The sequence below is a fragment of the Oryzias latipes genome, chromosome 7 (assembly GCF_053564925.1).
Source record: "Oryzias latipes strain Hd-rR chromosome 7, Olatipes_Hd-rR_3.1".
Taxonomy (NCBI): domain Eukaryota; kingdom Metazoa; phylum Chordata; class Actinopteri; order Beloniformes; family Adrianichthyidae; genus Oryzias; species Oryzias latipes.
Genome location: NC_136243.1, coordinates 31082724 through 31143671, shown reverse-complemented (window position 1 = coordinate 31143671; position 60948 = coordinate 31082724). Strand labels below are relative to the sequence as shown.

Below are 60948 nucleotides of genomic sequence, written 5' to 3'. Positions count from 1 at the left end.
GTGAAACATTCAAGCATACATTTACAGCAGTTTACTGGCAGCAAAGTGAAAGCTTTCCTTTCCTTTGTTCCTTTTCCCGCTTTTTTCAAATGTTTTCTTGACTTTTGTAAGTTAGTGCCGATTTTCAGAAGTAATAAATCAACGTTTTTCAAGCCACACTGATTTTGTTGGGGGATTTTTTGTGTGTGTGCCAAAAAAGCCATTTTTCATTCATCCGTCAATCCGTCACATCCAGGGTTCATTTTCTGAAGGTAGCCAGGCCTCCTGCTGCCTAGCAACCGTTTCCAGCTCTTCTGAGGACCGAAGCATTCTTAACCCTTGTGCTATCTTAGATGCCCCCCCCCCTTACTTTGACGTGTTCTCCCTACCATGACAAAGGTGGATAAAGATGGAAAGATTTCATGTAATCCATGGACACCAGTGAAGTTCACAAATCATTGAAGAAAAAAGGTTCAGAGCACTGTCTAGTGGGTCTAGATGACCCAACTCCCAACGTTAAAGTGCCAAGGATAGCACAAGGGTTAAGAAAGAATTTCCTTGGTCTTTCCTGGTTCCCCTGTCTCATCAGGTTGGTATTCCGGTGACTTTGGTGAAGTGGGAAAGCAGACAGACAGGTGAATCAAGAGTTTTGTCCTCTGACCTGATGCAGACTTTGTACTGATCTCTCAATCAATCTCCACCTTTACCTTTGATGTACAAAATAAAAAAAGGCAGAAATGGGGAGATTGTGGGCGATGTCAATCACGGCATTCTGGTTCTGAAACCTCTCCAACGATTCTTTACAACAATTTTCCTTTTGGTAAAGCTTCAACTTTAACATTGGTTTTATTTATTGACATTTTTGGTTCAAAGTATTTTATTAAGTCAAAGTTCTCTTTGAAGTTGTGGACACACAAAAACAAATGAACTAAAAAAATGGGTCAATAAAAAAGCAACAGTTCCTAAGAAAAAAAAAACAACAAAGTGCTTTTTTCTTTCATCACAATTTACAGCCGATATACAGAGCAGCGGAGCAAACTGGAGAACTGCTTTGGTCGTCCAGATGGAACGCCTCTTTGCCTCCACAGGAACAGATCACTCTCAGCAGCAAAGTGCAGTTTGTACCAATTAATCTCCAAATCTTTACCTCCATAACTGAACGGTGCGGAGGAAATGGCAACTCCAAATTCGGCTCAAACATTCACAGTTTTAGGGGACAGATTCATGCAGGAAGAGGAAGAAAACCAAACATAAAGCCGATTTCCAGAGCGGATTTTCCCAGAGTTCAATCTGATTTGCTTCCAAAAACAAACAGCCTGTCTCTTTTTTCGGTCGCATCATTTGGAAACAGCTGTTTTCCTGCCTGTTTGGCATCTGCACCGTTTCCCTCAGCAACCTGCAGCCCGACCGTTCTTCCAGAAAGGAGGATTTTCCCAGATGAGAACAGTCTGCACTGTGACTAGAGCTGATGCAGCATAATTGATGGATCTTTGCTCACATTCCATAGTGAAGTAGAGAAAAGGCTTTGATGGGAGCTCTGTGAGCATCAGGTTGATCAGGATTTCTGGAAACATGACGACACAAACAGTGACTGAAACATGAAACGTACTAAAAACCACAGAAGACATCACATCTCAGGGCACCAATGACACTCATGGTGGTTTTTAGCATTCACAATAAGCAAAAATATATATTTACGTTATTTTCATCTGGTGTAACAGTAACGAGAATGGGGTTGTAAAAAATGTGTGTTGACACAGAAAAAATCCAAAATCTGAAAGGAGAAGTGAGTTTTTGCTGCTTCTGTTCACCATCAAAAGCATCTCTAATGTCCCGCGTGTCTGCAGAAGGACTTTTTGTCCCAGAATTGAGGAAATACTGTCTTAGTTTGGGTTAGGAAAACCTGACAGAAGGACGTCTGGTCCTAAATTTAGTTCAACTAAACTTTAAAACTAGAAATGTTCGAGCTACTCTAAAGATACAGACTGTAGTTTAGATAACAGTAAAAACAAAAGTGACGAATCCACAGTGGAAGCAGGTCCACTGGGGTTTCTTTTCTTCCTCTTTGTATTTTATCTCAACATTTATGCTTTGATCTTCTCTGTCCTTTTCTCTGGAATCCCTCCTCTTTAGGTCGGACTCTTTTCTTCAGGCCTCACTCTGATCTTGACTCTTCTCTCCGGTTGGATGTCTGTGAGAAGAAAACAGAAAATGTTCAAACTGAAGGAAGAAATCTTGTAAAAAAGAAATAGTAGAAGCTAGAACAAAAAAAAAATCAGGAAGTTTTTCAATCACGACATTAAATTGGGAATAAAGTTTGTCTCAAAATGTTTAAAAAACAGAAATCTTCAAGTTATTAGGAAAAGTTTGAAACAGGCTAAACACACCTGCAGGGTATCTGTTGTTTTTGACACTTGAGATGTAAAAAAATGATTTTTTTGAAAGATTTTTGCATTTAAAGTGATCTGCCATGAGAAAAAAAGCTTTTATTGATCTATCTTAGTCATTTTATTCATGAGTCAGAAGAAAATAAAGCTTTTCCTTCTGGACTATCCTTATATAAAACCTTAATTCACATTTTTTAAATGATTTTTTTATTCGTTTTCTTTTTTTCTGGATCTGGGCTGCTGTTGAAATAGTCTTTGTACATGCTTTTTGTTTAAATTATTGAAAGTGTTTGTGCAGCAAGGTTAAATCATTAATCTCCCACCGCCGTGCTTGAAAGTTGAAACTTGGCATTTGTGCTGGAACGTTGTTATTATTATCTGTTTTCTTTGGTAAAAAGATTCACAGAAAAAGGGAAAACAGTTAAATTGAGGTTTTATCTAAAAATAAGGGCATCTTTCCCCACATCCGCATTTTTGAAAAGCTTTTATGGATGCTATCTCTTGTTGTAGGAAAAAAAGTATCTCAAAAAACGTAACTTAAAAAACAAATATGATCAAAAACCATGTGAGCTGGTAAAATGTCAAGAGTGAAACCATTTTGGTTTTGGTGAGAAGCCTTTGTACAGCAAATTTGCAGTAGAGAGGACAAAAAAAAAGAAATGCAATGGAAGGACATAAATAGAGTGCTACGCACTGTTTTTGTCAGTTTCGTTTTCCAAAGTTGTCCTCTTCCTCTTGCCGTTGGCGGCATTTTCTCTTCCACAGCTGCTCAGGTTCTCGTCTTGTTCGTCTGAACTGCTGTCCACCACATTCGCAGGTGAGGACATCTGTGACAAAAAGAAGAAGAAGAAGAAGACCGGGGAGGACAAATTTACTACGGCTGAAAAAAAGAGTTTATTTTAAAGCAGAACCTGCACTGCGTTACCTTAGTCAGCTTTCCATTCGATGACTGAGACTCTTGCTTTTGTAAAGCGGAATTTAGGGTTTCCAACATTACCACTGCTGCCGAAAAACCACAAAACACTAAATTAATGCAGAACAAGCAGAACCGACAGGTCGGATTTCTCACAGAATCTGAAAATCTTTCATTACAGACAAACCTTGGATGTCATAACAGTATAAATAAAGTTGCAGAATAATTAAAAACAAAAAACTAAACTCACACAAAAGTTTCCCGAAAACTGGTAAACAGAAAAGAACTTTGCTGTAGTTTTGAGGTTTGTGCAAACATAGGTAACATTAAAGAACATTAAAGTTCAACATTTACAGAAAGCAAGCCAAAGAAAACCATGGTTGACGCAAATTAAACATTTATCTAAATGCTAAATTAGCTGAAAACAGGGTTAGGGTTAGGGTTGTAGCTCAATTTTCCTATAGGTTGAAATGAAGCCAAAATTAGTCTTTCAATCTGCTAAATAAATGCTAAAAAAATTTATTTATGAAAAAATGAGGCTTTAAAAGAGGGTCAAATTGGGATCAGGTAGAGTAGGTAAAAGCCAGAGTAAATAAGAAAAAAAGGAATAATTAGAAAACATCCTCCTTGACCTTGAAAACTTGAAAAAAATGGAAAATTTCAAAACAATTTGTAAATTTGAAAAAGACAAAAAAAGATTCGTAATATTCAAAGCATTTTCTGAAATATTTACATAACAGTAGCCAGGTCAGGCTCTGGCAGCTCCATGACCCGAAAAGAAACACAGGGGCTGTAAAAAATAGATGGATGAATGAAAAAAAAGTTGTAAATAAAAAAAATAAAAAAAATTCAAAAAAGTTTTAAACTAAAAAGTAATATTAAAAATGTATGAACCAATTGTAAATTTTAAAAAATAGAAACGTTTTGTAAATTTATACATATTCTGTGAAATTTAAAAAACGTAAACAAAATTTGTCTTAACAAACTGTAAATTTCTAAACAATTGGAAATTTGATAATAAATGAAAATGTTAAGCTATTTTAAACTTAAAAGAAATATTAAGTGTTAAAGACTGTAAATTTGACAAACAAAACTAAAATTTAAAAAATATTTTAAAATTTAAAAAATTTTAAACTTGAAAGTATACATTGTAAACTTGAAATAAATATTGAGAAACAAAAAAATATTTGAGCATTTAAAAAAAGGGAAATTTCACAAATATTTGTATATGACGAAGAAAAAATGAAAACTTGAATGTTACCAAAAGAAAAAAAAGAGTATTTGTAACAGCTGTTGTTTGTATTTTTTAATTTGAGTTTTTTTCATTTGGCTCCCTCTTTGCTTTCAGTCTTTACAGTTTCTATTCAGAATGTTCACTGTCAGAATTTTCCCTAACCTATTTTAAAACTTGAAGAGAGACTTATTAGAGACATGATTGACATCGACAGTGACTTTTCCACACAAGAACAGCGTCTATTCTTTGTCATTCCTCCTTAAAAATTACATTTTTTTAAAATTTAAGTTTAAAGTCTGGATTTTGTTCACTTTACGTTGATTCCAATTTGACCCCAAACAACTCAAAGTAATTTATTGATAGAAAAGCTGAGAGAAATATCACAAAGTAAAAAAAAAAAATCGGAACAATTCCTAATTAAACATTGACATAGATCACCAACATTTTGGACTTTTACCTTCACACAACCAGACACGTGTGCGAATTCATTACCTGGCCGTAACGACAGAGGAACCTTCATTCCGTTACTCTGTTCTGTCCTTTTGATCAGCTCCTCTTTCTGCTCCTGCTCTTTGATGACCTGCATTGATCAGAGGAACCGCAGCGTCAGTCTTTTCCCCTTTTTGCCTCTTTTACGCTTGCTGTGAAAAAGCTCGGCATTACCCCGTTTTTGCGCTCGCTGCCGGACTCGAGGTTCTGCTGTGTCTGAGGGGTTGAATGGGAGGAGGATGGGAGGACACAGAGGGACGGGGAGGATGCTGGGATGCGAGTCCTGCCGTCATTGTCACTGCTCCTCTGTGCCCTCCCCTCACCTGGTGACGTGTCATCTATGGAACTCTGGTTTGGGTTTGTCTTCCCTCGGTCTGACAGGTCCAAAGGCCCGTCAGGGGCGTCTCGAATGGCCTCTCTGGGAACTCTCTCAGCCGGAGGCTTCGGTAGATTGTCTGTGTGCTCTCCTGTGATATTGTACTTGTGGCCCACCGTGGACTCTTTGCTGGGGGGGCGAGGAATGCTGTGCTTATGCCAGGAAGGAGAAAACCCAAGTCTTCTGGGGTTGAGCTGGGGGGGCGGTGCTATCAGGTTGGGAAAGTGTGGCAACTGAAGCCTTGTGTTCTGCATCTGGTGGCTGTTGACCATAGCGGCAACGTTAGCCCAGTTTGAGGGTTCGGATAAGGACCAGGGCAGAGAGAGGGGGTTGTTATTGACTGCCCGAGGATGGCAGGGGATGGGAACCACGGGTCGCCTTGGTTTGACCTCTACTCCAGAAGCGGGTGAGGAGTTCCTCCGTTCGGATGGAAAGCTCGGACGCTGGTCAAGCACTTCAATGCTTTGAGATCTGAGATGAGAACGACAGAAATGTTTCTTTAGGTAAGAAAGACGATGCAGGACTGTGAATTTGACCCCGAGCCCCCATGGGACCCCAATCACACCAGTCCCACCCACACGTGTTTCAGTCAAAATGGGAAAATTTGGGTCCACAACCCCCCCTTTATCACTAACCTAATTATCAACAAATTTAAACTTGAAAAAAACATAAAAAGCAGCTGACATTTAACCCCATTTCCCCAAATAAATAAAGCAATAAACCTTTGTAACCTTTCATTTTTTTGTAGTTGTTTTGTGCAAACAAAATGCAGGAGATGAGAAATCCAGGCTTATATTGTGATCCAACAGCAGCTTCCTCCTCGTGTCGCCCGTTCTACAGAAGCTAATGTTACGGCTGTCGGTAGAACGTTCACCGGGAAAATAACCGGGCGTGTTGAGAAATTAACATTTCGTCCGCACGTTCCATAAATCAGAGGAATAAACAAATGTATACAGCGATTTTCTGATGATTTTCAAAGTCAGTTGACAGAATTTGTCCTCCCAGTGATAGAAATTTGGACAAATTGAATCAGTTATTTCAAAAGGGGCCCAAGGCCAAGAGTTTTGTTTTTCAACCACATTAGAAGTTTGGGTGACCTTAGAGGTCATCTTAAAAAACCCAAACTCTTGTTTTTTCTGTCGCTTCGCATATTTAATGCATGCATAGTTGGCTCAAGCCAAATGAAACAATATAACATACGATATGAACATATTAGGAATGAGGCCGTGGTTAGCAAAAAAAACTCAGTTGCCAAGAAAATTCCCAAATGTACTTTTGCAGATTCTTTTAAAAATGACATAGACCTGTTTGTCACCCCCAGACGAGCAAAAAATAATATGGTTGCTATGGAAAAGAAGAAAAGCTGCCATTTTGAAAAAAATTTTTTTTTTAAATCCTTTTTTAGGAATTGAATCGGTTAGTCCAAAAAGGGCCCAAGTCCAAGAGGTCTGTTTTTCCAGGAAATGATTTTTATTGCATAGCTTAAAGGGGGGGGCTACACCAAATAATTTATACTTTACTCAGATTTAGCACCGGTTCATAGCTCATAAATGCCATAATATGAAGCACCTCACTTTTATCATTTCAGAGAATTAGCAAGCTAAAGATGGAGAAAAATGTCAAAATTAGCTTTTATCACTTGTGTTTTTGCTAAAGCGAAACCTTCTGATCTGGAAACAGCGATCCAAGCCCGAGTTCTTGGATAGATTACTGTGACTCTTTATACTTTGGGGATGCTCCGCGCTCACCAAACCAACTGCAGTTAGTTCAGAAGGTTAACTGAAACATCCAGACAAACACACATCACTCCAGCAACCAGCTCACTGGGCTCCTTTCACCGTTTGTCATAAAGCCACTCTGATCATCCTTCCATTTATTTTCAAAACGTTCCCAGTGTTTTATTTTAATTATCTTCTTTTAAGGCCAAAAAAAAAGCAACTGTTTGTTTTTCTAGGACATATTTTTTTTCTTTTGCAGAGTTCTTTAGAAATTTGCGTCTGAGTTGTGTTGCGTCTGATGGCACAGAGCAACCTCGCCCTCTTTCCCCTTCCTGTTGCTGAGAGCTCACTGTTCACATGCTCCCCTGCTAGCTTAAAGCTCCTCACACCCCCAACCTGAAATTAGCGGTGCAACAAAGAAGCCGAGCAATATTGGAGCCACCCGGCCGTAAAGTTTTTATCCAGATGCCAATTTGCGCAAGGAAAATGAAGACGTACATGGATCTAGTTGTCTTCAAGTAGATGATTCGGAATGGTGTGGAGCATGGAGCAGAGTATTTTCCGCCTTACAAATACGCTCTTTTTCAACTGTATTTCTTTGGCTGCTCCTGATTCACAACAATTTGAATAAAAACATACTTAGAAATGCAATTTTACACTTAATTTTCTATAAACACGTCCTCCATCTTTGGAAAAATGCCACAAGACCATGTTAAAAATACAATTTTTATTGGAGCTAGTCTTTAAAGCTCTTAATGGTCTTGCCCCAGATCACGTAATAAGTGATTTCTAGATTTCTGCTAACCAGAATCGACTTGATGGGTCCAGATCATGACAGAAACACTGCTATCAGACCTGAACCGTGTTCAATGTCAACTTTTTGAATGGCTTTAAATACTCAAAAATTAGTTGCATCTTATTTTCTTTTGCTTGTTTACTTTAATTGTTATGTCTTTTATGTATTGTACTGCCTTTTGTTCTTGATTTGCTCCAGTTGTAATTATCCTTTCATCTCTCACTATTTCAAAGCCCTTTGGCAGCCTGAAGGCGTTGCAAACATCTGTATGAATAAAGATTCAGTCACTTATATTGTGGGCATGTGAACAGACTCAGGAATGCCCCCGAGGAAAGTATCCGTGATTTCCAGAAATCATAAACTTTGACTGTTAAATTGTAACTGAACCTGTTGATCCGTGGATCAAGCTCTCACTTTAGTGAACTACGGTTACTTCCTTTACTGAAAAACCCCGCGATGTCACAGTGGATGGCAGGCAGCGTGGGTGGAGCGTGTTTGCTTTCCAATTCCTTGATGCCACAATAATAGTTCTTGTGTCCTGAGGCAGAGGCAGTTTGTTTTCCTGCCAGCTGGAGTGTTTGGAGAAACCACCAGCGGCAGCACCAACCAGCTACAGGCAGCTCCGAGCCCAAATACAACGTCAGAGGGGCAAGGTAAAAAAATGAGACTTTAATCTCTGATGACACTGGAAAATATGTCCATTTCAGCACAAGTTAAAAATATTAAATACAAGATATTTTTCCATGGTTTTAAGTGAAAAAACCTGAACCAGTAAAATTGGTCATGGTAAGGTTTCTTAAAGTAAGATGACATTTTAAGATGAAATTCAATCTTAAAATGACATATGAACACTCACATTTAGGTTTTATGCGCCGGTCACTGAAAATATTGTTTCCTAAAGCATCAAAAAGAGTTGTGTATCTTTAAAGGGTCTATATCGCGCTTTTCTTTCAGAGTAAACTATATCTAAATGTATGATAATATATTACTGTTGGCACACTAAAGACCAATTTCTTATGAAATGAGAGTAAATAGACGACTCGATCTGTGAGGCTCCGCCCTTTGCACCGCCCATTTCATGACGTCAAGCTAGAGCCGGCCTCAGCAGCGTGTCTGTGTCTCGCCCACGAAAACAAACAACATTCGAACTTTTGCAAAGATGAATGTCCATATTGCGCCGATAAAATCAGAGCGTTTGGCTAAGCACTGCCAGCTCCATGGAGAAAGTGGGTGTATGTGTTAGCCTGGGGGCGGTGCTAGCAGCGCAGACTCTTCCTGGAAGGGGCAGTTCCTCACTTTGTGATGTCACAATGTGAGGACTTACTTGTTTTTGTAGATCGGGAGGGGAGGGTGTTCAGAGGGCAGGGCTTTAGAAGAATGCTCAGAAATGCTCGAATGGATCTGAAAACCACTTTGGGGATGTTTTTTCGTGAAGAATTAACATTAAAATACACTTAAAAGCTCAAAAGGTTGATTTTGCATGATACAGGCTTTTTAAAGTAGGTACATTTCTACACTTTCCCCCAAATATTATCTATTTCAGTTATAAAGCAGTCCAACTATCCTTTTTTCCAGATCCATAATCATCTTTTAGACCAGAATTTCCCATTTTAAGATGACTTCTGTCCTGCTTTTGTGAGATAATTTCAAGATTTAGTATCGTAAAACAAGTTGCTAAGTCTTACTGCGACGTTACTTGTATTTTAGTTTTGCCCTAAACCAACTTTTTTTTTTATTCATTCATCTTCTTAACCGTTTATTCCCTTTCGGGGTCACGGGGTTGCCGGAGCCTATCCCGGCCACTTGGGCGTAGGCAACTGGTCGCCAGTCTGTCGCAGGGGGGAATATCCTCAATCACACATCCATTCACTCTCACACTCACACCTATGGACAATTTAGAGTTGCCAATCAACCTATGTAGCATGTTTTTGGACGGTGGGAGGAAGCCGAAGATCCCGGAGAAAACCCACGCATACACGGGGAGAACATGCAAACTCAAGGTAACTCAAGGTCCACACAGAAAGGTCCCCCATTGATGTTGTGTTTTTTCACGTCCCCCAGCCGGGACTTGAACCGGGGGCCTTCTTGCTGTGAGGCAAGAGCGCTAACCACTACGCCACCGTGCAGACTTCCTAAACCAACTTGTTATGAGATATTCAAACCGGAAAGTAGACAAAAATACTAAGGCTGAATCCGATTTGCGTCTGTACCCCTTTGGCTCCTCCCTATTGGTCTGATTGCATTGGAAGCTGCAGTGGTGTGCATAGGTGTTCTTTAAGGTTTGTAGTGACTTGAGGTTGGCTCTCCCTCCGCCAGTAGGGTGATCTGCATGGCTACTGTAAATGACAGGCAACTCTTGATGCTGTCATTTAGCGATAATAAGACCTTGTTTTGTCCATCTCTCTGTAGGGTTAGGGAGAATCCATAGGGGAAGCAACTTAGATTCAGCCTTGGTGGGGTGTTATTTTTTTAGATGTTACATGTGTATATACTATCAGCCAGGAACTGCTGGTCAACTGATCTTTAGAGTCTCTGTAGGGCTGGAATTTGAGCTTTTAACTTCGCTCTGAAAAAAACCTCACCCAAGTCATATTTTCTCATGAATACCACAGAACTTCCCTTCGATGACGCCTCACCTCTTCTCTGGAGCTGGTGCCCCGCTGGGGTCTGTCTTCCAGGCTGGTGATGACCGAGGCTTGACGACTTCCTGTGAGAGACAGTTGAGATCATCTATGAGGCTTTGAAGCCACACAGGTGGGCAAAAACAAACATGAAGTGAATTGGAGACTCAGCTCAGTCTAACGTTCTGGGATTTAAGGGTTGATTGGAGCTCAGAGCTGTTCCATGGACCAGTAAAGCTTGGAAAAATGTTGGTGTAAACAAACAGGGAGCAGGAGATGACTCTCTTTTTATGAAGAAACCCATAATTGAGCATTAACTTTGAAGTTTTTAAGACTCACGTTGTGTTCAGTGATTGAAATCTAAGATGGACAGAAAACTAAAGGCTGAATTAGATTTGTGGCTTTGGCTCAAAGGGCGACCTGTCCAGGTTAGACCCTTGACCTCACACACCTGGGATATGGCAATGCCCATGACTCTACACATTAGATAATGGAATGATGGATGACCAAAGGGTTTTACCGTTGTCCATAAATGGGACCTGGACTGAGTGAGTGTGATGCCAATTCAGTTGCCATTTTTTCACGATACGGATCCCACCATGTTGGTTGGTTTAAGTTACTGTTTTTATGGCGACCACTCTTGCCAATCAGGGGGTGATATGTTGAAAGTCCACATGCCTTCCATTTGAAAGTGAGAAAACACAAAATCTGTCAATCAAAGGTTTTGAATATTGCACATGGGGTCCAGCAGGCTCCACTTACTTTTATTGAGGCATTTGATTGGCCAGTTTATAACCTGAATAAGTTGCACTACAGAAAAAATTAAGGAAAAAAATTAGCATTAGCATGAACATGTTAAAAAAAAGGTATCAGAGCAAGAATGGTTATTCTGAAAATGTTTATTCCTCTACAGAAGCCTTTGGGAGTTTGGCTTTTTAGAGCCAGTGGGTACTTCCTGATGGAAATCCCACAGGGGAGGGACCACACAGTTCAGTTTTCATACACGGTCAATGGATTTGGGCTTAAAGATTAGTCAAATTTGAGTATTTTTTCTGAGATGTAAAAAATCTTCCCAGGTCGACAACCCTCCTCCTTAACGGGACACATTTTGGTAAAAATGTCTACATTACAAAAAAAAAAAAATGCATAAGTTACAGTCATTTCCGGTTGCATGTGCTGCAGACGATGTTTGCTTTTGAACTATGACTCACACAAACATGCTGGCCTTTTTCTATTATTAGTTGTTTAATTTGAGTATGCAAAGAACGTGGAAATCATATTAAACAAGGTGGAGGAACACGGGTATAAGTTGAAGTATTTTCCTTTTATTCGGCGCTCGTCTGTATTCCATCGTGTTTTGTTTAATCAAAACAGGAACCAAAACTTTCCGGTTTATTCCTGCAGAAATGAGCTTCAAACTGTGATCCAACGAGGAATCATGGTGAAGCAATCATCACCATCATGGATCAAACCCTTAGGTGGCAGTTGGCTGCTCCCAAAATAACAATAAATAAAATAAACACGATAAAATAAACTGTGTTTGCTCAGGATTTTAATGTAAGAGTCAGAAACATTTGATGAAAGTGACTTTAAGAAAAATGCACCAATGGTTTTAATACTAAAGTGAAAGTGGCTGAAATAATCAATTTTCTTCTTTCAGTTCTCCTTTTTAATGTCACAAAATAACGTTTTTACACAAAGATCCCAATAAATGCATTAACTCTACAGAAGACGTGCCATCAAAAAAGAGGTTTGTCAAAATCTAAAGCTCTTCTTATCTCTTAAAATTAATGAAGCCTTAACAATAGTTTAAACTGATCACATCATTTACAATAATAATAAAAAAGATTCCAGTTCCTGTTTGTTGTTTAATGTTCTATCTTCTGTTTGTTTGGCCTGGACATTTATTTTTTACCCATAATAATAAAAGAAAAAAAAATCCTACAGAAGAAGGGGAAAAAAAGGAGCCCAAATATTTCTAAGCATGAAGTAAACTCAACATTTCTGACAAGTTATCCTCTAAAAACGAATCTGAAATCCACTGCTAAACAGTAAAGTCGCTGAAAAAAAGGAAAAATGCTCATTCAGAAGCAAAAACTTCATAAACGTTCCCCTAGTTTTGTGGGACGGCCATTACCAATGAAAGGATCGAAAATATTCTCAAGATTTAATTTTGAAAAATGTTGCTTGGTATTTATTTTTTTGCCAAAAGAAGCTTGTATTAATGATTTAATAATATTTGTCAATAATTATACTAATGCTGGAAAGTTGAGATTGTTGTAATTGAGTTAATTAAACCCTGAGGAGGAAGCTAACAAGTGAAGCTCTGTTTCTTTTAATCAGCAGGACAGTGAGTGACGGGTCTGTAATCCAATTCCTCCAGTTACTTCCATAGGAGAAACATGTTTTTGGATGAGGAAAAAACTCACACAGCCGCTGCGGCTCAGTCCTCTCACCTCCCTGCATTCAATTTCTGTTCAGGAGACAAAAGCTGAGTCAGCCAACAAAAACGCAAGCAGCCTTGTGTCCCTCCTCCTCCTCCTCCTCACCCTCACTTCTTTGGTCTGCCTCCATTTTGACGACCACGTCGCCATCTGCTGGCTGCTGCCTGGTTCTGCCGGGCGGCGGGCTGATCAGGTTGATGGTTCTGGATCTGGGCGACTGGTCAGGGGAGCCGTTGGTTTTGGGGTCGGTGCTGCTGCTCGGCTCAGATCCTCTGCTGCACAGACAGAAACCCCTTAGTGAGGGTTTAAAACTGATGACACCTGAACGGATGATGGGATGCAGAGGTGGTTTCAGCCTGTGAGGTCATGGTTTTAGCACCCTCAGTAGGGGAAAGTTGTGTCAAGTTCCCACCCTACTCCCTAACTACTAAAAAACTATACAGAGCGAAGTGCCCTGGACACTGTGCTCACTACTTTTTTTTTTAAGAGGAATGTGACGTCATCAATTTCTGATCTAATCTAATTGATATGAGCATTTTGCGACAACAATTCATGACTTCACTCAGTCTTCTGCAGATAAAAACGGTACATTTAAATACATTTTGTTCTGGCAAAAATTGTTCAGAGGCAATGCATTGTGGTCTATATTAGCCAATCCAGTAAGCATTAATGCACACTGGCTTTTCGCAGAGACTTCTGGGAAATTTCTAGGGCAATCAATTTAGGATTGATTTTTGTCCTGCTGAAGTTCTGGACTGTGGACCCCCCACCACAGTCACCAAAATTTGCACACATTTGCATACATTTTTAATGTGCCTCTACGGCTACGTGTTAAAATCATAAAAACAGTTTGATATCAGTTTTTGGAGACTTTCACAGTAACAAAATGACAATTCAGACAGCAGCTCAGTTTCTGGTTCTTTGTGAAATTATTGAGTAATAATGAAGAAAAACTATTTGTAAAAAAAATAAAAATTAAGAAGAAGTTGCACTAAAAAGGTGGATATCAAGCATTGCCACAAAAAAAGTTTTAAGATAAATTATTCAGACCAAATTGCAAAAGAAAAAAAACCCTGAAAAAGGCCCCTGACTACTAAGGGTTATACACACAAATATTGGTCATTCTCTGTTTAATTTGGCTTTTCCCTAAAATGTTTCCTTAAAAACTGATCAAAAATAATGACTGAAAAACAAAAGAGGCAACTGAATGTTAAAAAAGCTGGTAAAGCTGTCTTTTCTTTTCTCTTTTCTTTTTCATTTTACTGTAGTTTAGTTTTCCAACCCAATAAAGTCTAAAACATAAGATTCAGAAATTGCTTAGAAAACAGATTTTTGGCGTCTCATGCATCGTCACTCACTTGAGGGCGGCTCTCAAAGCCCTGTTTTCATCTTTGAGTTTCAGGATCTCCTTCTTCAGGTTGGTCATCTCTCCAGCTGCAGATGAAGGACGGAGCAGACGGGGGTTAGAAGAAGGATTGTGTGAGGAAACCACCACGAGTGAAGCATTCATGAGGCAAAGTGGAATACCCAGGATGGAAATGTGCTGGAGGCTTTGAATCTGCGAGGCTTCGAACTCCTGCTGCCGTCTCTTGGCCACATCCTGGGTCACTGAGCATCTGTCACAAAGCCCCGCCCTCAGTCTGCGGGCGACAAGAAGACGCTCAGATCTGAATAGTGCTAACACAGAAGGTGATGCTGCTCGTCATCCTGGGTTTTGTCAACCACAGTGAAAAAAAAACACTTGATTCAGCAGAAATAGCTTTATTTCTGTCTTGCAAGAAAAACGATCTTATCAAAAAACGTTTTCAATAGCAAAATAACCGTACTTTGAGAAAACATGTCTTAGTGACTATAATTTTTTTCTTAAAATAAGAATTCTTAGTAAGACCATTTTTCTTACCCTATTGGCGGACTTTTATTTTTGCTGATTTAAAAAAAGGCAGTTTCCATTATTTCTAAGGGGTTCAATTAAATGTATTAAATTAGTTCCTATGAGTGATGGAAGGAACTGAAACTATGAAAATATTTGAACTGCATGTAAATTAATAAAAGGAAATGTTGAACTGGATGAGAATAAAAAAAATGGAAATTTTCAGAGTAACTTTTACTAAGGAGTAAATATTTTGTGCTATCATGGAGTGCACTGACAAAGACACACACAGCTCTCCTTAAGCTGCAGCAAACTTCTTCCATTCACCTCCTTGACTCCTTTTGAGGTTGCTGGAGCCTATCCCAGCTACTTTTGGGCAAAGGCGGGGTACGCCGTGGACAGGTCACCAGTCTTTCCCAGGGTCACACAACCAAAAACACTCACATTTACATCTAGAGGGAATTTTAGACACCAGTTAACCAATGAAGCATGGACATGCAAAGAACATGCAAACTCAGAATGGAGATTTGAGCCAGGGCCTTTTCACTATGAGGCGTGCTGGCCACTACACCACCATGCAGCCCCCGTTTAAACTTGTTTATGTAAATTTAATTTCCTGAGAGGAAGAGATCTTGCAGTTATGACTTTGGCCTAGACCTCATTGATGTTCTACTGTTTTCAGATCCTTTCTTTTTAGCTAACGAAACTAGCAAATCAAATCCTTTCAACAGGGCTTTGCAGGTTTTTCTGTGAGAATCGTGAGTGAGCTTTGACAGTCCGCAGGCCCGTTAAAATGAATCGATACCCCTTTGAGACAGAAACAAAAATGCACAGTTTTCATGCAATACTTGTGCAAGTGTGGGGCAACATGTTTGCAAATACTTGAATTTACGGCTAAACTTTGACGGCGCTTCTGAAAACATTTAAGCAACATCAGTTCTGAGTAACTCTAGAATAATCACAAATTTGCTTTATTTTATTTTTTTCTTCAAAAAATTTGGCGTGTACAGAGCTCAGTCGAATGTTAGTTGGGTTGACCTTTCAGGTCATTCTTTGGTTTTGCATGACGCAGCTGTTTGATCACACCCGGGTGAACCAGATCTTTGAGGCGGCCACCACCGGGCAGGATGTCATGTGTGTGAAAGTGTGACTGACCTGTTTTCCAGCGTCCTGATGTTCTCTGTGAGCAACCGTTGCTGCTCCTTCATCTGCTGGTTTCTGCTGAACAGTTCCTCCATCCGCTTTGTGTCACTGTGGAAACAAAACGAGGATTTCAGATATTTTAGGTCTTCTACAGAAAAGAGACACTATTGTGTTTTTTTTAGGGAGAAGAGCTCATCATGAAGGTCCTGATTGTGGGAAACTGTTTCCTGGACCTTCAGATAAGAGGGTGGATGCATCATCTTAGCTTTGCTAATCAGTTAAAACCATCATTCTTGTTTCTATGCTTTAGTTTGTCATCCCACCAACGAGCTGACAAAAAAGAAGCTTCAAATCAATGGATCTGAATGCTAGAAAATTCTGTTAAGATTTTGGAAAATGTTTTATTTATTTATTTCCAGCCTGATCGTCTATCATTGTGACCTTTTACAACAAAGGCTTCAGACAAAAATACCTTCAAATCATTTTTCATCATTTAAGACCCATTCCATTGAAAATTAGTTTTTTTTTTAACAATTTCTTGTGGCATTTTTCTCATAATAGAGGACAAATATTAAGGACATTTAGATTAGAACTGCATTCCTGAGTATTTCTTTATTCAAATTTTTTGCGAATCAAGAGCAGAAGAAAAAATGTGGTTTGAAAAAAGTCCCATTACTTGTCACACACCTGGGTGTGACACATTTGATCCATCCCCTGGGGGAGCGGTGAGCTTCAAACATGGGCATTCTCAGGAACCATTTTGGTGGTTTTACCCCCCCTAATCCAAGCCCTTAATGCTCAGTGTCAGGCAAGGAGGCAGTGGGTCCCATTTTATGACTCAGCCTTGGATCAGAACTCACAACCTTGTATTGTCAGAATGGACATTGGCTGAAAAAAAAGAGGGAATTTGAGAGGCAGAAGTTCCCTGCTCTGCTCCAACTCCATGAATCCACTTGTAGACGACTAGATCCATGAACGTCTTTGTTTTCCTAATCTGAGCTGGAATCTGGATCTAAACTGTACGGCTGGATAGCTCTGATTTTGCTCGCCATTCTTGTTGCACCGGTAATGCTAGGTTGGGGGTGTGAGGGACTGTTAGCTAGCGGGAGAGCGCATACCGGTAAATAGATGGTTCAGTTATGGATGCTGGGAAGGAGGGCAGGGTTGCTATGTGCCAACAGTCCAGTCCACAACTCAGAGGGAAATTTGTAATGAACTTCTGCTGCTCTGCAGAAACTATGTCCTAGAAATTGACTCAGGTTTTTTGATTTTGGCTAAAAATGGCATTACAATTAAAAGAACGCTGGGAACGCTTTGAAAACAGATCAAAAGATGATCAGAGTGGGACTTTAAAAAAATAAGACGAACAATTTTAGAATTTCCTTATAGAAATCTCCAAAACTGAACCAAGACTGAAATAAATTGTTACATTTATTACACAATAGTTTGCAAATCCATTCAAATACTGCAGGTTTGGTCGTTCACTCTTTCAGGGTAAAAGCAGCTTTGTGCTGAAACGTCTGTTTTTCTGGAAAATCTTCGCTCTGCTAAGAAGAAAGGCAGGTCTGTCCACCTGTTAGGGGTCAGGAGGGATCGGCAGAGAGCAAACAGGGTCAAAACAGGGTTTTTCCTAGATAAAGTCAGCAGAGTGAATCTTCGCAGTAATTTGATGACGACAGACACTTAGGAGGATCCCAGCAGTTTTTTCTTTTTTTTTTAACAGGAGTAAAAGTTTTCATGAGGAAATAAAAAAAATCAAAGGTGAGATGCATGTTTGATTGTTTTTGCCTTTGTCGGCAGGGTGGTTCAGCTGCATCTTCACAGTAGTGAGACGAACGTGAATGGAAAGCCTGAATAAACGAAATGACCAAATTGTGAATTCTGGAGCTTAAGGGAGGATTTTTTTGTTAGCTCCCTCCCTGCTAAAGACTCACATTATGTCTTTTTTTTGGAGACTGTATACTGAATGGTTTTGTTAGCATGTATTTGAGGTCCTTCAAGACAATTGGATGTTGGTTGACATATTTCAACCTTTAGATAAAGTGTTTCCATGAATATTTAATCAGGTCTCACCTCCATCAAGCTTTTACTTACTACTCTTTGAAGCATCAAGTTTTTGTCACACAGTAACGATAACAGTATGTCTGGAATCTAGAATATCTTCTTTCAAATGAGAACTTTTTTTCTTTACTGGCGTTGAAACACCGAAGCATGTGTTCCCTGTTCTCTCAGTATGTTTGAACGATTGAATTGTTGGTGTAAAAACTCTGATGCAGAGAGAGGAGGCAGAGCTGGAGGTAGCAGAGATGAAGATGGTGAGGTTCTCTTTGCCAGAGACCAGGATGGAGAGAGATCTGGCATGAATCCGTCAGAGGAACAATCATGCTAGATGTTCTGGAGATAAATGCAGGGAAACGGAACAAAAATGGGGAGCAATATTAGGGCTATCCAGCTGTACAGTTTAGATCCAGCTCAGACGAGAAAACAAAGACGTTCATGGATCTATTTGTAGTAGATGCATCAGAATGGAGCGGAGCACCGAGATCGTGCCACGCCCGGCGTATTTTCTATTTCATAAATATGCATTTTTTTTTTCCCCCTGGTTCACAACAATTTGAATAAATAAAAACTCAGAAATGCAATTTTTTAGCTTGATGTTTTTCATATATGTCCTCCATTGTCAGAAAAAAAACTACTAGAACAAGTTAGAAACACCAAAAACGTGATTTTATTGGTGTGGGTCTTTAAGGCGATTACTGTAGCTATTTTTCTGGCTGCATATTGTGCTGATTAGTAGTATTTGGTCATCGTTACCTGTTCTGGATTCTTGAGTCATTTCTAGAAACAGTTCTTTGAATTTCTGACCATTATGTGAGGTAAATTCTGTTTACTGGATGGTTTTCGTGAGAATTCCTCTGCTTGATGTCAGTACCATGTGGATGTCTACAACACACAGCTTTAGCCACTAAAGGTTTAATCATCTATTCATTTTCTATTCCTGTTTGGGATCACAGGGTTGCTGAAGCCTATCAAGCTGCTATCTTGAAAAAGGCGGGGTCTAACCCTGAACAGACTGCCAGTGCATCGCAGGGTCACGAAGTAAACAACACACTTTCACACCTGGGGGACATTTTAGCATCATGAGTCAACATATCTAGCCTGTTTTTGGACTGTGGGATGAAACCGGAGTCCCTGGACAAACACACATGCATGAGGAGAACATGCACCCAGAATGACCCCAGCTGGGATTCGAACCAGGACAACCGACCACTACACTACAGGGCTACAGTTACCCAATCACAGCCATTCATCAGTGCAGTTTCTGAATCAGATTTGCAAGACTTTTGAAGATCAGAAACATTTTTGACCTCGCCCCGTTAATAAGGAGATTTCTTTGTATCCTCTTAACCGTTGTGCTAACCTAGGCACTTTGACATTGGGAGTTGGGTCATCTAGACCCCACAAGACAGTGCGCTGAACTTTTTTCTTCAATGATTTGTGATCTTCACTTGTTACATGAAATCCTTTCACCTTTATTCACCTTTGTCATGGTAGGAATAATATGTCAAAGGTCATCTTGACCCCATTGGACAGCACGAGGGTTAAATATTTCTAATTGTGAACATTTTTCTTTAAAAATTGAAAATGTGTTCCCCTTAAATCTTATTTCTGCCTTTCAATTCCTCATGACACGACGTGATGCTGGGATTGGAGTTAAAAAGAACCCATTTAGCAGATTATCTGTCCGGATAATGATGAAATCTCACTGTTAAAACGGTCTGGATTGTGATGCAGGTTCATAAAATCACTGCCCTTTCGTAGCTTAATTCATACATCTCTCTCTGGTTGTAACATGAGTCTATATCTTGTTCTTTTTCTGAGCTGCAGTAAGAAATGAGTCATCAACAGACTTGTTGCAACATGATCTTCCTCCCCTGCCGAGCATAACGTGCACAAACACAAAGCCAGATGCAGGACCTGCATGCCCACCCAGCCCACAGAGCCTCTAGGGCCAACCTCCACTCCACGTTGGTGCCTCCCATAGACGAGAAAGCATGAACGGTTGACTCACCAGCCCTTTTTGTTGGACAGCTCCCTGAATTTCACCTGCCACACTGGAGGAAAGCAAACCACATTCAATCAGGAGGGCTTTAGATAATTGGACCCTTCAAGTTCTTCAGGTCTCCACTCACCCTCCACTTCACGATCATGGGCCTCTTGGAGCTTTCGCAGCGTGTCACCGAAGCTCTCCATCTCTTCTTAGCTTAAAAATCAACTGAAAAACAACATTTTTAAGGTAAATAATACAAAGAATTAAAAGATTTATCTCTAATTAGAATCATCTCCACCTGCAGCATTTCTGTGAAATGATCAGGTTTCTGGAAAACAGTAAATCAGTTGGAAAAGCTGAGTTCACAGGCGTTATAGCCTGAGGACCGAGGGGAGGTCCTGAGAAATGACAGCCGACATGGTGCATTTCAACTCATGTGAAAACATTTGGGTTTGTTGTTCTTTTATCAAGAACGATTATAACTAGTTAGACCAGTTCCACCAGGCCAGACTCCAGTCTGCCGAAGGTGTTGCAACGATATGAAGAACAACCTTGACAGTTTGAACGTGTTTTTTGTTTGCTCTTTTAAAACTTGTGTCTCATCAACAAAACAAATCTGTATTTTGTGTCCATTACTTCCCCTTCTAATTCAATGAAATGTTAGTGAAAAAGTTGAACACAGATGAAAAATGATTAAATTTGCACACAAAAAATCCCTACTATGAGTATAATTGCTTATTAAATTGAAGAAATTCTGTGATGCCAAAGGGAAAATGTTTGTACCAAATATGTGGAAGTTAAAATGTCAAATAGTTTTGAAAAATATACAAAAAAATACATTAAAGAATCAACCTGAATCAACCTTAGAAAGCCATGTATATTTTTGCCCTTTGTTTTTTTTTTTTTTTTTTTGGAGGAAAATCTGGAAGTTGGTACGTTTGGCACTTTCAGAGAAAAATGTACCATCGACTCAATAGGAAAATGGTAATTTATAAATATTTATTTATTTATTTATTAACTTAATAAATTAATAAACTTAACCTGTACTGTCCAGCTGTTGAGCAGCCAGATACAAACCTTTTGTGTTGGACAGCTGTTGCTGCTACAATCTTTGGACACACGAGGTATGTATTTGTACAAACCCCTTTAAAACTTTATTTGTATACTGTATTCATATGTATTTTGTGTTTTTATTTAATTTTTGGACTGGACGGAGAAGAGAAGCGAAGCAGAGAGTGTGATACTAACACAAGAAAAAAAGGTTGGGGGGGGTGTTAAAAAGCTTGAAGACAACAAATGAAGATCAAGAAGAGGAGGGGGTGGAGTTACAAAACGGTTAAGAGGATGAATGTAAGAGTTTTTTCCCATTCAAATTACCTTCTGTATAGCACTACGCAGAAGGAACATTTGCTTGTTTTTTTTCTTGTTTTTATTGATCAATTTTAGCCTCGTAAAGTTATATCAGTGAGATCTTGTAGGTTTTTTTTTAATACATGTAAACTTTTGCTTTGTCTTAAACCTTCATTCAGCCTATTCCATTAGTAGTATCAAATGTTTATCATAAGGGTTAAGCCTGTCCACAAAGACACGTATCCACAAACGTAAAACATACCTATTGGCTTCAAATGTACAAACATATATGACAACATGCACAAAACCAATACAGATCAGCTCAGACACATGTTTGGCATACAAACAAACAGTGTGTACAGAATGTCTCTTGACGGTCATTTTTGGTAAATGGTGTATACTTGTATAGCGCCTTTCTTCCTACAAGGACAAAGCGCTTTACAGTCACAGACCCATTCACCCAGTCACACACATTCACTCACACATTCACACACTGGTGGCGGCTCCGCTGCCAAACACAGGCGCCCGCCTACCACCAGAGGCAAGGTGGGGTTCAGTGTCTTGCCCAAGGACACTTCGACTCATGGGTGTGCAAGGCGGGAATCGAACCTGCAATCTTATGATCATGGGTTGACCGCCCTACCGCTGCACCACGGCCGCCCCTGTTTACCAGATATTCTCTGGTAAACAGTTCTTATGGTAAAATATGTTCTTGTTGAGCTAATTTTGGAACGGTTCCCATTAATTGAATTAAAGAAAATATTGATTACATTTTGGTTGGACTGGACGGAAAAGAAGAGGAGGGAAGGAGAGAGGGGGATGTTAGAAGGATGATTATGGAGTGGGGGGGGGGGTAGAGTCATAAAGCAACAAGTTGCTGGAAGTTTTTTATAATCATCACTGTCAGGTGCAAATGTTAGTCTGAAAGGGGCGGGGCCTGTCACTCAAATGTTATAAACATGCCTGTTGGCTCCAAAAATATTCACATGTCAACATGTAGGCAGCACAACTCCAGTTCAAAGGAAATATGTCAACCAAATGCAGAAGTGACATTTGCTTATTTGCTTTCTTGTTTTTATAGATCAATTCTATCCTTGTAAAGTTTCCTGTTGATGTGGATGTTGGATGTGAGACAACCTACTTTTTTTGAAGCATCTAATTGGCCAGTTTATAACTTTAATTACTTGGACTACAGAAAAAATGGCATAAAAAATGAGGATTTTTGAGAACATGTGAAAAAATGGTATTAGAGCAAAAATGGTTATTCTCACAAATGAAATGACTGAGTGATAGCTGATTTCTCGATAGACGTCTATGGGATTTTGGTTTCTTAGAGACAGCGAGTACTTCCTGTTTGGAACATGAGGGGTGTGTGTCACTTAGTCCAGTTCTCCTGTAAATTAAATGATTCAAGCCAACCCAAACTCTGATGCAAATTAACCCTTTAATAGGGGAGCTGTCACCGACAACAAGGAATGACACACACTCTTTGAACTCTCTCAACTATCGACTGTTTGCACAACAGATGTAATTCAAATGCATTCTGAAGCAGAGAGTAACACATTTGTGCTGATATGCAACACACTGGGCTTAGGAATCAGTTGGAATTATGTTAATTGCGTAACTGGTTGAAGAGTTATGGTCTTTCAAAAAGCGTCAACAGCAGAACTAACGCAACTATCATTGCGAATGGACACAGGTGCGGTTCACTTGAGTGTGAAATGCTCCACAGACTGTCCATGGACAAAAGAGCAAAAGGTTTAAAATGGCCGGCCAGTGCTACCCCTTATTTCTACAGAGGTGCCGTGGAGAGCATCCTCACCAGCTGCATCACGGTGTGGTATGGCGCCTGCAACGTCCCTCCAACGCATCGTGAGGGCAGCTGAGAGGATCATCGGTGCCCCCCTCCCCTCCCTCCAGGACATCTACAACACCCGCCTCACCCGAAAAGCCCTCTGCATTGCAGATGACCCCACCCATCCATTCCACAGCTCCTTCAGTCTGCTGCCGTCTGGGAGGAGACTACGCAGTCTTCAGGCCAGGACCAGCAGACATAGAGACAGTTTTCTCCTCCAGGAAGCTGAACTCTCTCCCAGCCCTGCACCCCCTCCCCTCTTGTTGCCCCGTTGCCCTCCTGCTCTGCTGATCCCTGACATACACATGTCACCTACCTCATTAGCACTAACTGCACTTTCCACCAGTCCTCCAGTGCCGTGAAAAATTTAAGTTAAACAAGGAACTAGACTTCAGCCACTTTATTCTCTCCTCATTTTTACATTGTTATTTTTATACTTATGCCTCTACTATTTATAGTTTGTTTTATCGTGCAATTCGAAGGTGTCTCCCCGTTTAACTGAAGAATGAAGACAAACGCAATTTCAATTTCTATGTATGTGTAGATTTTGACAATAAAGTTACTTTGACTTTGACTTGACTTGACTTATTCCTAGATACCATGGTCCGAGTGAATACTCGATTCTGATTGGCTGCTGGGTGTGGATTGAAAAGTGACAACACCTAAAAAAGAAGTTCCGGTAACTTAGCTTAAATGTTCTATATCACTGGACTGGCTTCTTTGAAAGAAACTTTGGCTTCATCATCTGGACAAAAACCAGCAGTAAGAGGTTAACTTTCTCTCTGAACTGATGCTTTATTTAACCCATAGTGACGATCAGCATTTATATCGCATTCCTTTGCTGCTGCAGGCAAAATCATTGCCGGCTAGGCTATAACCATGACAACGTGCATGAAATAGCCTACTTTTTGTAAAAAAAAGTGATTTGAACCAAAAAATCAAGACTAAAGTACTTGAAATTTGATTGAATATTTATTTATTTTGTATTGACCAAGGTATAGGTGGGATAACAGCCTTTGAGGTGTCCATTATCAGAACTTAATGGAGTTTGTTAAAACAGGTTCAGGCTGTTCAGGGACAACAAAAGTTGGACATTTTGTTGTCCCTTTATTTCTTACGAATAAGCAGCTATTGAACGGCTAATTATTTAAGGTTGATTTGTCTTTTTCATTCTTTGTACGTGTTACACAGTGGAAAGTATAGATGCTGTGGAAGAGCAGCTCCTACAATATGTAACTAAAGTCTAAATAAAAAGCCTTTTTTCTTTTAGTTCAAACACGTCATAAACCATGTCTACTCCTTTCAAATTGCAGAGATTCCTTCATGTCAAGTACCAAGTAAACACTCAGAGTCAAGTGGACGAGTCTTCAATCAAGTCTGGAAAAACTACATGACATTCTTAACCACTAGTTCAGATGACAGTCCTTATCTACGTCAAACAATTAAGTTACCTGTATGTGTCACATAAAAGAGTGAAAATTCTTCGACACACTTTCTTAAAATCACGCCAGATTGTTTTTTCTCATTTTTCTCTTCTATTTCCTCTTTTTGCTCTACCTGATACCTACATTCACACTGTAGTGAAGGTCATGGGTGGTAATGACTTCCATCTATAGATATCTTAGATATCTTAAAAATGGCTGTATTGCAACATATTTTTCACTTTACAGGAATCCTTTACAATAGAATGGTTCCTCCTTTGTGGCGGGAATCACATTTAAAAAACCAAAACAAAACATGATTGATTAAATCTGTGAAATCCTTTTTTACAATAATTTCAGATGTTTTAAGGCTGTAAAACCCCTCACTACACACTTTATACACATTCTCTAGACCTACATGAACATTTTGAAACTTTTCTCTCTTGTATGAAGTCTTAAAGTTCAAACCTTCATAGAAAATATTATAGAACGGGAAAAAAAGAGAAGATTTATGAATGAGATTGCATTCTGTAAAATAGACATGACACAGAGGAGATTGATTAACAAAGTGTTCAGTCAATCAGGACAGAAAACACACTTTAACCCTTGTGCTATCTTAGATGACCCCACCCTTACATTGACGTGTTCTCCCTACCATGACAAAGGTGGATAAAGGTGGAAAGATTTCATGTAATCCATGGACACCAGTGAGGTTCACAAATCATTGAAGAAAAAAGGTTCAGAGCACTGTCTAGTGGGTCTAGATGACCCAACTTCCAATGGTAAAGTGCCTAGGATAGCACAAGGGTTACGGCATTTTACAAAAGCGTGCAGAATTGCACTAAAGACAACAAGTATGAAATATGAACACAATGATAGCGAGGTGAGCTGTTTCCTTCCATTTCTTTTTGTGTGCAACATTTTTATTCTGTGGAGACACAATAATCTCAGCACAATAACAGCATTGTTAGATTGTTGCTAAGGAAGGTAAATGATGGTATCAGCCATTACAAAAAATTCCCACCAATAAGCTTTGCAGATTTGTTTTAGTTATGACACATTAGTGTGGCTTCAAACTTCACCATGTTGGGAAATAGTAGATCCAGTACTTGTTTAGCTCTTTACTACCTTGCTTTAGGGCCCAAAGCGCTTTACACTCACAGTCCCATTCTCTCACGCACACGCATTCACATGTGATGGCGGCTCCACTGCCTTTACACTGGTGCCAACCTGCAGGAGCAATGTGAAGTTCCGTGTTTTGCTCATTGGCGGGCAAGGCGGGATCTGAACCTGCCATCCTCTGATTACCCATGCCATGTGGTTTCCCCTTCCCCTTCTCACCTGCCGGGTCTGGCTGAGGTAAACATTGTCATCAGACACACCTGGGAGATGTCCTGCATTCACCCGGTGTCTGTCTGATTGTCTCAGCGTCTGCTCAGTTTAAGTCTAGCTATTACTCTCTGAACCCGCCCTTCACTCTGTCTGACCCCTGTTGGACCTGGATTTGGATGTGGATTCTGCCTCCTGCTTAAGCCCAGAGTTTTACCGTGTTACCAACCGCTCTGACATCAACCCCATCCTCGCTGGAGTCAACTCGGTCTTTCATCCCCACAACAGACTCCTCTTCCTTCTGCCTCAAGACTTTTACTCAAGTCCTCAATAAACTTTCTTCCTTATTCCGGTAAGCTTGTCTTTTCTTAAATTCCAGCACCAGAACATAATCCATCTTGGAGATGTTTGCAAAGGGATGTGTGTAAAACAATATTCCATCCATCCCTTTTCCCAACTTCAGGGTGGCAGGATTGCTGGAGCCTATCCCAACTACTCCTGGGTGAAGGCGAGCTTCCCCCTGAACAGGTCTAAAACTATATTTACAGCCCTAAATTCCTCTGAACATCAGAGATCCTTGGTGTTTTGTTTTAATCAAAGGAAAACAAAGCTTCAAATATTTGTAATCAATATCAACCAGCATGTGTTTGAAAATATTAGATATCAGTAAAAAGCCAATCTAAACCCTACCTGAAGCCAAACAAATGATCGTCACACAACTCTTATTTAACTAGAATTTTTTAATACCCCACCCACCTCTGGTAAACTTTTCCAGGGATCACATGTGAGAGCGTTCAGACTTTCAGGTTTCAGGCAGACGAGCTTTTGTACGACTTCGAAAAACGGCTGCAAACGACCCAGAAGAGCAAACAAAATGAGCAAAGGGGAGGAAATTTCAAGGATTTTCTACTAAAATTCAAAACAAGAAGACCTGAATATGAAAAATTACTGGAAATAAAGACAGTTGTGCTAGTTAAAATTCAAATTTAAAGAGGCCATGACATAATTTAAAGGCCATAAATAAAAAAAACTGCAGACATCTTCCAAAGTAAACATTAAAAGATTACAGAGCAAAACCCAAGAAAAGCAACAATCTTTGCAGTACCCCTGCTTTAAAAGTTCATATTAGAACATTTTGATGCGAAACCTCATCCATACTTTTAAATATTTATTTTTTTACTTCTAATTAAAAAAATGTTTTTTGTGTTTATTTATTTTAGTTTTACTGATGTTTACTTAGATACCAAAAGCATATTTTAAGTATAACTTCATTTTTGCTTGGTGTGATGTTTACAGTAAATATGGTTCGCAGAAAGTGTTGACATGAACTTCACTTAAAAATTGGGGATGTTTGTCACTTGATGTCATGAATAAAATGTAATTCTTGGCTGCTTTTCTGACTTCTATTAAGTCTGGTGGGAAACAGTTTCACTTTAGCAAATCAAAGAGGAATTTGCTCTCGGTATGACACACAAAGAGGGCGGCTGAACACTTGCCTTTATTTTTTAAGACACCTTCTTTTGATGACCTAAACACAAACAAAGAAGGACTCCAAATCCAAAAGTGAAAAATATAAAATGCGAGTTCTAACTCCTGTTTATCTATTTGTTGAAAATTTGACTTTGCTATAAAGGGGCAACTGAGCCTCAAACAAACGGTGAACTGCACCAGACGTCAAAAACCTCTTATTTTTCCTTTTGCCAGTCCACCTAAAGCTGTAGTCGCACGCTTACCCACACGGGTGCTGCTGGTTTTGGGTTGATCAGGCTGTGAAGGGTCATAGAGAGGAGCGTCTTAAGGGGGGTGTCTTTCAGTTCCATTGATGCTCATATGGCCATCACAAGGGACGTCATGAAACAGTGTCATGTGGTAAGTGTTTCGTCAAGCATTCGTAAGGTTATTATAAGTTGCACTCATACGGTTCCCCTTCTGCCACACTCACAGAGCAGGCACTACTGCTTTTACGGCTAAATAACGGTGAAAATGGGCCGACCAGTGCAGGGGGTGTGCTCTTACCACTTTAGCAGCACTAATGGGCTCATGGCACAGTGCCCAGGACGAATAAATGAGAAATCGGTACAACACACTCTTATTTACCCCTACGTGTTACATGAGTGTTCAATACAACCTGATGCTTGCAGTACGACTGTACAAAAAACGTTTATGACTATTTTCTCTCTAAGGGTTCACCAAGCGGTCTACAACCTTGATATTTCATACTGGCCATCCGGGTGACCCGTCCAGGTTTGCCCATTTTTTACCCACAGACAACCCGTTTCTACCTGTAAGGGCAGTTTTGACCAAGACTTAAGGCATCATCGTAGCAAATCCTCTACTGGTGTTTTTGGTAATTTATAGAAATAAAGGCACATGGACATCTCTCTGTCTAGGGATTGTTCATGTTTTTCCTGCCCATGATTAAAATTAGGTTGTGAAATGGGTTTTTAGAGAATGAACACTGAATTGGATTTCTGATTGTGAGTTTGGCTCATTATTTGCACTTGAAGGGTTCATAAAAAAACTTGATGTATTCAGACTGGAAAGGTCCATTGGTCCAGACCGAGCCTGCTTGATTTGGTTTGGATTGAGTCCTGAACCATACGTTTGGTCTGTATTCAGACTGCTGTCCAACAGACTTTCATGTTTCCAATCAAAGCTTGTAAACAAAACCATGTGACTAAAGATCTCTTCAGTCATTGGCCAGGAATTACAAGGGTCCTGCTCTTCGCAATCCTTGTCGGGATAGTTCACTTTTTCAAACCTTATGTGTCGCTGACCAATTTTGAACGTCTGTATCAACGTCAGGAACAACACTTTGTACTTCTTGGAGGAATGCTGCAAGGCGGTTAATAATAAACACTTACGCTGATAAGTATTTATGACGTATAGATTGTTGGTAAAACAGAGAAACAAAGTGTGTCACTTTAAAAGTTGTTTTTATTAGCCTGCATTCATCTGACCAAATTTCAATGAGTTGGTGTGTTGTAGAGTTTACATCCAGTAATGCCTGACTACGGTGGCCTTTTTGGTTCAGTTGTTCTGCTGCGAGCACAGAGCCTATTCAGACTGAGGAAGCTCAGTCAGATTGGAAACAAACCAAGACCACGTCGAAAAATGGGTCAGAGAGCAGTTCCTGGTCCCAGACTAGGGTTTGCTTGGGTGTATTCGGACTGAAAATTTGATTGTCCGGGAAATGAACTGTGTCCAGTCTGAATGTACCCTTAGATTCCTCTTGAATTGCTCGGAAACAAGGCTCTACCAACATTAAAAAATAATGAGGAGAAAGTTTAAAGAAACTCTTTCAAATACTCAAAATATTTGAAAAAATAAAATAAAAAATCAAATATAAATGTCAAATATATCAACAAAATCAAAGCCCTTTTGTAAAATGCTGATAATATTGCATACGCTCACAGAGACTTTTTCCCCTCATTTATTCTGTGAAGATTTAGGTGTCTTGGCAAGTCAGGATATGTCAGTGAGAAGCAGTTTGGATCACCTCAGCAGAGCATGAAAAGACCTGTCTCCCCATGCTGTCTCTCGATCATTGCTCTCTCTTACACACCCAAACACTACGGCTTGGTTTCCCTGTATTTCCAGAGCTCTGGTGCTTCAGCTCGGTCATTGATTGCCAGCTGCGTGCTTGCCATGCTGTCGTGGATGCCACTCGCCAGTGGAGCTGTAGCTTTTATGTAAGCCTTTGTCAAACACCTTCGAGACCAGGAGAGCTTTAGCTGTTCCCGCGTTAGACACAACTCAGTGTCAGATCCTTTAAATAAAGCTGTTGAAACCACACGAAGACACGTTCACATCTCTAGATGAAATGATTGTAAATCACCTTCAAATCAACCCAAAAATCATTAACATAGGGGGGAATTTAAGACTTTTGCCTCTGATCTGACCCATTTCATCTTGTGCTCATGAGTTTAGTGTTTACGTCACAAAACAATCACTTTTATTCCAATTTTGTGTATCCTATGCAACAACTTCCCCAAAATCCTGCCGACCAATTCACCTGATCTTCTAAGGGCTTGATTGTTTCATGAAAGCCAGCTGAGTTCTCAACGCACATTCCTGCAGCTGTGAGCCCATCCTCAGTCACACCCCAGTCAACTCACCTCCTGCAGCCGGTACTTGCTTCCTCTCTACGGAGGCCGCTGTCGCCACCGACCTTGCAGATGGCCGGAGTGATACAGAAGAAAAAAAGGAGAAAAGAACGATGTGAAGGAGAACGCCTCTAACCCCCACCCTTCCTCCTTCACCTCCTCCCCTCTTCTGTCTTTTCTCTATCTCTTCCATCTCTCCACCCCAGAAAACCGGTTGGAGCAGTCATCCCCTTGAGGAACACAAACGCTGAGGCCTGGGCAAGTTCTCCCTTGATATTCCTGTTCTGCTGAAATCCCACAGAACCGGCTGAACCAGTCGCATAGAGGCCTGCAGCAATAGAGGGACAGCAAGGGAGCAGAAATGGCACCTGAAAGCTGCTGGTGATTACTTCTGTGGAGGAGAAGCTTGACTGATTTATTTAATTATTGATAGATATGTAAACATTTCCTCACTTTCTATGTAAAATGGGAAAAGACACTCGAGCAAATCAGAGTTTTGTTTGCCACACGTGTCATCTGGTGTCTGCAGACATCAACAGGCAGATGTGAGTGAAACACCAGCATGTGGTAAACACGATGACTACAATGTTGGTATGTAAATTTGTCAGGAAACAATAGACAACAGTCATCAAGTTTGTGTTGTCAGGGAAACGAGATGTGACACATGTCAAGTCTGATGTGAAAATACAAGCTCTGCTTGATTCTTTGCAAATGGCCACTTTCATTCTTTGACTTGTTCTTGTTACGCCATTTCCCATCAGGGTGTTCTCCATCATGTTGCTCCCCATCATGCCATTACACATCGGGCCATTCCCCATCTAGCTATTCCTTATCAGGACGTTCCCCTTGAAGCTGATCCCCATCAAGCCCCCATCAGGCCATCGCCCGTTGGTCATTCCCCATCAAGCCATTCCCCACCAGGCCATCCCACATCGGGTCATTCCGTGATCAAACCATTCTCCAACAAAATGTTCCCCATCAAACTGTTCCCTATCAAGCTGGTCCCCATACAACCATTCTTCACCAGACTGTTCCCCATCAAGCCATCCCTCATTAGACCATTCCCCCATCAACTGTTCCCCATCAAACCATTCTTCACCAGACAGTTTCCCCTCATGCCTTTGCCCATATGCCATCAAGCTGTTCCCCATCAGGCCATTGCCCATTGGGCCATTCCCCATCAACCCTCCCCATTGGGCCATTCCCCTTCAAGCTGTTCCCCATCAGGCTCTTCCCCTTTAAACTGTTACCCAACAAACTTTCTCCCTCAGAATGCTCCCCATCATACCATTTCCCATCAGGTAGTTCCCCATCAAGCCCGTTCCATTTCAAACTTTTCCCATCAGGCTATTCTCCACTACTTAAAGGCCCTCTCAGATGAAAATCATGTTTTTTGAGTTTTTGACATGAATGTGTGGCATTTTTCTTATGAAAGAGAACAAAGATAATAGGAAATAATTTCAGTCTTGTATATTTGTGAGTATTTCTACTTTTAAATCGCTGTCAATCAAACTGTTGAAAACACACTTGGTTTGAATTAATGAGCGGGATCACTCCAGCTCCATGTGCCCATCGTTTGTGCCCTTTCTTGTGTCAAACTCTTCACTCATGCAAGACACAGCTGCCATCATCAGAAAGGTGGGATCAAAGGTGGGAATACTCAACTCAGCACCAACGGCCACGCCTATTAGAGGAGATTTTGGCAACAGAGGCCTTAGACCTCGGGTTCTCAAAGTGCCGCCCGCAAGAAGATTTTTTGTGGCCCTCAATAAAAGAGAGCCAGAGCAGGTTCCTTTGAGAAAAAATGTTGTGTTGGCTAGGAGAAAAGGCGCTTTCAAGCTAAGTTGACAAATGCTTACTTTGTCATACCTCATGGGCTGGATAAAGTCATGTGCCTTATTTGCAAGCATGTAAATGCAATGCTCAAAGAATTATATATAAATCGTCATTATGTTGCGAATCATAAAAACTATGACAAATTTAATGGTGAGGAACGCAACAATAAGCTTCAACAACTACAATGAGGCTATGCTGCACAGGAGATGTTTACAAAAATGGCTAAATCCAGTGAAGATGTGGCAGAAGCAAGTTACGTTGAGTCTTTGGACATGGCCCGGCGTAGCAAACCCTTGAGTGACGGAGAGTTTGTAAAAAGAATGTATGCTGAATGTAGCTGACATTGTTTGTCCAGACCAAAAGAAAAAGTTTGAAGAAATAAGTCTATCAAATGATACAATTAATAGACGAGTGGAAGATCTGGGCAGCAACCTCCGACAGCAACCGGGAAAACATCTGGAGGGCCTGGTTGACTGTACAAATGACACTTGGTCATGCAGTTATTAAAAACAACTTTTTCTGTTTATCCATTTTTTTCCCACCAAAATTGGCCCCCAGTCTAATGTTGAGTTCTTAATTTGGCCCTCCGCTACAAAAACTTTGAGAACCTCTGCCTTAGACAAACATGAAATTTAGCTTTTTATGACATTGGTTAAAACTTCATAATCATAATCACAACACCACTGGGAACATTTAAAAGAATGTCTAGGGGGGCTTTAAGTAATTGTCCATAACAAGCAATCATTGCTTGATCTTCTGAATGTCTAAGAAACTTAAAGCTTAACATTTTTTTATCTGATCAGCTAATCTGGGTATGGAGCAAACCACACGACCAGTTCTTGGAACATGCCCACCTGTGCACCTTAAAGGGACGAGACTTTAATGAGCTTTCTTTATGCTTTAGGAAATAACACTCAAAATATCTTTTAACAATCTGTCTTTTTCATTCGCAGTAATGCTGTTCAGCAAGATATAATACATTTTTCATCTGCATTACTATGTTTGTCCTTGTTGCTCTGCTCTTCTACTACACTACTTACTATTTAGTACTACTTACTTTACAGGTAGTTTCTCTTGTAATGTGTTTATAAAAACAAATAAAAATGACAAGTTAATACATTTAGTTAATAAAATCCCTTGAAGAAATTTAAAAACTGACAGCTTTTTGTGCTTTTCTTTGAAGCTATTTTGCCGTCCCACACAAAAATCTCAATAATGACTCATAGACTGTGAACTGAATCACCTGGTAAAGTCATGTGGTGCCAGGAGCTTCTCAATTAGGGATGCTTTTATTAATAATAACTGACAAGAGCATGAAAGACCCAATCAAAACAAAATGTTTTTTTTTTTTTACACAAGTTGTGATGTGTATTTTTATGATGGTCAAAGACATATAGTATCCCTGGTTCTATCCTAGGTACTTTGACATTGGGAGTTGGGTCAACTAGACCCACTAGACAGTGCGCTGAACATGGATTACCAAAAATCTTTCCATCTTTATCCACCTTTGTCATGGTATAGATAATACGTCAATGTAAGGGTGGGGTCATCTAAGATAGCACAAGGGTTAAGAGAATTATTTTATTTTGGCTAAAAACAGCATATTCATAACTAAAAGAACACTAGGAACACTGAAAATAGATCAACAGATAATCAGAGTGGGACTTTAGGACAATCGACAAGTCTTCCTAACCCCCTAAATACCTTCTCCCTTCACCTGATCGGTCAGCTCAAAAGTTCAAACGTGTTTTCAGGCTTGTCAGAGATGTTCACTTTACCAGGAAACAAAACGGGTTTCACCAAACAGGAACCAAACATGCAGGCCTGAAGTTAGTCACTTAGCAGAACAGCAATACCAGGTAATAGAAGAAGCCTGGCGTTCCAAGAACTTCACACTAATCTGTTCTGCTCCACTTCTTGTTTACCTTAAAATCCTCTTGTGCAGTGAGGGTAAAAATGGCTCACAATTTAGCTTTTAATTGATAATGTAAGAAACTCCCCTGTGTTTTTATTTCTTTTCTAATAAAGTTTCTTTGCCTGTGGCGTCAAACCAATAAACTTTGGTTAATTGGACAAACTGATTTATGTTTCACTCATTGGTTGAGTGAAACAAAATCTTTGGAATTCACAGACTGAAAATGGAAGAAGCAGCTAAATATCATACCTATTGCTGTTTTGCTAAATATTTTGAGTTTTATTTTTCATCAGTCCAGAACTTCCTCTTTTTGTAATAGCAAACATGGTATTAATGTAATTGACATGATTTTCGATGAATGGATAGGCAGTAGTTTAGCGGGAAGCAAAGACATCCAGATGTTTTTCTAAACTTGTTCCTGGCTGCATGTTAGCAGCTTTTTTTCAATATGAAAACAGTGGAATCATTTCTCACAGCACCTGTTCAACAAGCTTAAACCTGTAGAGAGCTGTGCTCACTTTTACGCAAACACACTCAACTTGTTTGGTGGCGCAGGCGGGATGGGAAGGCGCCTAATTATGGCACTGTGTTATTTCTATGGGCGTGTTAGTATGGCGAGGCAGAAAACTCTGATAGAAGATTCACAAAAGATGTTCTTAACCCTTGAGCTATCCTAGGCACTTTAACATTGGGAGTTGGGTTATCTAGACCCACTAGACAGTGCACTGAACCTTTTTTGTACATGAAATCTTTCCACCTTTATCCACCTTTGTCATGGTAGGGACAATATGTCACTGTAAGGGTGGGGTCATTTAAGATAGCACAAGGGCTACAGTGGGTCTCTGGTTGAAGTTTTTTTGGGACTGCGGGCACATTTGGTGAACCAAAACAGTCAGAGAAGTCAAACTCATTCACCATATAATATATATATATAACATATATCACTCCCGCTAGACTCCTGACTACAGCAGCCACACTCGATCAAGCGGTTTGACTTCACAGTTTACCAAAATTGTACAGAAACAATTTCCCAAATTTTTGAGCACTGTGGACCACAGAAAACCTGTTTGAACCATAATGTACAGTTTTGGTGTGCTGGGTTATAAAGCAAACAGCCTTTTTGGGAAAATTACCAAAGGATTATACGGTATGTGCGCCTTAAAGTTTTTAAAAAATACGGTAAATTAGTTAGCTCTGATTTAATTTCAATTAGATTGATTTACAAATTTATGGCTAAAGTGCATCAACAACAAAAAAATAAACAGTAAAGTTTTGTGCGTGTAAAAAAAATAAATCACTTTTGACATTACATTTTATTAGCTGCAGCAGGACGATCTAATGGGGCACAATGTTTCATAATTTATAGCGAAACCATGCAAACCTCTGTCCTAACTTGTAAAATATTTTATAATTAGCAAAAAAAAATCTATTTTCTTCCCTGCATTTGATCAAAATTGTATTTATTTTTATCAAAATAGTAACAACGACAAAAATGCAAAGCAGTGCCGTATATTTCTGAAGTAAGACTTTGTGGCTCCTACTGGGTTGTGGTCTGTTGAAGGTTGCAGACGAACAAACAAACAACCTGCACTAAGAAAGAAAAGGGTCTAAAACCAAACACACGAGAAGAGACAGAGATGCCGTACAAAACAAATACAAAAATAAGGATGAAACTAGAGAAAAAACTGAAATTTTAAAACATAAACATTTGCAGAAAATTTTAAAAAAAAGGAAATAAAAGCATGTTTAGGACCAAACATGAGTGATAATTACCCAAAGCATCATGACAATTAAGTCTTATTGGAACAAACAAGGTTAGATTACGATCATAAAAATGTCATCTTCATTCTCTGATCCTTCCTGCACCTCAGCCTTCATCTCCACTCTAAACTCAATCAGACCAGATGACTCACACCCAAGTGTAATAAGTACTCTTGTCCATCGGGGGGCACTACCACGCTGAAAGACAAAGACGGAACTCTTGGAGTCAAATACAGAAAGTTTGGCCACTGACTTTATGACAAACTTTAATAGTCCTAATAAATGACTGAAAGACAGCCACGTGTACGTCACGTGCACTCCCTGAAGTTGTTCAGGAACTTGATTGGGGGTTAAAGGTCAAGTCTGTCGTTTTAATGCAGTAAATCCTTCCTAAAGCAAAATTCTAAACTTGTGTTGTCCTTTTAACAGGAATAGAAGTTACATTTATATTCAAGATTTGATCTCAAGGTGAGTGTGATGAGGATGGGTGTTTCACAGATCCAGGCAGTCGTGTTCCAATTGCAACTGGTTTATTTTTCTCCACAATTCCCCCAAGTGCAATAATCCTCAGTGAAATTTTACATAGTTACACAGGAGAGGAGCACATCCATGTCTTCCCTCATTGCCCGCCCGCGGCAACTAACCTCTCCCTCTTATATACGCTAAGCCCCTCCCATTAGGCTGGATTCTGCATATTCCTCTGATTAGTCCTTTGCTTGTCATTCTGGCAAATTCTGCCACCTATTTACAAAGAAAATAAAATTAAAAAAAACATAGAATAATTCCAAACCATTTAGGAATAAATCCCTCCATCCCAAAATGCTACAAACAATAATAAATAATATATTTACATGAATAATTTGTTTCCCCCCCCATTTGTGTGATGACGTCATTTCCGCCCACTGCTGCCGGTCGCGTCTTAACACAGCTGATCAGGTGTCGCCTCCGTTTGAAACTCGCGGTCCTTAACGGCTCCCGGTAAAGCGCATTGAGTGTGCACCCTCAACACAACCCACCCAAGGAGCGCCTGCCTCGTGACACAGCGTCTGAAAATGCGGTGAGAGGTTAATATGTGTGGAAAAACTGCGTGTGTATGCTTGTGTTTGTGTGTGCGTGTGCGCAGGTGACTGCATCTATAGGCGCTCCGTCACATCACCTTCCTCCTCTTCCAGGTTGACACTGTGTGGCAACCGTGAGAGATAGTCAGCCACCACGTTGGTCCTTCCGGGCCGATGTCTGATGGTAAACTTGAATGGTTGAAGTGCGAGATACCAACGGGTCAGTCGATTATTGTGGTCCTTCATTGAATGTATCCAGGTGAGGGCACGATGATCAGTCTCCAAATCAAAATCTCTTCCAAGGAGATAATAGCGCAGGCTTTCCAGGGCCCACTTGATGGCTAACCCCTCCTTCTCCACTGCAGAATACCTCGTTTCCCTGGGCAGTAGTTTTCTGCTGAGGTATAGGATGGGCTGCTCAGCTCCTTCTTCTCCTTGAGCGAGGACTGCTCCGACTCCCACAGCTGAAGCATCTACCTGGACGAGAAACTTATTTTCAAAGTTAGGGCTGCGAAGAACAGGAGAAGAGCATAGCTGTTGTTTTAGGGCTCTGAAGGCCTTTTCACACTCATCATCCCATGGTACTGGGTTTTTCTGTGCTTTGGTTGTGAGGGCCGTGAGGGGCGCAGCAATGGTTGCAAACTGTGGCACAAAGCGGCGATACCATCCCGCCAAACCCAAGAAGGACCGAACTTCTTTTTTGGTCCTTGGACGTTGGCAGTCGAGAATGGCCTTTACTTTGTCCACTTGGGGCCGCACCTCTCCCTGTCCCAAAAGGTAGCCTAAGTATTTTGCCTCTTTTCTTGCCCACTCACATTTTTCACTATTCAAGGTCAGCCCGGCCTGCTGAATGGCATCCAGGACTCTCCTGAGATGCTGGAGGTGGTTTTCCCAAGTGTTACTGAAAATAACCACATCATCAAGGTAAGCTGCGCTGAAATTCTCACACCCCTGAAGGACTTTATCCATCAACCTTTGGAAGGTTGCTGGTGCTCCATGGAGGCCAAATGGCATGACCGTAAACTGGAAAAGACCTGCAGGCGTGCGAAAGGCGGTGTAGGGTCGAGATGCTGGTTCCAAAGGCACCTGCCAGTATCCCTTACAGAGGTCCAGGGTGGTGATGTATCCGGCCGCTCCAATCCTTTCGAGCAATTCATCCACCCTTGGCATAGGATACGCATCAAACTCAGAGACTGCATTCAGCTTCCTGAAGTCTATGCAGGGCCTAAGCGAACCATCTTTCTTTGGGAGGAGGATCATGGGACTGCACCACTCGGAGTCTGATGGTTCAATCACTCCCAACTCCTGCATGTTAGTGATTTCTTCACCCAGTCTTCGCACAAACTGTTGCGGGACACGGTATGGCCGTTGACGGATGGGTCTGTTGTCTTTCAATCGAATTGCGTGTTTTGTAAGGTTGGTACGGCCTGGCTTGCCTCTGAATAATGATGGTACCGCCTGCAACACCTGCTGTATCTGTGTCTCTTGGGTCTTGGTGAGATGAGACAGCTCAGGTGTCGTCATCTTGGTGAAGTTATGCCAACTTGTGTCCTCTTCTGTCTCACATTCTTTCACTACCAGACCAACTGGTTCTGGTGGGCTGTGGTGTGGCTCTTTCCACTCCTTCAGTAGGTTGACATGGTACGTCTGGTACTGTTTCCTCTTGTCTGGATGATGAATTTCATAAGTGACTGGCCCCATCTTCTGGCTGATGGTATATGGCCCTTGCCACTTGGACAGTAACTTGCTGGTTGAAGAAGGGAGGAGTAACAGAACCTTCTGGCCTGGTCTAAAGGCCCGGTGACGTGCCTGTTGGTCGTACCAAGTCTTCTGTGCTCTTTGAGCCTCCTTTAGGTTCATTTCAGCCTCTGCTTGGTATCTTGCTAGACGCTCCCTCATCTCTAGGATGAACTGCACCACACCAGTTTCTTTTTGGTTGCTGGTCGATCCTTCCCATGCTTTACTGAGGAGATCCAGAGGTCCTTGAACATTCCTCCCGTATAGCAGCTCAAACGGTGAGAACCCAGTAGATGCCTGAGGAACCTCTCTGTAAGCAAAGAGTAGAAAAGGTAGCCAGCGATGCCAGTCCTTACCAGTCTCGGACACAAATTTTCGCAGCATCCGCTTTAAAGTCTGGTTAAACCTTTCCACCAGTCCATCAGTCTCTGGGTGGTATGGGGTAGTTCTGAGGGATTTGATTCCCAGCTGTCTGTGGAACTGTTGCATCAAGCGTGAACAGAAGTTGGTTCCCTGGTCAGTCAGTATCTCATCAGGGATCCCGACTCTAGAAAACAGTTCAGTTAGTGCATGAATGATTGCTGATGAAGTGATTGTACGTAGGGGAAATGCTTCTGGGTATCGAGTAGCATAATCACAAACGACCAAAATGTACTGATGTCCCTGGCTGCTTTTCTCCAGTGGCCCGACAATGTCCATCGCTATCCTCTGGAAGGGTGTGGAGATGACTGGAAGCGGCTGAAGACAGGCCCGATCCAACCGGCGAGGAGCTGCTGTTTTCTGGCATATTGGACAGGTCATACAGTATGATTGAATGTCTGTGTACATACCAGGCCAATAAAATCGGGAGCTAACGCGCATGTATGTTTTGTGGCGCCCAAGATGTCCTGCCCACGGAACTGTGTGTGCTAAATGCATGATGATAGGTCTACAGTTTACCGGGATTACAAGACGTTTGTGGTTGTCATTCAAAATATACAACATCCCATTTTCAATAATAAAGCAATCCATCCCCATACTGGTTACATCATCAATATTCTTCACTTTTTTAAACAAATGTTTCAATGTGTCATCCTGTTTTTGTAACTCTGCTAAGTTTTCAGGTATTTCCCACATTTTATCAGCATTCAAACCTTGTACATTGTGTTCAGTTATGCCCAGTTGCTTTTCAAAGCGCCGTTGTCGTCTAGACTTTTTTGGCCCTTTTCCACCCCCTTCGCATAAACTTTCATCCAAGTCTGGTAGAGGCAGAACCCCAGTTTTTGCCTGGGCTCTGGTAATTACTGGGCATGATACACTGTTCTGGTGATGACCCTGATTAGCATCCCCTGAACTTTCCCCTTGTAGTAACTGTACCAACACTGGTATGTCTCTACCCAAAAGCAGGTCTACAGGCAGGTTATCAACCACCCCAACAGTCAGAAGATAGGGCTGTTTATCAATGTCCACAGTTATTTCAGTTTGAGGATAAGCATGATTGTCCCCATGAACACACACCACATTTGTAAGATGACCATAGTCCAGACTACCAATGGGTACCAAGCGTTTGCTAATCAGTGAGGTAAAGCTACCGCTGTCAATTAAAGCCAATACTGATACACCATTCACAGTCACTGTTTTATAAGTTCTTTTCCTGACATTGTCATTTGCTGATGGTTCCACTTCATTTCTGGGTACATAGCAAGCCCCTGTGACCTTTGCTTTTTTCAGTGGACAAACTGAAGCCTTGTGTCCGGCTTGCTGACAATAATAGCAAATCAGTGGTTTACCAGTTCCAGGCGGAGCAGTCACTGAGCTGGAAATACCTGGACGGTGTCTCACCGCTGCTTCTCGCTCTGTCCCAAGCTGCGGTGTCGGAAACACTGGGGGACGTACGTCTGTGGTGGGTTGGGCTACGTTGATGGGTCGAGTTGCCATGGTGGATCGTGTAGAAGGTCCTCCTCTCCGAGCATTGAGGTACTGAAGAGCCAATTTTGCTGCCTCTGATCCATCCCCCGGTTCATGCTCCTTGACCCAGGCTCTCACTTCCGGCGGAAGCACGTAGAGAAGTTGTTCCAGGATGATGGATTCCCCAACCTGCTCCTTGGTCCGCCGCTCCGGTTGAATCCAACGCCGGTAGAGTCCCTTCAGCCGATGATAGGTCTCCAGAGGTGTTTCTCCCCGAGGTGCAGATGCACAGCGGAACTTCTGTCGATATGTCTCAGGAGAGATGTCAAACTTTGTTAGCAAAGCTTCTTTCAGGTCTTTGTAGGAATCAGCTTTGTCCTCATCCATGGCTGTGTATGCATCTAGGGCTTTTCCTGAGAGAAGAGGAACCAGCCTGCATGCCCATTCTGTCTCTGGCCATTTCCAAGTCTTGGCCATCCGCTCAAAACGTAATAAATAGTTTTCAATATCCTCTCCCTCCTGGTAGGGAGGAATCTTTGGCTGCATGTAGTACCTGGGCCTGGGCTCAGGTCTCTGCCGGTCAGTCCCAGTTTCAGCTTCAGATGAGGATCTGGAGGGGGTACCAGCACTACGACCAGCAGAGGGTGTTGGAAGCACCAATCTTGGGCTGCTGGCTGAATGCATGCTTGGTGTGGTTACTGCTGGGGCTGAAGGTTGGAGGGCCACCCTAAGATTTTGTAACTCCTGTATGAGACCTTGTTCTCTCTGCTGCTGGGACTCCAGGAAGGTTTTCATCATGGTAACCAGGTCAGTTGTTCCTCCTGATGGTCCCAGGCCGGGGTTGGGCTTCTCTTCTTCCTCTTCCGAGGTCATTTCTGTGTCCCACTCGGCTTCCGCACCTGTGGCCCGGTCTGGTTTTCTTTGGGGCTGTGAGCGTAATCCACTACGCCTGGGATGGCGAGCTGCCTTCTTGCCACGACTTGCCATCCCACTTCTGACACCACTTGTGATGAGGATGGGTGTTTCACAGATCCAGGCAGTCGTGTTCCAATTGCAACTGGTTTATTTTTCTCCACAATTCCCCCAAGTGCAATAATCCTCAGTGAAATTTTACATAGTTACACAGGAGAGGAGCACATCCATGTCTTCCCTCATTGCCCGCCCGCGGCAACTAACCTCTCCCTCTTATATACGCTAAGCCCCTCCCATTAGGCTGGATTCTGCATATTCCTCTGATTAGTCCTTTGCTTGTCATTCTGGCAAATTCTGCCACCTATTTACAAAGAAAATAAAATTAAAAAAAACATAGAATAATTCCAAACCATTTAGGAATAAATCCCTCCATCCCAAAATGCTACAAACAATAATAAATAATATATTTACATGAATAATTTGTTCCCCCCCCCATTTGTGTGATGACGTCATTTCCGCCCACTGCTGCCGGTCGCGTCTTAACACAGCTGATCAGGTGTCGCCTCCGTTTGAAACTCGCGGTCCTTAACGGCTCCCGGTAAAGCGCATTGAGTGTGCACCCTCAACACAACCCACCCAAGGAGCGCCTGCCTCGTGACACAGCGTCTGAAAATGCGGTGAGAGGTTAATATGTGTGGAAAAACTGCGTGTGTATGCTTGTGTTTGTGTGTGCGTGTGCGCAGGTGACTGCATCTATAGGCGCTCCGTCACAGTGAGGCTCAAGTTTCACATCAGTAATACAAATAACGTGTGTTTTAATGCAAAGAATGATCAAGTGTTTCAGGATTTTCTTCTAAAAAAATAATTTATAGAAAGTAAAGCAGAAAAATATAAGCTTTTAAAATATTTTTTTTAACTCAAACATAAAATTTAAATAAGTTTTTCATCTTCTTAAGGCAGTATGCGACAAAAGCTTTGCTGTAAAAAAAAGAATCAATTTAGAAATCCATCAGAAAAAACTCTGACAGACTTTGGATCAGAACAATATCCCTAAAGTTGTGAAATGAGAAGAGGTGAGAGTTTAGACTCTTCGTCAGACCTGCTCTGGTGTTCTCTCACTTGTTCTTTTCCTCCTCCTCCTCCTCCTCTCCTCTCCTTCACCTCTTATTTATGATCATTACCTTGACCTGCAGCAACATCACTGAAGCACTCACAGGCCTGTAAATCACAGAGGTCTCTCCCTCTCAGCGTTACATAAACACCATTGGACAAACCTGCAGGGAGGGGTACCCACCAGGAAAACACCCCCAGGGTCTCCCTGACGATACAAAAAGATTGGTTTGATTTCTATTTGTTCACTTTTTATACCACCTGGTTTGTAAACCAGATTAAATACTTCCTGATGAGATAAAAATTGTTGAAAGTTCAAGGAGACAAACTTTATTGAACAAACGTGGCTTTAAATAAATACTTAACGTTTTTATTTTCCCTTTCTTTTTTAATATATTTATTTATTGTATGTACTTAAATGCTCTCTTTCCCCCCTGCTGTGCTACAGTGCGCAAGTCTTTTTAATTCTTATTCTTTATAACACCAGAAAATGATGTCATGATGGCATAAAGTCTGTTTCTCTATAGTTTTCATCCATTTGTGCCAATAAAACTAATGAATTTCAAAAGCTGAATCTTGTTGAAAACATATTTAGGGATTAAACATCCTTATATCTTTATATTCTTTACGTCTTTGTATAAATTAAATTGTCAGATTGTTGTTTCATGAAACTACTATAGGAAGCTTTAATGTACAGCTTTAAATCAAACTTGTTCAATCAAACATCAAAACATTTTGTTGAATACAAACATGTATTTTTTTGTTTTTTTATGGCATTAAGGTTGTCTGTGTTCTGTTAAGTTTAGCTCCAGATTCCAGCTCAGACGAGGAAAACAAAGACGTACATTGATCTAGTCATCTGCAATTTTTAGTCTGCTCCTGATTCACAATGATTTGAATCAATAAAAACGTATTTAATGCAACAATGAGCTTAATTTCATTTCTATACATCCATCATCAGAAAACTGCTACGAGAACATGTCAAAAACAGGATTTTCGTCGTATTGGTTCTTTAATTAGAGATGTGGTCCTTCAGTGAGTCAGGCTCTGCTGTCGGGCTTCTTAGCTGGAGATGCCTATAATAAACAAACTTGTAAGAACTAAGTTTGTCTTTGTCATCAAACATCCAAACCACTCTAACTGGCCTTCTTCCTGAGCGGCTTAACTTCCCAGCCTCTCTTTTGGGAGACCCCAGACGTTTCACTGCCGCTTCCTAAATGTTCCCTCATCCTGCATGTCCACAGGAAGGAACATGGATTCAGAAGAAATGACGTTCCACAGTACAATGGTCATAAACACCTGTAAAGGCAGCGCGTCAGTCAACATTAATTATGTATGGCTTAACTTGGCCGCTCATTGGATCAGATATGAAGATCTGACCGCTGGGTTTCCTGCCAGAACGGCTTTATGAAGTCAGACTGAGGAACATAACATGGTTAAGAATCTGTTTGAGCGACTTCAGTGTCAGACTATCAGAAGGCTGAGCTTCTTTTGGGGGAAAGATTATTGGCTTGATTTGCCTTTATTTTCCTTTCCCTTTCACTTCTGTAATGTAAAAAGATTACCACACGTATTCCTTGTTTGTCCTACAGTGATTATACGCAGTAAACTCTGTTTATTCATGTCAAAACGTTTGTGCGTGTAGAAACTTTCAAACAGAGATGCAGGCCACGGGCTCCTCTGTGATAGTGACACAGAGATAGCTGATAAAACATCAAAGTGCCTGGCAGATTTACAAGACTCTGCAAAGGGCCCTTAAAAAATACTGCTACACAAATGTTTGTGCAGCTCTGTCCATGTCAGGCTCCAGTGGAAGACGAGCAATGACCTGACACCGTGAAATTAACTGCAGCGTAAAAAAATGGACAGGAGTCGACATTTTATTCTTGAAAACCCTTGAAAGGTGACTTGGTGGTTTGCTCTCACCTGTTAGAAATGATAATCTACTTGTCTGTTTTATCTGTTCCTTCACATTTTAGTTTCCATAAAGAAAAACATGCATATTAGACGTGAACGTGAAATGAAATCATACTGAGGAGAATCTGATGACGTGTGTTTTGGCAAAGTGATTTTCACTGAGCGTCTGCACAAAGCGGCTTTTGCAAAGAGACAATTTTCGCTCTTGTCATAGCAATCTTGGCAAATCCTGGCTCCACCCAACCCGAGTGGATCCAAAAAGAAAGGAAACAAACCAGCCAAGCAGCGGCTGGAACAATCTCACATATGTGCCGTCAACAAACCAGTTTAGCTCGCTAACTAGCTTCACCTTGTTAATCTCCTTTTTGACACTTTGACACTCTGGAGCAGGACTAAAAGAAACAAACTTTTGCAGTTTGACACTGCAAATCATTTTGTTTCTTTTTTTGGGTATAACGTGGGAGGTAAAATAAATAAATAAATAAATAAATAAATAAATAAATGAATTTTAACATTTTAATATTGCTATACAATCCACTAGTAAAAAAAAAAAAAGGTTTAATTTTAGGTGAAATTAACACATTTTTTTTCTAGCTGGAGCAGTTAATCCTTTAACACCAGAGCTTTAGCTCCAGTGTTGACGTCCTTTGAGTTACTGTAGCTCCTTAAACATTTAAGCATTTAAACATTTCTTGTCATTGCAACGACTTATGAACAAAGAAAAGCAGCTTTGCTCTGAAATGCAATACTTAGTATAATGTAATAGACACATTGTTTACAAAATTCCCATAGTTTGACCGTAGGGTGCGACTCATACTCAGGTGTGACCTACATGCGATTTCTAACTAAATAGACTCATGTATTTGTTATTTTCCCAGTAACAACCACTAGAGGGCACTGTAGGAGTGCCTCTCAGTGTTTGCTACTGACATCAACGCAGAAGAAGAAGCGTCAACTGAAAAAATGTAAGTTGTTCAAAATCGATAAAGAGGATGAAAAATTCAATGGATTTAGTGTTTTAAAGTGATAGACACTTAATTCGTCCTTTGTTTCATGAAGCTAAATATAGCTTACAGTAGTGAATTATGGGTATTTTCACTCTATCATTGCTGCCTATTCTGTTAACATTATTTACCTGTCAAGATGAAACATTCGTTCTTGTTCCCATATTTTGTTAAATACATTTCTACCAAAAGTGACACGTATACTCCAGTGTGATTTATATGTTTCTTCTTCATGATGCATTTTTTGGCGTCTGCGAAAAAAAGAGTGGTTTGAAGGCCACAAACCACTCTTTTGAGGACAGTGAAGTCCGAATTCTAGCCAGAGAGAAAGGATGGTTTGAGCGAGGAGTGAAAGAAGCCATCTTTGTCAAGAAGGATAAACCTTCTCTTAATAAGAATGGTGGTCTCAGGTTTATTCTTCCATCCATCTACGGCAGTGTTTTGAAACCTAAACAAACCAAACCAGTTCCACCTGAGTCGTTAACCGCTGAAAGAGAGGACCAATGTGGAGAGCGAGTCACTGACTCCCCAACCCCCAGCTGAGGACAAAGAACTATTAACGACCCGAAACCACATAGGCTAAGTGGACAACACCTCCAGTTTCAGGTCTGACTCCTCCCCCATGAGCGCATATATACCAGCTCTTAGACCAGCTATTTCAGAATTGACAAAGCCTCTTGGATAAGAGGTGAAACGTCTTCTAACTTTAAAAACCAAGTCCAGATGACATCCCCTAAACCTACTACAATTGCACAAAGCTGGTTTTCTCTGTGTCAGCATCCGTTAGAATGACATTCTTTTAGTAGATGGTCAAAGAGTAACAGTAGTTTCAAGAGTGTCTGTCATATCCTGTTGCCGGCGATAGCTCCGGTGTAAGTTCTGATTGGGAAAATCGCGGGTTTGGGCAAGACACTGAACCCCATGTTGCTCTTGGTGGTTATAGGTTGGCACCTCAGTGTGTGATTGTGTGTGCGGGTGAATGGGACTGTAAAACGGTAAAACAGAGAAGAATGTGGACTCATACAAAAAGGGAAAGACAGAGGACCAGCAGTCACCATTCAGGAGGAGGAAGTCCTGGATCTGGATGAGGAGGTCCAGGTAGGAAGGTGCTATTGAGCTGTCATTTCCATGGGTGAGTGTCATTTCCGGGCTTTTACCCAACGAGTAAAGGTCTCTGTTTTTTATTGCTTTTATTCTGTTTGGCACGTTGTGGTGCTTTTACCTGAAAAGTGGTTTACCGTTCAGAGACCACTTGAAGATGATGCTCCTTTTATCTAAGGAGAGATGAGTTCATTTCATTTGTTGGGCTTTTATTGTGGTAGCTAATGTGAATGGACTTAACTGGGAGTTTGGATACTTTAACATTGGTGTCAACATTGCAGGGCAGGGCTCCTCGCTAATAAACTGTTTAACTGCGCTGGTGAGATTGATCATGACCACCAAAACGGCTAACATAAAACAAAAACCTAATCTGCTGTAAACCACTCAGGCGAATTCTCCAATATGATTTATCAATAACGATCCTTGACACTTTTGCGTTTAGTTTATTACCTCACAAGTACCAAGAACCCCTAACCCACAAATCAGACCATCCCAACACCAGCACCAAGCAGCTCCAACCGCAGCAAATGACCTCGTCTAAGAAAGGGTGCAAAGAGTTACTGCCAAGCAGCCATGAAGCCCTCCTCACGATCACAGATAACACTGTCTGGGTTTGTGTGGAAATCTACTCCATTCCACCTCCTGCCCTTCTCCCCGAGTCCCTGTTTGTTTCACTCGGTCTCCGTCGCTGGACTTGGGCGGGCCGTGGAGGACAGGAAGTGCTACGATGAGTTGGATAAACTTTATTGCCACACAGCTAATTCAAATTGCCAGCTGGAAACAAGCCCATGTTTGGAAACACACTGTAACACGCCTGGGAAACGCACTCTGCAAAAGAAAACTGGTGATTTGCCTTTGAAATTTGCAACAGACCTGTTTCCTGTCAGAGCTACAGGTCAATAAGAAAATACACCTTTAGAGGCTCTTAGTATTCACGTTTCATTTTGTTTGCTCACAATCAAACTACATAATGACCAATAATGACAAAATGATGAGCCACATGGGGGCAGCAGAAACAAAATGTTCTAGCAGATCATCAGTCTGTTGAAAATCTCAGAGATCCAAAGAAAACATTGTTTTTTAGTTTGTTTTACAGAAAAAAAGACAAATCAAATGATTTTTCATACTAACTGAACATTTTATTTTATTTAGTCTTAAATGGTCTATATCATGCAAAACTAACTTCTTGAGCTTTTATGTGTATTATAATTTTTTTCCCTCATGAAAAAAACAATCCCAAAGATGTGTTTTGATCCATTCCTGCTTTTCTAACTATTCCTGCAAAAACACCAGCCCATCCCAATCCGGGTTCTCACATCGTGTCATGGATAAGTGGGTAACAGCCCCTTCCAGATGTCGTTTGTTTTTGTTGGGAGACGCAGACGCGCTGCTCTAGGTTGACGTCATGAAATGGGCGGCAGCCACAAGAAGCAAAAGGCGGGGCTTTAGAGATTGAGTCGTCTTACTTCCGGGTAGGAAAATGAGCAGTTAGTTATTTAATAAATGTGATTTCATTCAAAAATGGTTCTTTAGTGTGCCAAAACTAATATATTTTTCCTATATATGGATTACTCTGAAAGGCTTACGCGTAGCAGGTTATAGACCCTGTAAAGGTTTAGTAAAGCCTTTTTGTTAACAGTGACCTTGTAAAGAACTACTAGACCTAGCTTTGAACAGACATTTCTCCAGTTTGGTCTCTGTTTGTTTGTTTGCATCTTTTTCTTTTCTTTCTTTTTTTGAGGGGGGGGCAAACCACTATTTTGACAAAACAACCACAAAATTCTTTTTGTGGGAATTAAGGAATTTTTAGTGCATTACATACATAGATCAAGTAGACTTAAAGAAATGATAACTCAAACCTGTTTGAATGTTATTTAAAAGCATCAATATTTAAATATGTTACTATATAAATAGATTACTCTATAAATAATTTTGCCTTAAAACCTTAAGATTAGAATACCGATGAAACTGTCTTAGTAAAAGTAATTTAAAGATATCCCTAAAATCCATGGCTGTACTTCTGTTGTTAAAAATAAACTGCATTCACTGCTGTCTGGTAGAAAGACCTGTTAGAAATTGGAAAATAGTTACACGAAATCCAAATTGTCGCGTCGTTACTCCTAACCAGTACGACAGACAGACTTATGAATGTCAGCGGTTAACGCCTGGAGTTTTCAGCACGGCCCCAAGATTTCCTGAGATCAGGATCAGTTCATGGAAGTTGGGGTGAGTCATTGTGATAAAGCCATACTCTAAAGCCCAACGAACTCTGACCTCTAGACCATGTTTATTGTAAACATACAACATTATGGCAAGACCTTAGCAAACAAACTCACACACACACATGGTGACTCTTTTTAGGCAGATATTATTGCAGGACTGTGTGAACCTACTTGTTGTATCGCTGGTGACTTCCTGTCTTTACCAGCCTGTTTCCTGTACGTCTCCATGGCGGGGCGCCGGCATGCTTCCTCTTCTGGATTAGTGTGTGCCTTTGCTGATAAAAACAGAGTTTCTTCTCTTTTTCCCTCCGAGTCTATTTCTGTTTTGCGTTTTGTCGCCACAACCTGAATCCATTTTTAGAGCTGCTCATTAGAGTCATTGGTCTTTTTTTGAGCGGACAGAGATGGACTCAGGATCAATGCGTTCGGGGGTTTCCAGTCAGCACTTTCAAAAGTTTCTTCACCGGCGCTCTCAGCCTCAGCAGACAAATTGCGTGGCCTCGGATGGAGTGAGGGAGACTTTCTCCTGGATTTATGCTCTGTTTCGAGGTCATGTCCTTCATCTTACACCTTCAAACTTCCCACCTCAATATCTTCTGTAAAGTTCAGGGGGTTCTTGTTACCCAAGATGCCCTACAGGTGATGAGAGATCACCTAGACAACATGAATAACCTTAAATATATAGATAACTCTTGTTTGTTCTGATTACATCTCTAACTTTAGCTTGTTTGTCTGTCTTGGGGAGCCAGGTGGGGGGAACTTTGCTTGGAAATCTACACGAAGGCTTCATAAAAATGCTGCGTACCCTCTCACTGGCTTTCCTCACCCCGGTGTGGCCCCATTGGCTGTCAGCTGGGTTATTCATCCCGGCAGGGACCAATGAACAATGGACGCTCCCTTGGAGTTGTGCCAATCAAACTGAAGCAAGCGGCAGCATAAGGGGAGATGCTGAGAATAGCTGGGCTCCTGTCTGGGCTGAGAGAAAGCAGAACCCTCCTAAAAGAGAAGAAAAAAGCAATTAGGCAATTACAGTCTATCTGTCCTGTAAGAGTCCAACTTCACACTGTTTTTTTAGGCTCTTTGAGGGCCGATAAAGGACAGCAGCCGCCAAGTCAGAAAAAAGGAAGAAGAATCAACATATGAGGAAAAAGCTACATCAAAGAGGGATGAAGAAAAGAGAAAGACTGATGAAAAGAGGCAGAAAAGCTTTAAATCAAACGTTATTTATAAGACAGCGCTTCTCATGCCTTGCGCATTAACATTTAAAACAAAAAAACAGACAATATTACAATAAAAACCCAACCCACCCTTCACCCTTCCCACTGCCCTCCAATAACACATGCGACCCCTGACCCCACACACCAGTTTTCATCTGTGCAATATGTGAAAAAAATGACACAACGTTCAGGGACACTTTATGAAAATCCATTTATCTTTGAAAGTGAAGGAGTGAAAGGTGAGATTACTTTAAAAAGTTCAAACTTCAATTCTCAAGCCTCTACGGCTCTAGGAAATGACGAAAATGACAGTCAAACAGTAGTTCTAAGAGCGTGTGTTACTGTATTTAAATCTCATGTATTAAAAGACTTAAAAGAAAATGGATTTTCTATCAACCAACCTTCATTTGTTGTTAAAAAAATTTCTTTGATGTTATGGCGTGAAGGTTGTTGGTTTTAAAAAAGCCTGTGCTGACCTTTAAAAATACAGCGGAAGCTGTGTCCTCAATGTCGATGAACATGTGGAGTATCGTTTGCTGCCCTCCAGCTCTTTTCGTTGCTCATTTTCTCCTCCACACTCCTTCTCCCTCTTCAATTATTTTTCTGTGGAGCCAATTCATGCAATACCACAAGTTTTCAGCCAGCAAAGTTCACCATAACAACCCAGATAAAATATATAAACAGTTTTGCTCATTTTTTGTGTCCCAGCCTTTTCCTGTCATTTATCTCTTTGTTTTAGAGCCAGATTTTCAGTTATTTTCTCTTAAATATGCAACCGAGAGACGCAGAAGACCATGGAGATCATTTCCAAAGTCCTAAACAATTGTCATCTTAGAAGGAAAGCAGAGCGAGAGCGGGCCACTTTAAAAGCACATCAAAGAGAGGAGGACGGAGGAGCTGGACGGATGAACCCTCCTCGTTTCTTTCTCCAAACAGGTGAATGCTTGGAAAGGAATTCTCCTCTCACACATCAGCTGTGTCATGCTCCCCTGCACCAACATCTCCTCGCTGGAGGAGCCAGGCTGGCTGAGACTCGGGGAGCGGAGCCTCTGAGGGTCGGCTGAGGAGGTGGAGGAGGTTGGAGGAGGGAGAATTGGGAGAGATAAGTCGACTTCACAGCCCATGACATAAATCACATCAAGACATGACAGTAGGACATTTACCAGGACTCCAGATAAGGCCAGCAGGGAGGGAGAGGTGGAGAGACAGACTGAGGGAGCAAAGTGAAAAGCAAAATTGAAGGAGGAGATTACCTTTCAGGCTATTATTGCCCTGAAAACTCCCAATCTGAGGTGATCAGCAGCTGCTAATGAGTGAGTGAGTGGAGGTCCTGGGTGGTATTAAAAATATCTGCTTCTGCTGCCCGTCTTTGTTACTGTGATGAAGTGGAAAACATCAGGAACTCATATTCCAGCAAGAGTAATTATCTGTGAGGTGAATGGACGCTCGGAGGAGATGGGCGGTCCAGACTAATCTAAAGAGTATGAATCAGTGTTAGAGCACGCTTCATTTCAACAAAGGCCTTTCTCAGGTTAGGAAAAACACAAAAACCAGCGTGAGAAACGTTCGGCAGCCTGGTTGTTGCTAAAAGGTCAAAACTACCCGTTTGGGCGGATGTGGGCTACAAATGAGCAAGAAGAACTTGGGTAGGGTAAACATGTTCAGGGCACCACGGTTGGCACACGCCAAATATCAAGGGCATAGACGCTCTATGATTTAATAGGTATGCTGTGGGCGACAGGTCATAGAGAACACTGAAGCAACATGTAAGGGTGATTGAGGGTGAAGTAGGTGAGACGCAGACGTGTTGTAAAATCCTTCCCATTAGTGCTGCTCAAGTGTGTTCTCCTCAGCCAGAGTGTTAGAAATGAGGAGTTTAGACAATCGGACTGTTGTTTGTGTGAACATCCTACCGGCACTTATGTGTGTATCACACACACCCTGTGCATGCGACATTTGTGTGAGGTCAGAAAGAGGCAAACACTTGCGCAAAGGCATCGCAACTTACATGAGCCCTTTTGAATACTTGACGATACACTGACGTACCATTTTCATGACGTACCTTGAGGTGGCCGTGCGAGCCTCAAGTGAACCGCAAGACGCATCTGCACTCCCCTTAAGATGCAGCCCCTCCTCTCTACAACCCTCCATGAGCACAGATAACCCAAAAACCAGTATGGGTCAACCCTCTGTATGCAAAGTCAGCCTTAGCCCTCCATTAACGCGTAAAAAGAAAATTCAGTATTTTTACTTTCGTAAACTTTTGTAAACGCTACACATATTAAAACAAAAATACCCAGAAATCCAGTAAACCTGTTTTTTTTTTCTAAGGTAGTATACTGTTTCCCACCAGGGGGCAGCTGTCACTCACCTGTCTGCATCAGGCAACTAAAACTGTCTGTTTCACGAGTGACCGACAAAGCTGTTGGTTTAACCTGCTCAGTTTCAGTAGTATTTTAGGACAATCGCAGCCTCACATGTACTCCGATACTACAACAAAACCACAGTCGAATACATCAAGAATTCAACCCTTCAAAATAAAAGCTTACAGACGGGACTCGATTGCCCTGCAGAGATGGCTACTTTAGAGGCAAACTATCCAGATACATTTTCAAAAGATCATAATTTGAGAACTGGCCTTCTCGAGAGGGGACTGTGAAGTCTCGTACAAAAAAACAGCTTTTAGACAAAATGGTTTCTGAAAAAGGCTGTTCCGTCTGGAACAGTCTCCCACTCTCTGTAAGGGAACGCCACAAACCATCAATACTCGCCTCAAACATTGGTTGAAAGCAAACCAGACCATTAAACACTGATTTTTAAACTTCTTGTATTGTACTGTCACATGATGTGCTTTTATGGTGATTTAATGTATCATCCAGTGTAACATCATTGTTCTAGGGAGTACTGATGTCAATTAGCATCATTGTAATAATCCGGCATATTTACATGTGTCACTGTCTAAATCAGGGGTGTCAAACTCATTTTCACCAAGGGCCACATCAGCATAGTGGCTGTCCTCAAAGGGCCAAATGTAACTTATACATGTAACTAAATGTAATGAAGAATAAATGTAACCACTCCTTAATGTTAAATAAATCATTATTTATTTATATTAACTTTTTAAAGTGACAATTACAGTTGCATAGAAAACATATGTTTGCTTGTTACTCTAGCATGAATCCTTTTACATTTGATTCTGTCAGGTTAAGTTATATGGACAGTGTTTAAGTCCTAATGTATAGCTGCCAAATCCGATATTTCAAGTCTGATTCCCCCTAGATATGAATAAATACACACCAATTTTTATTTTTTAGTTTAAGAAATCAAAAACATTTTTGCTCTCGCAGGCCACATAAAATGACATGGCGGGCCACATTAGGCCCGCGGGCCTTGAGTTTGACACATGTGGTCTAAATAGATGTAGATGTTCATTATGTGTATTGTCCCTTTCAATTAACGAAATAAATGAATAAATAAATAAATAAATCTTCTGCTGTTGGTTTTCTGATCATTTCATTCTCAGCTGGGGGAGGTGTAGAAGCTCAGAGTAGCCTGCAAAAGCCTCAGCAGAGCTTTGCCTGCTTAGACTGATTAAGTGGTGAGGTCAAGTGTGGCAAAATTGACTTTGCCAAATGTTAGGTGAGGTTGCCTTTAGCAGATCAATCAAATGGCGTTTATTTCTGACTGAACAAAAAAAAATCAATAAACATTATACTCATTTGAGCCACAATCAGAGTATTTTTTAAGCAGCTGCAGTGACTTAAACAATTAAAAAAAAGCAATAGGAACTGGTCTTGTTTGGTGCAAAGAGGAAATTCAATTAAATCAAGCGGCTAGAAAAAAACTTAGTTGAGGAGAAAAGTTGCTGCAAAAACAAAATAATAAATTAAAACACTAAAAAATGTCATAAAAATGCTGAATTACACACAAATGTATTTCTTTAAATCCTTTCAATATTTATTATTGGCTTATATAGCCTACATAAGATGGCGGAAGATCCTTGAGTGAAATTGTAAAGGTAATATTTATAAAATGCTAAATTAAAAATGTAAAATTTCCAGTATGTTTATCATTGGAGTATAGTTAACGACTTTAATGTTTTGGAAGCCAGCAAGATTTTATAATGTGTGATGATCTTAGAAATAGAAAATGTTTATTTCAATGCAAAATAAGTTAAATAAATAAACAGATCAATAAAATAAGTTTTAAAATACATATGCTAAAAGTACAAGATTAACTGTAAATGATGCCTAAAATGAGCTGAGTTATGCTCGTTTTAACCTGTAGATGCTACATTCAGTTTAACAATTCAGCATGACAAAGAATCAAAAAAGATTCCTGACATAAAAACATAAAATGGTAAATGAAAATACTTAATCTGCTCAAATACTGGAAGAAAGCTGAAGCAAGTGTGTTTTTTTTTCATGTTAGCGGAGTTTTTATATTTTCTTAATACATTGTAAAAAAAAAATCTCCTGGTAATTGGGATAAATGATACAGCAAAACGTTAGTAAAATTGTGAAAATTAAAATAAAAAAAATGGATTACAAAAGGATTATTTATCTGATCATGCAAAAAAGTGTAGATATAGTAAGCTGTGACAAAATTGTACTGTGAAATGCATAAATGTGATGTTTTTGGTTCTTATTTAAATGCAAACATTTCCTTTAAATGAGCAGAAGCTATTAAAAAACAAAGAAAAAATGTCACTAAAATTCCAAACACGTTATTATTGAAGGACTTTTTAAACACAAAGTCTGCGGAATGGACCAGATTAAAATGAGTCAAACACTTTTTTTTTATACTTCAAGCACTTGTGAGCTCCTGAGCACATGTTTGATAAAACGGGTCTTCCAGACTATTGCAGCTTCACCAGGCTGAAACCTTCACAGTGGGACAGAAATCTAAGCGTTGCAACCTACCCAAGGTTTTCTCCAGATCCAGCCACAGCCCAGCATTGCTGTGCACGTCACGCGCTCAGAGGGTGATTTAGTGGGTGCAGAGAATACAGTAATTCTAGGAGACACGAACAAATGCATTCTGCTTAAAGAGAGGGAGAAGAGGGGATGGATGATTTTATTAGTCATTTGTGTGGGTGCGCATACAGTGAGTGTGTGTGTGTGGTGGTGGTGGGGGTGATGTATTTGGTCCTGGATCCCCCTGGGTAGCGGGGGCCTGCTGCCTGTCAGAGTGAGTGGCCTTATCTTCCCCAAACATTTACTTAACCCTTTGTCTTACAGGGCCTGGACAATGATCGAGGCACAAGGAATCTCAGCTCGCACGCATGCACACACACACACACACCCACGCACACGCACGCACACACACACACACACACACACACACACAAACACACACCCACACATGCACACACATCCACACAATTAAGGGTCTAACTGCTTCCTTAAAAGATATATTTAAGAAACTAAAAAAATTGTTGTATTTAACAAAAAGAAAAACACAAAGATATTACACTTTGTTATTTTTTGTTCATTTATTTGTGTGAATCAACACAAGCACACTCTAAATGTTTAGAGGAATTACTCACACATCCACATTGAGCTGTTTGGTCTGGATAAGAGTTCATTTAGTCCTCTTTGAAGGGCAGGTGTGAAATGTCTGTGTTCACTTGCAAGTGAACCCTGGTGGCACAAAGCCACAGTGTTTATGCAAACTGACTGTCCAGCTAACCCAAGAGCAAAAATGGAGCCCAGTGCAAGAAAGCTCTGAAATAAAACATTTAAAAAACTGTCCAAGGAGCTGATCTGTAGCAGCACAAATCACAGAAGTTGGAAATACCTGATGGGAAAACGTGGCGTAATGATAACTTTCAAAATAAATCATGTTATTAGACAGAGTTTGTACACTTTGAAAAAAATAAAATAAAATATATAAATCCATTTGGTATTAGGTTGAACATGTCTCTTGTGAATATGAAATATGAATATGAAATTAATATGAAATATTGTCTTGCAAATCACTGTTAGAAATAAATCAGGGAGCTATTTCGTCATAGATTGAAGAAGCCTCTGCAGCGGAGCACAAACAGGTACTGATGAACAGTTTACATGTTTTATAAAAGACTTTATTACTGATATTCATTAGCATTACCGGTACTTCATTAGTATTTTTTGTTAAAGTTAGTGGTCACAGTAAATCGTCACCAACTTTCATATCGCAGCAGTGACGTCATAAACAATAGATAGTCTAGTTTCATGAACAATATTGACACCACATTTAGGGGTGTGTAGATAAAGCTCCAATGAAACAACTCTTCCCGAATGCCAGGAAAAACATTCAGAGAAAGAAAGAAAAGAATGGAAATAGCCAATGAACCTCAGTACGTATGCACACTTTGATGACTTGATGTGTTCTGACTTGATATAAATGCTTGTAACCTTGAGATGACAGCCATTTAGGAGAATTCATATTTAAAACAAACCCAAATGGTATTACCAAAAGACATGTTAAACATGTTTTATTTAATGTTTTGCAAAGTTGTGCACAACTGTGTCTATAGACATGTTTTATTTTGACAGTAACCTGACTCCCTACAGTCGGACCAGCAGTTTCCCTTTCAGGTTAACTTGAAAGAAAACAAACCTGTATTCACCGAGGGCCAGACGTGCCAGTGCCAATCCTCCCTCAGTGTGAAAGGGACACCAAATCAAATAAAGAGTGTGAAAGTCATCGGTATCCCCCGCCCATCAGACCCGAGTCAGAACTCCTGGTCCTCAGTTTATGAGCAGCAGCAAGGTGCTGCTAATTCAAGCATTAGCAAGTGTGAACGTCTCTGCAGAGCAGAGGTGTGGTGTTTTGCTGTTACGTGTTGAAACACTGCTGACAGCTGAAGACTTCAACCAACAGACACCAGAGTGTTAACGAGCAGGGAGCAGGGGCGGGGCTAAAACATTTTATATGGGGGGGACCAGGAGAGGGGTGGATGACTTTGGAAAGGTGGCGAAACAGCAGAATGGAAGGCCTTAACAAATGAAAGAATCAAAAATATGAGTTGTTTTTATTTCATTTAAAAATGTCGCCTTTGTTATTTTTGCAATACTTAATGACGCTGGTATTAATGATTTCTTAATCTTTGCCAATAATGATACTAACATTGAGTCGGAAATTGGGGGGGCAAGTGTGAGCCAAAGCTTTTTGCTGGGGTGGGGCGGGGGGTGGGCAGCTGTACCCCTCTTGCCCCCTGTAGCTATTATTTTTTTTTATATTATTAACTAAATTCAAATGAAAACAAAATACATTTTTAATTCCCACTTCTACATCAGCTTATCTTTGTTTTCTGAAGACAGAAACATTTTTGGGCTTCCTCTTTGTTTCATTTAATCTGTAAAATCTTAATGATTGTCAGACTCGTCTCCTGCAACAGTTCAAGTGGGCCCTTCTCTTGTCCTGAAACTATTTACTTCTTTGCATTGTGCTCTCTCCTGTGAGGTGCAGTAAAGACACTTATCTGGAGGTTTACCTGATGTATGACAAGAATGCAGTAATGAGCCTTTGTTCTCTGTGTGAATGTTTGTGTGCCTGTGCTTCATGAGGGTCTGCTTCTGCTTTACTCTACAGCTTCTGTCAAACGCTCCATTCAAAAAAGAGGAAGCAGCAGGACAGGTGCAGGTGAGCTGCAGAAGGTCGGACTTCAGTCGGTCCCTTTTGTGTTCAGTTTACGATCCTTTACCTGAGTGAACACAAAGTGCGTCGTTGTGTCTTTTGTCCCTGAACGCGTGCTGGTCTCAGAGCTGCCGGGTCGATCTGCAGCCCGAGGAGAGGGTAGACGCCTGCAGGAGGATCTTCTTGATTAACCATGCTTGTTTCTGCGCGGTCAAAGAGACTAAACGTCCAAATACTTCTATGTCCTGCAGCATCTTGGACTGCAAGGACCAGATAGTTTCTGCTGCTCAGAGGAATGAATGTCTGCATCCCTGATCTTCTCAGCTGAAGCCTGCAGAGGGTCAGTCTTTGGTCATGAAACAAAATAGGGTGCATCCCTACGCAGGAAGCAGGTCTGGGGGAGGTCTTTTGGGAAGGGGGGGTTATCCAGAGTGCACGTTCAGAAGCTCAGACAGAAACAGATGAGGCTGAAAGACGGATGAAAGCAACGACGGAGGAGTCGGAGGAGAAGAAGGATGGAATGGAGCAGGCGGGGAAAAAACAGATGAGTGGGGAGATGGAAAGAGCAGAGGAAGAGTTCAGGGGAAGTTAAAAATGACACCACCGAGGAGGAGGAGGAGGAGGAGACTTTAGAGGAAAATGAATCCAGAGAAAAATGATATCAAAACGGACAAAGGGGAAATGAACGAACCAGGAGGACGGAGGTGATAACTGGTCGGTGCAGCTCTGAGCTGGAGGTGGGGGTGGAGGAACATCAAACACAGCAGATCCTGCAGATATAAAAGGCATCTTCAAAGCACAACAGGGCAGAGAGGTGGAGGGGAAGGAAGTTTTACGTAAAAAAAAAACATTTTGGAAAACTAAAGTAATTTCCAGAAATCAAAATGAAATGTTAAACGAAACAACAGCAGAACCCAGAAAAGGTAGATTTTTCAGGACGTCACTGATTGGATGATGACATTTTTTTCACCTTTCCAGCAGGAAGTTATTAATTTGGCGTGATGATATCTTTAGACAGAAGATATTTCTTCTGCAACCGTTTTTTAATTTCATTTGGATTTTTTAAAATTACTTTCCTTTTTCAAAACATTTACTTTTTATTCTCTTTTTTTTAATTGCGTTTTTTTGTTTTGTTTTACATTTCGGTCTCTGAATTTTCTTTCTTTCTTAAATGTAATGTGTTTTTTTATTATTTGTTTTGCTGTTTTATTTGGCGTTGTGATTTTAATATGTTTTCGCGTTGCGTTATCGGTTCTTCAGGCCCACCGTAGATTTGGACTGTGCAATTTAACATCAGTTTAAAAGAAAACAAGAAAATATTTTGGTCTAAGCTACTGCTTGGAAATCAAAACTGTTGACAATTATCGTTGACTATTAAAGGAGGAGGAACCCAGTCCATTTCTTAAGCTTTCCATTTTTTAGGAAGAACCAACTGGAGGACTCTAAATGTGCTGGACTTCTTTAAAGATCTGAATATTTTCAACAAAAGCAGATTCCTGCAACAAGAAGATATGAATAGAAAATGAAATGGACACAATCTTCTGACGTGGTTCACAAACTAAACGGATCACAAAGTAGCTGCGTTTACCTGGATAAAAGTAATCGGAAAAAACGCCTGATCAGAAGAAAAATGCGTCATGTAAACACGCCGTTCGGAATACTCTACCCCGATCAGACTAGTTCGGATCAAAATTTCTTTCTGATTTAAGATAGGTGGGTTATGCCGATCGTGCTGCATGTAAACAGTCCATCCGATTGTGTGTCACTACTGCTCTGGTTTACGTCACGCATAGAAGGTGCGGTGCTTCAGAGAAAGCTTTGGAGCGCATACGGGACCGACCAGCTGCTCCGCGCGAGTGAACCGTGTCTGTGAGCAGAGCAGCCAGACTTATAGCTTTTTGTTTGCGGACAGGGCGGTGGTGCTTTGTTACGTGTGCGCTCCGGGGGGGAGGCTTCCGAACCACCGCTCTGGGTTAGTGGCTGTCGGACTCAGGAGAACCATGTGTCCGAGCCAGCCCGCACGGCTGCTTTGGAGTAGTGTGTGAGCTTTTCAAAGCAGAAATGTAGCTCAGTCCTTAGAAACTGTTCAAACAATCATGTGGATTTGTGTTTCCAGTCGTGTCCTGACAAAATAAAGGCTGACGTTATTCCCACATATTTACGTGCACCCAAATTGCAGATTGCAGCATTTCTCGCATGGATTTTATGTTCATCAAAGGCTAAATGTTGTTAGCGCGTGTTATCCTACTCCTAATCCTGCTTCTTCCAGCTCCATTCTTCCACAAAAAAAGCACTGACCACACGGATTAAAAATAAATTGATGAGCGAACAGACGCTTCATAATATTCATAACATTAATAAAAGCACATTTAGAAGATCATCTCGTATATCACCGAGCTGCTGCATAAATGTATATGGCAGCTCACTTTGTTTACAGCGGGACTCATTTCCTCCGTATTTTAAAGAGAAGTGCGACCATGTGAACGTTCGTTCTTATCGGAAAAAGGTTTTCTGGGCCCATGTACACGGTTGAATTTTAATCCGACCATTGATCCGATCAACATGTTTTGCGCATGTAACCACGGCTAATGAGAAGCGGGCTTGCAGAAATTGATCAAATTGGTTAAATCCAGGTTTGAGTTGCTCCCAGGAAATAAAATTCACCTATAATTAAGGTCGATTTTGTGTTGTAACATTAAAAAAAGAACGTAAACATTTGCACTTTTTACTTAAAGACCTTAAATTTACAAAAGACCTCAGATTGAAATCGGAAACGAGACGCAGCTGAGACCATTAAAATCCAACCTGGTGAAAATGCAAGAAACAGAAAACTTCATGAACAAAAAACCAAACAGAAAGAATTTCCCAAAAAACCCCAATTAAAACTTAACATCCTATGGCCTAAATCAAACACCTGCGACATTTTGTAGGACAGATTTTCTGCAGAGCATCAGGAGTTCATCAGAAATTCATCTCTGAGTTGGACGAAGGACCGACCGTTGGTGAATAGCAACCCCACCCCTCTTCCCCTCCCTATTGCTGAGACCTCAAAGAAGGGATTTTGTGCCGAATGTATTTTGTCACAAATGTGATCTTCTTCAAACAGCATTTTTCATCTGCTCCAGATACACAACGATTTGAATAAACAAATACTCCTATGTCCTACTATGTCATCAGAAAACTGCTCAAAAACGTGTTAAAAACACTAAATATCCAGTTTTTATCAAAGTGGTTCTTCAAGGAAACTGAATAAACCAATATAAGCAGATAAACTGATAACAACATGAAATAAAACCCAAGATTGACCTGTTCTCTGGCTTTAGAAAAAAAAAAAAACTTAGAAATGTCCAGATTGTGGATGTGTCTCGTTCAGCATATAAACTAATTCAGAATTAAATTAGGAAGACAAATACTAACGATACGATTTTAACTTTAAAGAAAAAGGTTATAGTCTTGCAAATTTTCCCACCTGGACACAGAAGACCAACAGTAAAAGTGAACATGCAGAAATATCCTGTGAAATCTTTGTAGATTTTCCATCTCTGGTCTCGCTTTTTTGACCATAT

General features: G+C 40.7%; 2 protein-coding genes across 16 annotated transcripts; both read right to left on the bottom strand.

Annotated features, from left to right (window-relative positions):
- Positions 1-838: 838 nt before the first annotated feature.
- Positions 839-48895, bottom strand: rbbp8l (retinoblastoma binding protein 8-like). Of its 15 annotated transcripts, none has more exons than XM_004070590.5 (14): positions 30095-30253; positions 20164-20246; positions 20043-20085; positions 15983-16078; positions 14485-14597; positions 14316-14391; positions 13063-13232; positions 12943-12986; positions 10529-10599; positions 5177-5849; positions 5006-5093; positions 3292-3368; positions 3061-3193; positions 839-2170 (listed from the first exon to the last, which is right to left on the bottom strand). In XM_004070590.5, exons 2-14 carry the CDS (start codon positions 20222-20224, stop codon positions 2109-2111), a joined length of 1707 nt encoding a protein of 568 aa, XP_004070638.2. In that variant the 5' UTR covers positions 20225-20246; positions 30095-30253; the 3' UTR covers positions 839-2108. The 15 variants fall into 15 exon arrangements, with proteins under 15 accessions (XP_004070638.2, XP_078806057.1, XP_078806058.1 ...); XM_078949931.1 differs by having other exon boundaries at positions 3292-3365; positions 30095-30250; XM_078949932.1 differs by having other exon boundaries at positions 13069-13232; positions 30095-30250.
- On the bottom strand, positions 36108-42028 carry LOC110015013 (uncharacterized). The gene has a single exon (XM_020702838.3). The coding sequence runs from the start codon at positions 41261-41263 to the stop codon at positions 36728-36730; it is 4536 nt and encodes a 1511-aa protein (XP_020558497.3). The 5' UTR covers positions 41264-42028; the 3' UTR covers positions 36108-36727.
- Positions 48896-60948: the final 12053 nt, after the last annotated feature.

Bases quoted from the DNA above. Each gene is read 5' to 3' on its own strand.
- rbbp8l (XM_078949927.1), bottom strand. From the start codon at position 20,224: ATGGAGAGCTTCGGTGACACGCTGCGAAAGCTCCAAGAGGCCCATGAT. The intron at 12,987-13,062 runs GTGAGGAGGAGG...TCTCCTGAACAG, and splicing joins GGCAGACCAAAGAAGTGAGG to AAATTGAATGCAGGGAGGTG. The intron at 5,850-10,528 runs GTGAGGCGTCAT...TTCTCATCTCAG, and splicing joins GCACCAGCTCCAGAGAAGAG to ATCTCAAAGCATTGAAGTGC.
- LOC110015013 (XM_020702838.3), bottom strand. From the start codon at position 41,263: ATGGCAAGTCGTGGCAAGAAGGCAGCTCGCCATCCCAGGCGTAGTGGA.